Source organism: Chanodichthys erythropterus, chromosome 3, assembly GCF_024489055.1.
Source record: "Chanodichthys erythropterus isolate Z2021 chromosome 3, ASM2448905v1, whole genome shotgun sequence".
Lineage (NCBI taxonomy): Eukaryota > Metazoa > Chordata > Actinopteri > Cypriniformes > Xenocyprididae > Chanodichthys > Chanodichthys erythropterus.
The window spans coordinates 15754569-15826657 of NC_090223.1; the positions used below are offsets into that span (position 1 = coordinate 15754569).

Consider the following 72089-nt stretch of genomic DNA (forward strand, 5'->3'; position numbering starts at 1 on the left):
TCAGTCCTTGTTCCTTGAAGGCGTTTTCACCTGACCTGGCAGTGTATCCATGTGGCTGAGACTCGGGTAATTCAGTGTTTTGTGTGTCCTTGTCAAGAAGATTGAGTGTCAGTGATCATGTGAGTCCATCTCACTGTTAGTGTCAATGGCTGTGTTGTCTTGTTGCTGTTGTGAGATTTTTCTCTCCAGTCTTGAGATGTTTTCTGTTTCTCCTGTATGTTTTTCCATCTGGAGTTTGTACAATGAGGGATCTTGGTTGCTCACCTCGTCATGTCACTGAGGTTGGTATCTTGGACTTCAACCGACGTCCCATTAGTAACTGTACCGGTGAGTACCTGATCTAAAGGTGTGTTTCTGTATTTCAATAAAGCAATATTGGGTCACTTTTGCCACTATAAGCTTTCTTTAACAGGTTCAGCTTGTCCATTCAGCGTGTGTGTCCTGGGCTGGATGTCACATGTTCGCTTTTGCAAAGTTACTGAATTCTATGTTGGCACAATGTGGACCATTGTCCGAGACTACAGTATCTGGTATACCATGCCTCGTGGACATTGTGTGGGTTTCACAATGGACATTGGGAGACAAACTCTTCAATTTGGGTTGCCATGTTCAGCCAATACAGAACATCCCTGACTCTTTCTTTGCATTTTACAACTCCAAGGTCTGATGCACGATTTTTCATCAGCATTTCTTGACCCTAACCCTAAGGCTGTATCTTTGAAGTCTGAGAAGCATGCGCTGTAATCTGGAGTTTGGTGCAGTGATTTCTTGAAAATAATTTCCAGTGTTTTTTGTTTTTTTTTATCACTTTCAACTTTCACTTCCTTGCCGTAGACATATTGATGAAATTTTTCACATCCATAAATTATGGCAAGTAGCTCTTTTTCAATTTGCACATATCTTTTTTGAGCATCTGCTACACAGTAGAACATATGGTCCCTCTCTAAATAGTGTTAAAGTAACACTGAAGCAGAGTTAAAGATAATGAGATAATTAAGCAATTAATAAGGCTGTGACTGAAGTCAGTTGTAGTTCTTGTGTTTCTCTTTTCTTCAGTGATTCTGCTTGTTAACAGCAGGTGTTCATCACTAATGCACAATCATCACTTAATTAATTGCTTAATTATCTCATTAACTTTAACTCTGCTTCAGTGTTATTTTAACACTGTTTAGAGAGGGACCAAATGTACTCTGAGCAGAGCTGATTTAACTCTGGAGATTTTGCTGTGTAAGAACGCTGGGTTAAAAACAACTATGTTTGGGTTTTTTATGTACAACCTTGGTAAAAATATGAAAAATACCTGAATTACCACATTGTGGCTCTAGTAATCACATTACGCAAGAGAATCCAATAAACACTTCTTTATAAATCTACAAAGTATCATACAGAAGATCGCAGGAGCAAATTAATACACAACCACATACAGTGAATCAAAGACTGATGGCTTAAATACACAGAGAGGGTGATCAACTGAACAGAAACAGGTGTGTGGAGCTAAATAACAACCAAGCAAACTAACTAGGGAAAACAGGCATTAAAAACAGGGACAGAACACAGTAAACTAAACCAAACTGAACATAGACAAGTAACACAATGACCCAACAGGATGAACCCATCAACTGGGTAAAAAAACGTGGCTTTTGTGGAGTTGAAAACATTGATCTCTGTTCTTCCTCCAGACTCCAGCATATATCATCAACAAAACTAATGAGGACAGTGGAAAGCGTCACATGGTTAACCTCCAGTCCGCTCCGCTCTTCCATACGGTGGGTCTGACGGGTCTGTCTGCTAGTTTACCACCCCATCGTCACCTGCATTCAGTGTTAAACATGACCCGAAACACATCGGGTCAGTCTGTTGACCGTTCTGACCTGTTAAAGGTGCCCTCGAATGAAAAATTTAATTTATCTTGGCATAGTCAAATAACAAGAGTTCAGTACATGGAAATGACATATAGTGAGTCTCAAACTCCATTGTTTCCTCCTTCTTATATAAATCTCATTTGTTTAAAAGACCTCAACATAACACAGACTGTTAGGTAACAGTCGGGGTGTACGCCCCCAATGTTTGCATATGCCAGCCCATGTTCCCAACATTATGAAAGGCATTCGACAAGGGCAGGCAGTAACGTCTGGATCTGCACAGGTGAATCTACAGACTAGGTAAGCAAGCAAGAACAATAGCGAAAAATGGCAGATGGAGCAATAATAACTGACATGATCCATGATATCATGATATTTTTAGTGATATTTGTAAATTGTCTTTCTAAATGTTTCGTTAGCATGTTGCTAATGTACTGTTAAATGTGGTTAAAGTTACCATCGTTTCTTACTGTATTCACGGAGACAAGAGCTGTTGCTATTTTCAATTTTAAACACTTGCAGTCTGTATAATTCATAAACACAACTTCATTCTTTATAAATCTCTCCAACAGTGTAGCATTAGCCATTAGCCATGGAGCACAGCCTCAAATTCATTGAGAATCAAATGTAAACAATATAACAGTATACAATACTCACATAAACCGACGCATGCATGCCACATGCATGATGAACACTTTGTAAAGATCCATTTGAGGGTTATATTAGTTGTGTAAACTTTGTTTATGCACTGGCCAGCTCTGTGGGCATGGAGCACAAGAATTAAAGGGCCAGTAGCCCTGAATCGGCTCATTTATAATGATGCCCCAAAATAGGCAGTTAAAAAAATGAATTAAAAAAAATCTATGGGGTATTTTGAGCTGAAACTTCACAGACACATTCAGGGGACACCTTAGACTTATATTACATCTTTTTTAAAAAAGTTCTAGGGCACCTTTAACAGGTCGACCTCACCGAAACACACCCTTAAACGGACTCAAATACATTCAGACACAAGACAGGCCATTACCCAAAATTTTACATTCAAACCCTCAAAACAATGAGATATTGTTTTGGAAAGAGTCTGGAAACCACTGGAAAGAGTCTGCGTTCAGAGCTGGCATGCTGGCGTGGATGGCTAAATGCTACAGTGAGGACCCGCCGCAGAGACAACGGAATTAGGACTGAAAAGGAAGAGTACTTGTTTGAAGAAGTCTGGAGGGGACAGGAACCAAAAGTAGTGAGAAAACCCAAAAGACACACCTAAACAGCAGAGACGAGACGTCAGAGCAAAATAACAGACAGGAAGAGGAAACAAACCACAGAATGACACTGGAATGACTCTGGTGGGCATGGTATTGGTGCGGAGTCTTTATGTAAATGGAAGGGGCAAAAGAGGAGAGACCGACGCCCACACTTCCTGCCACCCATCACTCAAAGAGACTGCTTGCTTAACGTCCCTCTGCTTCTTCCGGACAATTCCCCACCCCCGTCACCCTGCTCTCCGTCAAACATTCTGTTCTTTCCTCTATCTGTTCCTCACATCCAGCCTTTTCTCAGAGAGAGGAGAGGAGCCGCACCAGCTCAACATGACTGACAGCTCAACTATCACTGACTGCAAGAGGATCTTCATGTGTGAAATATACAGGCAAACCTTATTTTTCTTTATTATAACGTTTGGACACTTTCTGTTTCTGTTCTTTATTATAGTACTTTTTTCCATACTATGTTAGTCATTGAGGATCAGAAAATGTTCGATTACCAACATTCTTCAAAATATCTTTCTTAGATAACAGCCACATTACACTTTTGTGTTCAACAGAAGAAAGAAACTCTCATGTTTGGATCAACATGAGAGTAAATGATGAATTTTCATTTTTGGGTGAACTGTCCCTTTAAGAGCATTTCTGAGAAGTTTTACAAATACAAATACTGGAAACATTATGAGACACTATTGACTGGTAAGATCCTCAGAGAGTCACAAGGAAAACAGCAGAAGAAAGGAAAGAGTGTGTCAGTAAATGTGGTTGTTAATGTGTGTAGATGTGTGTTAGTTACAGGATCAGAGAATGACACCGTTCCTCTGTCATAGTCCAGATACACTCTCACATGCTCAAGATCCTGTTCAACATGAAAACCAGACCATTCAAACAGTTCCTCTGGTCCATACCGCACACTCCAGACACCAGTGTTAAATAAATCACGTCCCTTCCTCTGGTTTGATGCTGTAGTTACTCCAAGACTCCAGGCTAAACTCTCTGTAACCTCCACATCCCAGCAGTGTGTTCCTGAGTTAAAACCCTCTGAACCCAGAACACAGAGATGAGAGTCAAATCTCTCTGGATTATCAGGAAGAGGTTGATTGATCCCACTGTTTCTCACACTGGTCAGATCATCAGACAGGACGAGAGATGGATAAGCCGTGTTTGGATCCAGAATCACAGGAGCTGATGAGACACAATCAACAGCTGCTTTTATTCTGATGTTCATATAATGATCAAGAGTGAACCGTACAAAGATTATTATGAATTATGACACTCGTCCTGTTGATCAAACACATCAGACATCTTCCTCTGATCACTGTCAGTGTTTTTAGTCACACACTCATTTTTATTATCAGTGTTTAATGGCATCAGATACAAACATTAAATGATTAAAACTTTTGTGTCTCATCAAGAGAAACTGATATCTTGGAAAACTTAAAATCACAATCAATCAATCAGAGCTGTTGAGATGAAAAACTGTATCTGTAAAAATTCTGTTCATCTTCATCTGATCATCTTCATTAAACTGAATCTTAATGTGTGTGAATTTGTTTTAAATACTCTGTTACTGTCTAATGTGTTTGACTCAGTAATGAATAATAAATTATTTTAATATTATAAGATGTAATAAATCTGTGTGTTGTGAGTAACTGAAGCAGGTTCTTCTGGTAAACATCATTATCTGAACAAACCCTCTGTCACGAATGTGACTCCCACGGCCCTTCCTCCGGACGGCAGGAGGGAGCCATCACCGGAATACTGATCAGTTATCATTCGGACTACATTACCCATAGGCCCTCATTCCTGGGACTGATTGCACACACACCTGCACTGCATCACACTTACACACACACACACATCGCGAAGTCTTGATTTGCCTTGGTGATCATTCTGAGCATTTTCCTGTGGACTGTTACCTGTTATCGATTGGACTGTTTATTCTCTGTGACCCTTTGCCTCCTGCCCTGATCCTTGCCTGTTTACTGGACTTTGATTGTATTGCCGCCTGCCCTGATCCTTGCCTGTGACCTGATTCTGTTTGTCTGCCACCTGCCACGACCATTGCCTGTCCCTGTTTATGTCTCTGCCTTTGCCCTGTTTGCATTGTAAGTCCTTTTAATAAAAGCTGCAAATGGATCCAGATTCTGTCGACCCATCATTACACCCTCATCATTGTGTTTCTGAAACACAGAAACATCAAGATTCATGAAGTAGCGCTTCTTCTAGAAACCCTTAAAAATGATTCAGGATTCATGAAAATCTTCAAAGAAACATTTTTAATGTTCCTGCAGTTTTTGAAAATTTGAAATAAGTTCTCAAATATACCGATAATAACATCTTATTTATTGTCTCATTATATCCCTTACAGATCCCTTCTCCATATATTTATAATCAATATATTAAATGATTTAAATATATTGAATAATATATTTTGTTAATATATTAATAATAATACATAAGGAATTACCTCTTTTCATATATTGAGAAATATGTGAGAATATTTACTATGTTTTCACCTGATTTACTTTAACTCAATTAAGTTTCTGCTTCAAAGTATTTGAGTTCAGTTCATGAGGAAAGTGTGTTGGTGTTATTTCAGGGTTCATTTTGAAAAAAAGTTCAAAATACTCAAAACTTTAATGCAAATAGTTTCCTCAATTATTTTAGAGTTAAACCAAGGCAATATTTTACAGTGTGAGGAAAATTATTGCCCTAAATTTCTCAAGCAAGTTTTAATACAAAAGTCAATATAAAGACAAACAAAAGTGTGTTCTGAGTTAATTATTCCATATATATTTCAATATATTCAAACTATTTAATATTTTGATCATAAATATGTGGAAATATATTTTCTTTCTGTAAGGGATATTGTGTTTGGTTTTGAAGTCTTCTGATTGTCAATGTAAATCTGAACAATGTATTTTAGAATAAAAATATGATTCTTTATGAGATTTTGAATTCTTCAGAAGTTTTGTCTTAAGAATATTCTTAACTTTTTACAAAATAAGTTACAAATAAGAAGAAAATAATTGTATCCTTAATGTTGTGAATCTGTCTGCAGCTCTCTGAGGAGATTATAAAAATAATAATTTTCTTCATGAACTCGAGAGAGTCCTCTAGTAACAGAATCATAATAGAAACTCTCTGAGGATCTTGAAATACATATTGAAGTTCTTCAGTTCACAATATTATATTTGAGCTTCAGTGTTTCAGTCTGAAGAATCACAAATGAAACCTCAAGTATCTTTTCACTTTTACACTGTTGAGTTTGTTCTGGACTTGAGTAGAAAACAGAAACATTCTCAAAAAGAACTGATAATATTCATTACCAGAACTATATATGATCTTCACTTATTACAAACTGAAATAATTTAGAGCTTTTGTCTCATGAAAAACACCTGTATGATTTCCAGTGTGTATGTGTAAGAGCACAGATCTTCTCCAGACTCACTGTTTCGGACGATGTCCTGCATCTTCTTCCAGACTCTGAACTGCAGGTTGCCCAAGTAATGTGACACATGAATCAAAGCTCCAGAAGGCATCTGTGGATCCGGCTGTGAGATCTGGACTCTGGAAGAACATTCAGGAGTCAGAACTGCAGTGGCTTTGGATCAGAATCAGAGAGACCAGAGACACCAGCAGATCACTCACCTTTCCATTGAGACTGGAAACTTCTGCAGAACAAACACACCATTAATCATCAAGAACTCAATCAATCATCAATCAATCAATGATGTAAAATCAGACCTTCAGAAAGCAGACGTCATTGTCTTTCATCATCTCCTCCATGTCTTTGATTGTGTGTGAAAGAGCTGAGATGTGTCTATTCATCTTCTCAAGCTTCTCCTTCATCATCTGCTTCTTCTGCTTCTCTTCCTCCCTCAGTGCAATGATTGTAGCTTCTTCTTCATCTCTGAGAAACTGATGAAGCTTCTCAAACTGCTGTTTAATCTGACGCTCTGTGTGCTCAGCTTGAAACTGAAATCACAGTGTGTGTGTGTGTGTGTGTGTGTGTGTGTGTGTGTGTGTGTGTTTCAGTCAATAAAGGAACATGTAATTATGTCAGATAAATCAATTCAGCTGTTCTAATCAAACTTGTAAATATTTCAAAAATATCAGTCCTCACCTTGATGTGTTGAACTGTTTTCTCAAACTTTCCTTTAATGGTTTCTTTGTGTTTCAGTTTCTCCAGTAAGGACTTCAGTGCTGTATTGAGCTCCTCCTGGAATTTAAAGAGAAAATCTATAAGATACCAGAGATTTCTGTAATATGATCTTGTAGGTAATAGATAAGCTTAATCAAGTGTTTTTTCTCATCTGTAAATCTGTCTTACCTTATACGATGGAACAACTTCACTGATGGGTCTGAATGTGTGATTGACGTGTTTCTGTGAATCTCTGCACACTAAACACACAGGCTGTTTGTCCTCCAGACAGAAGAGTTTGAGTTTCTCACTGTGTAAACTGCAGATCTCCTCAGATCCTGATGAACGACTCTCATTTCTCTCCTTCAGAAGCGACTCACACAAGTTTTTTAACACAAGATTACATGGAGGAGGCTCATCCCTTAAGGATCTTTTCCTGCAGACAGGACACTCCTGAGTTTTCTTGGTTCTCCAGAACTGTTGAAGACACTCTTTACAGAAACTGTGACTACATAATAAAATAACAGGATCCTTGAAAATATCATGACACACAGGACAAGAAAAATCATCTTCAGATAGTGAAGCCATTTTCACTGTTTGAGCTCCAGAAATCTAAACTTTACTTTCACTTTCTGAAACGAAGGTTTAAAAAATAAATAACCAAGAGAATCACAAATATCTGCTGTCTGTTCAGGATCAAACGTTTTAAATCCTTCTTAAAAGTTTTTCCTCTTCATTCTTCATTGTTCACTAATTCTATATTGCTTTTGTCGAGACAAAGTCAGAATGACCGAAAGGAGAAATAACAAGTCAGTCTCTTTCTCGTGAGTGTTGAAAGAGGGAGGAGTTTGATTGTGATTGTGTTCAATCTCTCCCTCTCTCTGACTACAGTTCTTTCTACTTCAAGTCCTCCACTATTATTCTTGTTCCACAGAAAGACACAGTCACTTGTCTTAATGACTGCAGATCAGCGGCTCTCACAGCCGATCTCATCAAGTGTTTTGAGAGCTTTATTAAGAAACATCTCTTGACCCACTACAGTTTATGTACAGGACTAACAGATCCATAGAGGATGATATTTTGTTTACCATTCGCAAAATTCTAACTCACTTAGAAAATAAGGATAGTTATGCCTGATTACTATTTATAGTTTTCAGTTCAGCATTTAACACTATCATGCCCTCAAACATCATAACCAAGCTGTATATCCTGGGGCTGCATAACCTCCTGTGCTGAATAACTGGATACTGAGTTTCTTCACTGGCAGATCCCAACATGTCCACCTCTCAAAACACTCCTCCTGCACCTCGTAATGAAAAAAGGCGATCCTCAAGGCTCTGTACTCAGGTCCTGTACTGTTCACTGAGGTGACAGATGACACCACGATGAGAAGCTATAAAAGGTGTCAGAACTGGTCACATGGTGTTGTTTCCAAAGTAATTTAATTCAGAAACCATTTGCACGACAGGAACAGTTCTTTATTCAATAACAAGTCAGTCTTTACAGTCATAAAATACTCATATAGTAAACATTATTATGACAGTGATGTTGTGTCATGTCTCAGCCCTGGGCTGTGTTCAGACCTGTCTAAACATTGCAAAACTTTTTTTAAACAGAAACGGTGGTGAGTTGAACACCCTGTTCTGGGGCACATTCAAGCTCAAACTGGTGTGCAACGTTTTCCTACGTATTCCGTGTTGAACGACATGTTTCCTGGAAACGTTGTGCAACAGGTTTGAGATATGTTTTCTCTTGTTTGGTGGGTGTGTCAGAAATGTCAGCATAATCAGCATCAACATGCATATAAACCACACGGTATTAAAGAAACAGGTAGTAAATGTAATTAACATCAAAATAAATTCACAAGAGCAAGTATATTGTTTGCACATGTTTATTTACATTAATGGGAAAATAACTTAATAAGAGCACAAGTATAGATCTGGAACTTCTTCTCTAAATATAATTTAGTAATTGCAATGTCTTCTGGTCCATATCCTTTCCTTGGGAAGGTGTGCTAGACACTGATAGTAACATAAAAATACTATACTTATACATTTTGCTATTGTATTGTGGATACTTTCATAAACTTTCATAAACATAAAGACAAATGTTGGATCACAATAATTAGGAACCACAGTTTCCACAAATCCCTTTACTCGATTGAAATGTTTTATTCTGGACGGCAAGGGAAGTGACTGTAATATCGAGCATATTTTGCAGTATTAAACACATATTTTTACTGACTTCATCAGGCTCAGAAAATTCTTCAAAAAGAACACAAAGAATGGCCTTCTCAGCTGCCATAGTTGCATCTCTTGCATCATCAGAACAGGGTGTTCAATGCACCACCGTTTCCGTTTAAAAACATTTTGCAACGTTTTGTCGGGGCTGAACGCAGCCCTGATAACGCAATGGCAGCTGAGAAGGCCATTCTTTGTGATCTTTTTGAAGAACTGATATGCTATATTTTAACTATAAAAGTCTTACGACAAACATGTATTCTAATATCTTCAATTGTAGTGTATACCGAGCTACAACTAACACATTTGTAAACGAGTTTACTTGGACCCATTGTGCGAGCTGTCTCTTTAATATTTATACATATTGCTGCTGATTGGGTTGACATTTTTGACACACCCACCAAACAAGAGAAAACATATCTCAAACCCTGTTGCACACCGTTTTCAGGAAACATGTCGTTCAACCCAGAAATCGTAGCAAAATTTTGCACACCGGTTTGAGCTTGAAAGTCCCCCTGATCACACATTCGTTTGGCAGGAGGTGAAACTTTAATGGTGGAACAGTGGCCCTCATTTATCAAACGAATGTAGAAACCAGCGTACCTCTGAATGGAAAAATCAGCTTACGACAATGCTCACGTGTGATTCATTAAACTTTCGTATGCAGCCAATTCCATCGCACAAGTGAACGGTTGTTGATCAATGTGGTGGCTGAAAACTGTCGTCATTTAAATATCACGCCCCAAATTTTAGAAGCCTCGCCCTATACTTTATGACACAGAGAAATGTAACCTGGCCATGAAGAGCAAGTAATCGCATGAAAAATAAATGTAACTTAATCTAGAAACACCCCTCAACCTCGTAACTGCAAACAATAAAATTAATTTAAAAAGAAAATACCGGTAAATAAAACAAAAATCTTACAAAGTTTATTAACATATATAAACTTGATTATTTTAGTACCACTCTTCACTCCACATAGAATCCTTAAAATTAATTTTATTCAGAACAGAACAAGAACGAAAAATAAGTAGCTATAAAATTGTATATTAAATTATAAATTGAAACACCAATTAGACTATAGTGGCATCCATTATAAAGCAGAAATGGATTTATTTAGAGCAAAACATCTCGGGTTACGTCTGTAACCCTGGTTCCCTGAATAAGGGAACGAGACGCTGCGTAAGTCGCTTTGGGAATGCCTCTGCATGTTTCGTCTTGAAGCACTTGTGAAATCGAACCAATAGTGTGACGGGACGTCAGAGCGGGTGACGTCACGGACCAGGAAACTATAAAGCACCCCTGAGAACAAAGAACGCCAGCTTCTGAAATAAGGATGAAGCAGACGCTCACAGGCGTGCAGGGAGTATGGCTACGCTACGCAGTAGTAAGTCGCTTTGGGAACGCTATCCCAACTAGGCCATAAGACCAAATGCCTGTCTGTTATCTTTTCAGGACGACAGTACTGAGGACCCTGGAGTGGAGCCCAACTCAAGGTTATAGAACCTAATAAAGGTATGCTGAGACGACCACCCAGCAGCATCACATATATCATTGAAGGGAACCCCCGTCATTAAAGCCTTTGAGGCAGCCATACCCCTGGTGGAATGTGCCCGGACAGCCAAAGGAGAAGGCTGTCTGGAGGACTTATAAGCGAGCGAGATGGCCTCGACCACCAACTTACTCATTCTCTGCTTGGACGCCGGACCTCCCTTATTAGGAGATCCGTAACACACAAACAACTGTTCAGTTTTTCGCCACAGGGCAGCTCTGTGGACGTAAGCGTCTAAAGCCCTCACAGGGCAGAGCAGAAAGTTATGACACTTTTGCAAAATCCGCATTTGCAAAAGGTGGAGGACAAAAGGCCTCCGAGTACCACAGAGAAAACTTATGACTAAAGGGTTTCTACCCACAGAAACACCCTCTATTTTTGCGTGATAAGCAGAAATCGCTGCAATATATACCTTCAATGTAGAAGGAGTTAAACCATCTGAGAATTTTTCTTGGAGAAACTGCAGTACGTGACTGATGGAGGAATGGAACGGATCCACCTGAGACCGGCTACACCAAGTAGCGAACAGCTTCCACTTATACGCATAAAGTTTTCTCGTGGTCGGAGCTCTGGAATGGAGAATGGTCTCTACAACCTCGGTTGAGAGACCGGATTCTATGAGCTCGGCCCCCTCAGGGGCCAGGCCCACAGTTTCCATATCTCCAGGCGCGGGTGAATTACTGTACCGCCCGCCTAAGACAGAGGTCCTGTCTGATCGGAATCTCCATGGGGGAGCCTTCTAAGAGGGATACTAGATCCGTGAACCATATCCGGGTCGGCCAGAATGGGGCTACCAATATTAGATGGACCCCGTCCCGTCGAACCCTCTCCAGAACTCCGGGGAGCAGAGCAATCGGGGGAAATGCGTACAGACGCAGCCTCGGCCATGTCTGTACCATAGCATCCAACCCCAGAGGGGCTGGATGAGTCAGAGAATACCACAACGGGCAGTGAGACGTCTCTTTCGAGGCAAATAAGTCGACTTCTGCGTGACCGAAATTCTTCCATATCAGCTCCACCACATCGGGGTGGAGCCTCCATTCCCTGGGCCTCGGCCCCTGCCTCGACAGGATGTCTGCCCCCACATTTTGATGTCCCGGGATATAAGCTGCTCTCAGGGAGAGGAATAAAGCCTTGAGAATAAAGCCAACAGGAGTGGAGCTAAACTTCCGCTAGTGCATATTTCTCTTTACACTTCGGGACATTTTTATGAATGAACCCTGTCAGCTGTGAACTGACGTGCATGCTTCACTCCCAGCAAACAACACAGAGCTCGTGTGTATCCCCACCCGTGAAGTAATGAGGGTAGGGAGAAACACATGGTCTGATGCTGTTTGCTCGCCATTATAGTGTCTTTTATATACATATATGTGGTGTAATACTGATACTCTTGTTCTTAATCCAAAGAGATCGTTTCTGTATATGTAATTGACAGACAACACCAAATAAGACACACGATAACACAGAGCGCTGCTGAAGACTTCAGAAGCTGGCGTTCTTTGTTCTCAGGGGTGCTTTATAGTTTCCTGGTCCGTGACGTCACCCGCTCTGACGTCCCGTCACACTATCGGTTCGATTTCACAAGTGCTTCAAGACGAAACACGCAGAGGCGTTCCCAAAGCGACTTACGCAGCGTCGATGTTCCCATGAAAGGGAACTGAATTGGGCTCACATAGCCTACCTCTCATTCTGGAGGAATCCAAACGTTTCCATATTCGCGATGTAACATTTATTGGTTGCTGAACTACAGTTCATTATGTAAACTAAGGCTTTCTATTTTACTCTTGTTTCAATATCAATGTAAAACATCATCCTTCACATCCAAAAAAATGTGTTTGGTTGGGCGTTGTGCGTGCCGACTGGTACAGATGTAGGGGAGAGCAGTGGCAAATGTAACATCTCAAATTAGAAACGAGAACCAGAACCATGAAACTCATTTTGCATGTTCTCTGTGGAGATCCCTCTCTGCATGCCAAAGGAGAAGCTTCTAAATCACTTGGTAAAGTTTTTCTACAAAAAATAAAAAATAAAAAAAAATAAAAAAATAATAATAATAATAATAATTTTTGAGGTAGGCATATACAAGTCAATATCAATGTCATTTTATTTAAAGCACTATTTAAATCAACAACTGTTGACCAATGTGCTGTACATAAACATTAACAACACAACAGAATATAAAAATGTAATATGACACTATGCAATTTATTAAAAGCTATTTCAAACAAATAAGACTCAAGTTTTGATTTAAAAGTACCTATAGTTCTGGCAGTCCTAATAGCCGGCAGGCTGTTCCACAATTTTGACGCGGATGCTACAAAAGCCCGGTCACCTCCGAGTTGTAATTTTATTCTTGGAACCTTTGAACCTTTACTTCAAATTCACTTCAATGCACCTACTCTAATACACTTCCCATTAATGCTACTTTAATGGCCCTTATGTGCACTTTGAAATATGAACAAAATATTATGAATTATTAAATTAATTATTAAACTGATCCTGAGCAAAAAAAAAACAAAAACAAAACAACAAAACAAATGCAGAAAAGTTAAAATGTCAAATGAATACATAAACGCTTACTGCATGAAAATGTCTCGGTTACGTATGTAACCTTAGTTCCCTGAATAGGGAACGAGACAGTGCATAATCACTATAAGAACACCTCTGCATGATGTCGTTGTGAAGCATGGAAGCACGGTGAAGACGGAATGTCATAGGCGGGTGACTTCACTAACCAGAAGCCTACCCGAAAACACACTCATTCAGCTTTTGAATACTGAAGCAAGGCGCTTACGGGCATGCTGGGAGTATGGCAAGGTGACGCAGCATCTCGTTCCCTATTCAGGGAACTAAGGTTACCACCTCGACCACCCACTTGCTCATCCTCTGCTTGGATGCAGGGTACACTTTTCTAGGTGACCCGAAACACACAAAGAGTTGATCAGACTTTCTCCGCATGGTAGCTCTGTGGACGTAAGCATCCAGTGCTCTAACTGGGCACAGCAGATTAATCTTTTCCTGGTCCGACGTCATATATGGAGGAGGACAGAAGGCCTGCAGAACAATAGGTCTCACAGTATTAGTGAGGACCTTAGGAATGTATCCCGGATTCAGGGAACTAAGGTTACATATGTAACCGAGACGTTCCCTTTCAAGGAAATTTGCACTGCATAATCGCTATGAGAATGATAATGCCAACATCGCCATATGAGCAAGTGACCGTTCGTGTGAAGCCGGGGCACACAACTCACAGTAACACATGCGCCCTTGGAGTGGAGGTGAGGTCTAACTCATAAAACCTTATGAATGTGTGCGGTGAGGACCAGCCTGCCACATCACAAACATCTTGTAGGGATACACCCAAAATAAAAGCCCTGGAGGCAGCCATACTCCTCGTAGAGTGTGCTCTAACAGCCAATGGTGAAGGCTGACCAGCCGACTCATAAGCCAGTGAGATGGCCTCGACCACCCTCTTGCTCATCCTCTGCTTGGATGCAGGGTACCCTTTTCTAGGTGACCCGAAACACGCAAAGAGTTGATCAGACTTTCTCCACATGGCAGCTCTGTGGATGTAAGCATCCAATGCTCTAACTGGGTACAGCATATTGAGCTTTTCCTGGTCCAACGTCATAAATGGAGTAGGACAGAAGGCCTGCATAACAATAGGTCTCACAGTATTAGTGCGGACCTTAGGAATGTATCCCGGTCTGGGATGCAAGAAAGCCTTAACCACACCAGGCGCAAATTCAAGGCATGATGGAGATACCGACAGGGCTTGAATGTCTCCAATTCTCTTGTGAGATGTAATAGCAAGTAGAAACACAGTCTTGAGTATGAGAAACTTTTCTGGAACCTCTTTGCTCGAAGGGGGCCATAGAGAGGCCTTGTAATACAACGGCCAGATCCAAAGCCGGTATTATTGTGCAAACTGCAGGTCTAAGTCTCAAAGTGCCACAGAGGAAACGAGTTATAAGCGGGTGTCTCCCCAAACATACACCTTCAGTGTGGAGGGGGATAACCCTGTAGAAAATCTTTCCTGCAGGAATTCCAGCACTGTGCCAACGGGTCAGTTAACTGGTGATTTTTGCACCATGAAGTAAATAATCTGCGCTTCAGGGAATAAAGTTTTCTCATGGAGGGAGCTCTGGATTGGAGTATGGTCTCAACAACCTCAGTTGAGAGACCAGAGCTTATGAACTGGGCCCCCTCAGAGGCTAAGCCCATAGCTTCCATAACTCCAGGTGGGGTGAAGAATTGGCCCTCTCGCCTGAGAGAGAAGGTCCTTCCTGATCGGAATCTCCATCGCAGAGCCATCTAACAAGGACATCAGGTCCGAGAACCATACTCGGGCCGGCCAGAACGTGGCTACTAATAACAGCCAGGCCCCGTCCCGGTGAACTCTCTCCAGAACTCCTGGGAGCAGTGCAATCGGGGAAAATGCGTACAGCAGCAGCCTCAGTCATGGCTGTACCATAGCATCCAGCCCAAGAGGTGCTGGGTTTGTCATCGAGAACCACAGTGGACAGTGAGTCGTCTCTCGAGATGCAAACAGATCCACTTCGGCTTCACCGTAGTTCTCCCACAGGAGCTTCACCACCTCGGGGTTAAGTCTCCACTCCCCGGGCCTCGGCCTCGGCCCCTGCCTTGACAAGATGTCTGCTTCCACATTGAGGTACCCAGGGATGTAAACTGCCTTGATGGAGAGCAGTTTCCCTTGGATCCACAGGAGGATCTGATGAGCCAGTTTGTATAACGGGCTCGATCTCAGACCCCCCTGGTGATTTATATATGAGACCACCGATGTGTTGTCTGATCGAACTAGCACATGATGGTCCCTGAGGTCTGGAAGGAATTGTTTCAGTGCCAGAAACACCACCAACATCTCCAGGCAATTTATGTGCCAAGAGAGATGATGTCCTGCCATAGACCTCGAGCTGAACGACCACTCATGATCGCCCACCAGCCCGTGAGGGATGCATCTGTCATTAGCGTGACAACCAACACAGGTCCCTGTGACAGAAACCAAGGTTGCTTCCATATACGTGACCCTGATCATACGAAAAAGATTCCCCCTCGGTGAGAACCCCTTGGTTTTGAGCCACTACTGCAGTTGTCTCATGATCAGCAGGCCAAACGGTATCACGTTGAACGCTGCTGCCATAAGACCTAACAGTCTCTGGAACTGTTTCACAGTGAGTGACTGGCCTAGCTTTATGTCTGAGACAGTCGAGAGAATCGAAGTTATGCGAGCAGGAGATAGACGAGCACACATGACATTTGAATCCCACACCACGCCTAGATAAGTGGTCCTCTGAGCTGGAGAAAGCACACTTTTCTTTGCGTTTAATCTCAACCCCAACCTTTTCATATGAGCAAGAACAACATCTCAATGTTGAACCGCCATCTGCTCTGATTGTGCCAGAATCAACCAATCATCTGTGTAGTTTATTATGCGGATGCCCCGCATACGCTAGGGCGTCAGAGCCACGTCTGCATGTTTGGTGAAGGTGCGGGGTGACAATGCCAGGCCGAAGGGAAGAACCTGATATTGGAATGCTTCACCCCCGAAACTAAACCTTAGGAACTTCCTGTGTTGCGGGGGGATTGATACATGGAAGTATGCGTCTTTTAGATCTATCATGACAAACCAATCCTCGGATCTGATTTGTGACATGATATGTTTTATTGTCAGCATCTTGAACTTGAGCTTTGCTACTGTTCGATAACTGACGCAGATCTAAAATCGGACGCAATCCCCCGTCTTTCGTGGCACAATGAAATAGCGGCTGTAAAACCCTGACTCCCTGCTGGGAGGAGGAATCCTTTCTACAGCCTCCTTTCGCAGAAGAGTCTCTACCTCTTGTGCCATCACCAGAGCCTGCTCGAGACCCACCACTGTGGGTAGGACCCCGTTGAATCGGAATGGGCGTGATGTGAAATGAATCACATACCCCTTTTTCTGTTGTATGCAGGACCCACTGAGATATTTCTCTTTCTCTTTCAGACTGATGGGGCTTCATATGGAAAAGCCACAGGGAGCATGGAAAACATCTCGGGTTACATGTGTAACCCTGGTTCCCTGAGTAGGGAACAAAATGCTGCGTTATGACGCAATGGGAACCTTCTGCGTGATTACGTAGTTGAAGCACTCTTGTATCTAACCAATCATGTAGCGAGACGTCAGAGGTGGGTGAAGTCACGGACCAGGGGCCTCATGTACAAAGACTTGCGTTGAATTCATTCTAAAACATTGCGTACAGACAAAGCTGAAAATGTGCGTACGCACAAAAAAACCCAGATGTATGAATCTCTGCATACGAAAAATCCCACGCATATTCTCTTTGTACATCCCAATTAACGTAAAATTGAGCGCACATGCACGAGCACAACACCCCACCCAGTCTCCTCCCTTAATTAAATCTATTTAAATATGTTAATGAGTCCACTTGGGCAAAAGAAAGTAGTAAGAAAATGGCTAAAGCAAGCGGCAAGAAACGAAACTTTACAGAAAGTGAATTGGAGGTGCTACTATCAGAGGTAGAAACGAGAAAAAATATTTTATTTGGAACTTTGTCCTCCGGAATTAATAACAAAAGGAAAAAATATGAGTGGGAGAGTTTGGCTGATGCCGTCAATGCGGTGGGATCTGAAAGTCGCACTGTAAATGATCTTAAAAAGAAATGGTCTGATATAAAGGTGGACGTTAAACGGAGAACTGCTGCGCACCGACAAAGTGTGGGCAGAACAGGCGGTGGTAAAGGGGTCGATGAACTTACACCCTTTGAGCAGAGAGTTGCCTCTATTATAGGTGACACTTTACTCTCTGGAGTAGTATCTGCTGCTGTGGGAGACTCGGATTTACTGCAGGACTGCCACGAAGGTAACCAATTTCCATTTGTTTTTACTTTGGTACAAATACCTTAACAATTTAATTTTCAAATGCATGCAATGTAGCGGACTGTAACGAGGTTAGTAGATGTGGGAAGAAGGAGGCGGGAACCGGCGAACATTCAACAAAACTTTAATATAAAATAAACAAACAAAACGAAAGTAATGCCGGCAGACCCTCGCGGACGTCTGCCGGCCACACAAACATGATAAAACATAACATAAAGTCCAGGCCTGGTCCTCTCTCGTCCTTCATTGTAGTCGCTCCTCCTTTTATGCCTCCGGAGCTCCTCCGTGAGAGCCGTTCCCTCACGGCTCTCGCCCGCCCTGCTCGTCACATACCCCCAACGCCCCTCGCAGGCCGGGGGGTACCTCCGAGACTGCGCTCTACTCCCCCCCGGGGCCTGTCTCGGCGGCCGCAGCACCTGGGGGTAAGGACAGACGAGATGAGAGAAAGGAGACGGAAGCAAGGGGAGCGACAGGACGAGAGAGGGGAGAGAGGAAAAAGAGAAAAAAAAAAATCTTGGTCCGGTTCCCCGACACACTGCCGCTCGGTCCTCAGCCTGCCAAGAGGCTCTTCTTCGCGGTGCCATGCGGTGGCACTGGACGCTCGGTGGACGGCCCGATCCTCCGACTGAGGGCAGCCGGCAGCGAGTCCCCCGTTCCCTGCTCCTCCCCTTTATGGCGGACGGCAGCAGGCTCTGGCCCACGGCGAACGGCGGCGACTCCTCCGCTCCCTCTTGGACGGCAGCCACCCCACCTCGTCCCAGGGGCACGGCCTCGAGCTCTCCATCCCACCTTTCACTAGGCTCCAGTACCACCGCCTCGGGCAGCCTCTCGCGGTCTTCACTCCCGCGCTGCCCGAACTCCGCAGCACCGCGATCCCCCTCAGCAGCGAGGGCTCTCCGACAGCATGTCCCTCCTTCCTCCCGGGTTTCGGCACCAATGTAACGAGGTTAGTAGATATGGGAAGAAGGAGGCGGGAACCGGCGAACGTTCAACAAAACTTTAATGTAAAATAAACAAAGAACAAAACGAAAGTAATGCCGGCAGACCCTCGCGGACGTCTGCCGGCCACACAAACATAATAAAACATAAAATAAAGTCCAGGCCTGGTCCTCTCTCGTCCTCCACGGTAGTCGCTCCTCCTTTTATGCTCCCGGAGCTCCTCCGTGAGGGACTCAAGGCCGGTGCGCCTCCCAGGTGAAGCTCATTAACACTCGCGCCACCGGCCTCGCGCCGTTCCCTCACGGCTCTCGCCCGCCCTGGTCGCCACACGGACCAAAAGTACACCAGAGATTTTACGTATCCATTGCATTTATGGCAAATGCGTGTACCCATTAATAAGGAACAGACTCAAATCACCGTTAACATGTGCCTGTGTTTATTTAGACTCATATGGTGCAACAGCCGGAACATCCACTGGCACGCACTCGGAATCCGCCCCTCCTGAGCAGCCAGCGCCCACTGTGGCCAGCGTCTCCAGTGTTTCTGGAGTTTCCGGTGCTCCCCCCAGTGCTGAGGCCCGTCCGTCTGGCCGCGTCTTGACACATGCAGTTCTGGAGTCACAACAGCAAATCGTTATGGCCATTGGAGAAATTAACAGTCACCTGAAAAATATCACTGACGCACTCACAGACATAAGCCACTCATTAAAGGAATTGGTCAAAAAATGAACTTCGTCTCCAGTTACCATTTATATTGTCGCAATCACATGTTGACGGGCCTGAATGGCTTGTTGGTTGGGCTGCACATACATTGGTCCTGGGTCAGGGTCATCTGGCGGTGCTGCCACATCATTAAGTGGTATGCCATGCCTGTGCGCAACATTGTGCAGCACACCACAGGCCAGCACAATGCGGCATACCTTGTCAGGGCGGTATAACAGCATCCCCCCAGTCCTGTCAAGGCAGCGCCACCGACATTTCAGCTGCCCAATCGCCCGCTCTACAACTGAACGAGTGCGAGAATGGGCATCATTGTATCTGCGCTCTCGGTCAGTTTGTGGGTTGGTGAGGGGGGTTAACAGCCACGTCTTTAGTGGATAACCGCGGTCTCCTGAAGGGTTGTTGAATAATTAAATGCAAATAAATAAAAATAAAAAAGTACTATTAGATAGAACCATAACTTTAAATGCATCACTCACCAAGAAGCCACCCATCGCGCACCCTGCCAGCTTGGAGCCTCATCCCAACCATGCTGTTGGTTAGGATGTATGAATCATGGGTTGACCCAGGCCACCATGCCACAATATTTGTTAGGCGCATTTGTGCATCACATATTATCTGCACATTTATTGAATGGAAATGTTTCCGATTCACATATGCAAATTCATCTTCAGATGGCGCCTTTATAGCAATGTGTGTGCAGTCGATCGCTCCGATTACATTAGGGAAACCGGCTATCGCTGCAAATTGCGTTTTAATGTTTGGCTGGTCAACTGCATCATATGGGAACCTTATATACCTGGTAGACATGCCGATGATCCCGTCCCATACAGCTGGCATTGCGCGGCTCAAAGACGACTGGTTTATTCCTGAGCGGTCTGCCAGTTCCCTTTGGAAAGAACCAGTTGCAAGGAAACCAAGTGTTGTCAGCACCTGTAAGGGAACGGGTATTGCGTGGCTCCTCGCTGTCTCTCTCTCTAGATTCGGACCCAACTCAGCACAGAGTTCCAAGAGGATAGCCCTTGGAAATCTGAAACGGCTGATAAGCCAGTCATCATCCTGGGCCAGAAAATCATTGTGGTCCCTAAAAACTCGTTCTCTTCGGATTCTGCCATTAGCAATATCCTCTAATAAGGCCAAAGCTGCCATTGCCATAGACTAAGGGTTGTATCAATTTGCACATGCTTTTATATGTTCTTACTTAATTGCATAATTGATAGAATATTCCCATAAGGCTTGTGTGACAATATATGTCAATTATTTTATAAATTGCAAATTAATAGCAATGCTTCCCACAGGTGGTGGGTGCGATAGACTTGTAGAACAATTCATTGTGTAATGTTTGCAACTTCCCTTCATTGCCTGTAAGAGTCGCCAACGGACAAAAACAATGAGAAATGTACGTACGCCAGACATGAAATTGGCGTGGAGAAACGCACATTCTCGCGTTAATTTCAGTGTTGGTACATCCGACCGTGAGCGTGAAAGCTGGCGTACGCAAAGTTTTTGTGCGTACGCAAAGTTGATACATGAGGCCCCAGGAAACTATAAAGCATACCGGGATTCAGAGAATGCTAGCTTCCGAAATAAGTCTGAAGTAAGCGCTCGCAAGTATGCTGGTGGTACGGCAAGGCGACGCAGCGTCTCGTTCCCTACTCAGGGAACCAGGGTTACACATGTAACTCGAGACGTTCCCTTTCATGGGAACTGTCGACGCTGTGTCATAACGCATTGGGAATGCAATCCCAACTACGCCGTAACGTCAAGTACTCGCTTTATGTTAGCTCGACAGGACAGACGACCCTGGGGTGGAGCCAACATCAAGGTTGTAAAACCTAATAAATGTGTGCTGGCATGACCATCCAGCTGCATCACATATATCATTGATGGAAATTCCTGACATCAAAGCCTTTGATGCCACCATACCCCTGGTAGAAAGGGCATGGATAGCTAATGGAGATGGCTGACCGGCCGCTTCATATGCAAGTGAGATGGCCTCAACCACCCACTTGCTCATCCTCTGCTTAGATGCTGTGCCCCCTTTTCTAGGAGACCCATAACAGACAAATAGTTGGTCTGGCCTACGCCACAGGGCAGCTCTGTGGACATAAGCGTCCAAAGCCCTCACTGGGCAGAGCAGATTGAGTTTTTCCTGATCCGAAGATTCAAATGGAGGAGGATAAAAGGCCTGTAGTACCTTAGGCACATAGCCTGGTCTAGTGTGTAGGAATGCCTTTACCATTCCTGTTGCAAATTCGAGATAAGGAGCAACTGAAAGTGCTTGCAAATCTCCTATCCTCTTCAGAGAAGTGATAGCTAATAGAAAGATAGTTTTTAGAGTGAGGAACTTTTCTGGAAACTCCTCTAGTGGTTCGAAGGGAGCCTCGGCTAACCCTTCCAATACCACGACCAGGTCCCAGGCCAGAGTTCTTGTACGCACGGGAGGCCTCAACCTCAGTGTACCATGGAGGAAGCATGTAACGAGGGGGTCTCGACCTACCAAGGAATCCCCCAGAGGAACATGATAGGCTTCGAAGCTGAAGGAGATAAACCATCCAAGAATTTTTCTTGGAGAAATTGTAGCACAAAGCTAATAGGAGAATGGACAAGGTCCGTATTATGTTGTCTACACCAAGTAGCAAATAAATTCCATTCATATGAGTACAGCTTCCTCGTGGAGGGAGCTCTGGAGTTAAGGATGGTCTCCACAACCTCAGTTGGGAGACCAGCATCTATTAACCTGGCCCCCTCAGTGGCAGGCCCATAGCTTCCATAGTTCTGGGCGAGGATGTATTATCATGCTGCCCGCTTGAGACAGGAAGTACTGCCTGAGAGGAAGCTCCATTGGGGAGCCATCTAAGAGGGACACTAGGTCCGAAAACCATATCCTGGTTGGCCAGTACGAGGCTACCAGTATTAGGTTGGCCCCTTCCTGGCGTACCTTCTCCAGAACTCCCGGGAGCAGAGCGAATGGGGGAAATGCGTACACATGTAGCCTCGGCCACGTCTGCACCATGGCATCCAGACCCAGAGGTGCTGGATGTGTTAGGGAGTACCACAGTGGACACTGGGTTGACTCTCCCAAAGCAAACAGGTCGACGTCTGCTTGACCGAAATTTTTCCATATGAGCTCCACCACCTCGGGGTGGAGTCTCCACTCCCCAGGCCACAGCCCCTGCCTCGACAGAGCGTCTGCTCCCACATTTTGATACCCTGGGATGTAAGCTGCTCTCAGAGAGGGAAGCTTCCCCTGGGACCACAGGAGGATCAGACGGGCCAAGTAATAAATTTGGCGAGACCGCAGACCCCCCTGATGGTTTATATATGAGACCACCGACATGTTGTCCATACAGACCAGCACATGGTGGTCCCTCAGGTCTGGGAGGAAGTATTTTAGTGCAAGAAATACAGCCATCATTTCCAGCCGATTTATGTGCCAGGAGCGCTGATGGTCCTCCCATATACCCTGAGTTGAGCGACCACTCATGATCGCCCCCCAGCCTGTGAGGGAAGCATCTGTCATAAGCATTACGTGATGACGAGAAGTCCCCAGCACGGGTCCCTGGGATAGGAACCAGGGATTTTTCCACATGATCAGAGCACGAAGGCATTGCCACGTGCAATGGATTTCCCCTCGGAGAAAACCCCCTGGTCCTGAGCCACCACTGTAAGGGTCTCATGTGCAGAAGGCCAAAAGGTATCACATTGGACGCAGCTGCCATCAGACCCAACAGTTTCTGGAACTGTTTTACAGTGAGTGACCTGCCTAACTTCACCCCTTTCACGGCTATGAGAATGGAACTCACACGAGCAGGAGACAGATGTGCCTGCATCGTGGTGTAGTCCCAAACTACACCTAGATAATTGGTAGTCTGAGCCAGAACTAGCACACTCTTTTTTGGCATTGAGCCTCAGCCCAAGCCTTTTCATGTGGGACAGAACAGTATCTTGATGCTGGACTGCCAGTTGCTCTGATTGAGCTAGGATCAACCAATCGTCAATATAATTCAGTATGTGGATGCCCTGGAGTCTCAATGGAGCCAGAGCTGCATCCAAGCACTTCGTGAATGTGCGGGCTGATAATGATAGGCCGAAAGGAAGAACCCTGTATTGGTAAGCTTCGCTCCCAAAAGCAAACCTGAGGAACTTCCTGTGATGAGGATGGATGGACACATGAAAGTAAGCCTCTTTCAGGTCTATCGCCACAAACCAGTCCTCAGACTTGATCTGTGGGATAATCTGTTTGAGTGTAAGCATCTTGAATTTGAGCTTTTGTATGGAGCGATTTAGCACACGTAAATCTATGATAGGACGTAGTCCTCCATCCTTTTTTGGAACAATGAAGTAATGGCTGTAAAAGCCTGACAGCTTGCTGGGAGGAGGAACCCTTTCTTTAGCTCCTTTTTGCAAGACCGTCATAACCTCTTGTTCCATAACCAGAGACTGCTCGGTGGTCACCACTGTGAGAAGGACCCCGTTGAATCTGGGCGGGCGAAACCTGAACTGAATTCTGTAACCCTTTTCTATGATGAGCAGCACCCATTTCGATATATTCGGTAGAAGTTTCTATTCTGCCATAAAATTCACTAAGGGAACCAGTCTCTCGAGACTGGCCTCTGGTGTTTTTTGAGCACTTGTTACGACGTTCTGAAGCGGCGCACCGGCAGAAGACAGACGAATCAAGTGATGACCGGCCCTCCTCGGAGGGTCGGTGGAGACCGCTGCGCCCTGACGCACACAGGGTGGCAGGGTTAGCATAACGGCCCCCTGAGGGCGCTGAAGGGGGATGGGTGTCAGATATTCTAACACAGGACCCCCTCCGGAGGGGGCTGCCCTCATGGGTCCTGGCCCACAGATGACAGGACCTCTTGGTGATAATAACAGTCCGCAGATCTGTCTTACTTCACAAAGACTTCAGCTGTGTCGCCTGTCCCGGTCCCCAAGCTTTCTGTGGGGGAGCAAGCGTGGCGACGCTTTTTTTTTTTTTTTTTGATGAACGGTCAGACCAGTGCCCTGAAACGGCAAGCCGGCAGGGAACAACTGAACTGACCACTCTATGACCCTCCTCTTCTTGGAGGATCACTGGAAACCGCTGCACCCTGAAGCACACAAGGTGGCAGGGTTAGCAGACCAGCCTTTTTTCCTTTAAATTCCTCAGAATTAAATGTATTCAGTATTTCATTTAATCCTCAAATTAAATGCAGCTGCTTTGTTTTTGAACTGACGTGCATGCTCCACTCCCTAAATTCAGAAAGATATTTGATTCAACCTCTCAATTAAATCGATAAAATAATCAGACAAGTATATCACGGTCTGAATATTTCAAATAAACAATAGTCATGGTTTTCAAACACAACTGAATGGTTTTTTTATGTTGGAATAATAAACGTGTGCTTTTGGAACACGATATGTGTGTGAGGTGGCAAGTCCTCAGATCGATATCACAATATCCACCTCCTCAGAGCTGGGCATGTGAAATATCGGTGCCTCAACCCGGGGAAAGAAACCGCAGAGTGTGCACTGAACCTGGCAGGTAAGGGCAGAGAAAGGGTGGCACCCGTCTCTAACCCCTCTGTCAGATCCATTTGTGAACCCCACGAATGGAGCCTCCGCCCTGCCTCAGCAGAAGTGGGACCCGATCCGCGGTGAACACTGGAATACAGCGTCCTGAGAGTGAGTTTTTTACAGTGCACACAGACAGCTCCCTCGAGAGCTGCCTGGGCATGCTCAACTCCCATTCAACTGCTGTTTCTCGCAGTTTGTCTTTTTTATATATAAATATATGGATTGGTGTGAGATACTCTTGTCCTCAGACAAAGAGATCGAGACCTTATATGTAATAAGGCAAACAACACCAAATAAGACACACGATAACATAGAGCACTTGCTGAAGACAACAGAAGCTAGCGTTCTCTGAATCCCGGTATGCTTTATAGTTTCCTGGTCCGTGACGTCACCCGCCTCTGACGTCTCGCTACACAATTGGTTAGATACAAGAGTGCTTCAATGACGTAATTACGCAGAAGGTTCCCGATGCGTCATGACGCAGCGTCGACAGTTCCCACGAAAGGGAACTCGTATTTCTTTGTTTAACCTCAAATCAAGATATCCACATGCAACTAAGAATTCAGATGTGGAAGTTTAATTAAACTATGTGCAATAAAATATATATAATATATTCATCCTCTCTATATTGCTTGCAATGTCTTCTTCCTCATGTGATCACAGGAGTTAAGTGATGTTTTTACACAACAATTAACACAACAAAATAAGTGATGAATATATTTTGGATGCAGTAGTACAACAAAGTAAAAGGTTATGTTCCAGATATCTTCCAGTATTCAGTTTTTTGCAGATAGTTGATATCATTCACATTTGCATTCTATCTATGCAAACTTCAAAGAGAATATGTCAATAGCCACGTTTCCACTGTCTGGCCTAAAGCAGGTGTGCTAGTGCGTGCCAGTCACGGTTCCACTGTCACTTGCGACGATCAATCCCCGGAATTGACAGTGGAAACGCGACTTGCCCTGGCGCACACTAATCTTGCAAGTAAAGAAGTTCATAAAGTTATTACTGCTATGCTGTTTGGAAACAGCTTTATTTCTCATTAATGTAGCCACTGTATCAAATAAATACTTAGGGTTGTGTTTATTTTCTTCTAAAAGACTTGAAAAATGAGCAGATCTATCAGTTTTTAAGGCCTTTCTGTCCTCAATCATTCTCTCTCTCTCCACGAAATGCAACAAACTTTGTTTTGTTTTCTTCCAGCTGCGCTCCATTATTCTGGCTGCTCTCTTAAGGGCCCGGGTGTGCTCTTTTTTAAGTGCAAAGGAGCAACTGAGTCCAATGTGCTGTAAAAGACAGAGTCAATAGTTTCTGTTGCAACTTTGAGGTCTTCTAAGCTATCTGGTATGCTAAGGTGATGAAACTGATCAGAAACATTATTTATAAGCAATCCTTAGTGGTATAAGTGATAGTTCTACCATATTTGTGGCAGGGAGGCAGTTTAGCAGCCTTGACTAAATCACTCAAAGCGACTGCATGCTTAACAAGACAATTCCCCGCCCCGTCGCTGTATCCAGCTGGGTTGTGTATACAATTCTTCTGACGGAACACTGGTTGTTGTTTTTTTTGTTATTTTGCCTTTTTTATTTTGGAGGGATATTCTGGGTGGAGATGTAAATCTCTGTCGGGGGTACGCTTTCAGACTTTCAGTTTGAATGATCATCACTGAGTTTAGCGTTTAATGCTGCCCCAAGCCCGGTACATCCTTGAAGACTAGATAGGAATTAGTTAGTGATTTCTTTCTGGTAGGAGCTGGAGTGTCTCAGTTCATGGAGGTGAACCTATTCAGTAAAATTTGTGAATAATTGTTTTTTAGTGCACTCTTTTCTTTCCCGCGAACCTGCAACCTGTTTTCGACTTGTAGTAAGTCTTTGGCATTTTTGTTAATGAGTATGTTACGTTACGGAATGACGTAAATGAAGCAGTGGCTTATGGGAGGTGTAGTTCTAGTAATCACAAGTGTCTCACGTGCGTGAACTGTTTGTTTGTGTTGTCGCATAGGTGTGTGTGAGAACGAAGATGTCTTCGGTGCTCGAAGATTTCTTTGCGTGTCCCTCAGAATCTTTACTTGAGAGGTGTACAAAGGAGCAATTATTACAAATTGCCGAATGCTTTAGTATCGATCTTACTACTCAAGATAAGAAACTGGAGGAAACGCTTGTGACGACGTTGAAACGTTCACTCGTTGATAGAGGAGTTTTAGAGGTAAGAACCAAGTCTATTGCTCCCAGTGATTCTTCTGTGTTTTCTCCTTGTGATGTTGAGGTTGAAAGTGAATTGAAATTTCGAAATATGTCACTGCAAGAGAAACAGCTGTATTTAGATGCGGTGAAAATCCGTGCTGAGCGTGAGGATCGCACTATGAGAGAGAGGGAGGTAGAAAGAGAGTTTGCAGCAAGGAAATTAGAGCAACAGTTATCAGTGCGTAAACTCGAACTTGAGTTGGAGAGAGAACGGGAAGATAGAGCATTTCAGATAAAGAAGTTGGAGTTGGAGCAAAAAAAGCGGAAACCCCGCAAATTGATATGCCTTTTGTTGAATCGCATCCGTCGGCTGATTATGAACCTGTGTTTGACGTTCACAAGAATGTGAGATTAGTTCCTCCATTTTCTGAAAAGGAAATAGAGAAATATTTCTATCACTTTGAATGGGTTGCTTTGTCTTTGAAATGGCTGAGGAAGTTATGGACTTTAATGTTACAGCGTGTTTTCACAGGTAAAGCTCGTGAAGTTTATTCAGCTCTCAGTCTCAACAGAGTGGTGAGTATGATATAGTGAAATCTGCTGTGTTACATGCATATGAACTCGTTCCTGAGGCATATCGCCAAAAATTTAGAAATTTTAACAAAAATGATGAATGCACTTTTGTTGAATTTGCAAGGGAAAAAGAGAGTTTATTTGACCGATGGTGTACTTCAATGAAAGTCAAGCTACATATCTTACTGAGCATAAGGTGAGTAAACTTTCAGAAGCTGCTATCATGGCTGATGAGTTTGTGTTAACCCATCGTGGGTCGTTCAGTTCAGTCAGTCTTAAGAATGACATGAGTAAATCTAAGTTTTGTTCTCAAGCCAAGACAAAGTCTGTTGTGATGGGGCCAAATATTAAAGCGACAGTAGTTGAGAAGTCCAAGCCTGCATTTTCAAAAGACATGGTTTTCTTTTATTGTAAAAAACCTGGCCATAAGATCTCTGATTGTCTTGTTCTTAAGAACAAAGAAAGACTCTCAAAACCTGCTGCTTTAGTTGCTACATCACCATTCATAAAAACTTTAGAGCAAAGAGAGAGCCCTTTGTCTCATTGTAGTAAACCTGCTGAGCAGAGTGTTACTGGTTTTGTTGATTATACACCTTTCATCACTGAAGGAACTGTTTCTTTATCTGGTTCAAAGGAAGCTGTGTCAGTGCACATTCTCAGAGATACGGGAGCTGCACAGTCGTTTCTTCTGGAAGGAATTTTGCCTTTGACTTCTGAAACATCTACTGGAACTCATGTATTGGTACGGGGTTTTGAGATGGGGTTTGTTGAAGTGCCTTTGCATCGAATCCATCTTTCCTCTGCCATAGTATCTGGTGATGTTGTAGTCGGTGTCCATGCTGTACTTCCAGTTCCTGGGATTACATTTATTCTGGGAAATGATCTAGCTGGAGGGAATGTTTGGGGTGAGAGTAATGTGGCAGCTCCACCCATAGTAATATCTGTACCCAGAAAAACTGATGTTAACATCCATAAAGAATTTTCTGATTTGTTCCCAGCTTGTGCAGTCACTCGATCGATGGCTAACCATCCATCTGAAAACCAGGATGATGAGGTTCTACTCAAGGACACCTTCTTTGCTTCTGTAAATACAGGTGACTCTAAATTTGATGTCTCTAAATGTTCTGAACAGAATGACTTGAACGTTTGATCTTTACCATCTTCTGATCAGGAAGAGTCTACAGAACTGCAAAGTGAATCTGATACATCTGAGGTTGTATCCACTTCTGAAAACATCAGTACTGATCTTTCCCATGTTGATGCTTGTTCTTTGACTTCTCTTTTACAGATCTCTCGAGAGGAGCTAATTAGAGCACAACAGATTGATGATACGCTTAAGTTTTTACTCTTTGCAGCAAGGTCCAATAAGAGGTCTGATGATTTTCCTTCATTGTATTTCTTTGAAGATGGCCTTCTTTGTAGGAAGGGGATCATGCACAAAGATATGGTGGAACCAAAAATTCAGATTGTAGTTTCTCTGCCATTTAGAAAACCTGTACTGAAATTGGCTCATGAAGGACTCGCTGGTCATACTGGAGTCCGCAAAACTTACAGTCGTATTATGCAAGTTTTATTGGCCTAAAGTAAAACGAGATGTGGCCATATATATACAATCTTGTCACATGTGTCAGATTACCGGTAAACCCAATCAGAAAGTGCCAGTTGCTCCGCTACAGCCTATTCCTGTGGTTTCCAACCCTTTCGAACATCTAGTCATTGACTGTGTTGGTCCTCTGCCACGGTCTAGGGCTGGTCACCATTATCTTTTTACCATTATGTGCCAGACTACCCGTTATCCTGCGGCTTACCCATTGAGATCTATCATCACTAAATCTATTTTGAAAGCCCTCACTAATTTCATGTCTATCTTTGGTATTCCCAAGATTATTCAATCAGATCAGGGTTCAAATTTCATGTCGAAGCAGTTTTCAAAAGCCTTGCATCAACTTGGAGTTACCCACAATGCTTCCAGTGCCTACCATCCACAAAGTCAGGGGATTCTTGAAAGGTTTCATCAAACCTTAAAGTCTCTCTTAAGGTCATATTGTGTGGAACTCGATGCAGACTGGTCTGCCGTGGATGTTATTGGCTATACGTGAAGTAATTCAAGAAAGTCTGGGGTTTAGTCCAATTGAATTGCAGTAGGTCCTCGTACTGGATGACCAAACACCAGTCTTAGCTGATGAATGGCGTACTACTAAGCCTCCAGAAAGTATTGCAGACTATGTTAGTGGATTTCGTTGTAGACTTTATGAGGCACGAGCGATAGCTCAAAAGAAATTAGATAAGTCTCAAACAAAAATGCAACGACTTTTTGATAGGAAGGCTATATTTAGGAGTTTTTAGGTAGGTGACCAGGTATTGGCTCTATTATCTCTTCCTACTAATCCATTTCAAGCCAAGTTTACTGGACCTTACAGAATAGCTAAGCACCTTTTGGATAATAACTATCTGTTGAATACTCCTGATCGTAAGCGAAAAGTGCAGGTTGCTCCGGTTGCTCCGGTAAGTTCTGCTTCTGTTGGCATTGTAACATCATGTGATCCATCTAATCTAGGTCAGTCTGTGGTTCCTTCTCTCTCTTGTAGTTGGAGTGGTGAGTCTTCCAAGGATATTGATGTGGACAGGAATCTTCTTTCTCAAGAAAAAGTACACTGACGACTTAACAACTCTCAAATTCTTGCCAATTTGTCTTGTCATCTGTCTTATTTGGCTGAGAAAGAGAGAAATTACATCATTGATTTGGTAATGTCCTTTCCTTCACTCTTCCTTGATGTTCCTGGTTGTACTTCTGTCATTGAACATGACATTGATGTTGGAACTTCTTCTCCTGTTAAGCAAAATGCTTATAGGGTTAATCCAGTAAAACGAGAATTGTTACAACGAGAAGTGAACTATTTACTTACTCATAAATTGGCCGAACCTAGTTTTAGTTCGTGGAGCTCTCCTTGTGTGCTAGTGAACAAACCAGATGGCTCATATCGGTTTTGCACCGATTATCGGAACTTAATTCGCTAACCAAACCTGACTGTTTCCCATTACCTCGTGTTGACGACTGTGTGGATCACGTTGGCTCTGCCCAATATGTAAGTAAGTTTGATCTTCTGAAGGGGTATTGGCAGGTGCCTCTAACTGCCCGAGCAAAGGAGTTATCTGCATTTGTTACCCCTTGACGATGTCGTCTTGCATAGTTCCTCCTGGTCTGAACATCTAAACCAAATAAAAGACTTATTTTTACATCTAACTGAGGCTAATTTGACCATCAATCTAGCCAAGTCTGAGTATCGAAAAGCGACGGTTACTCATTTGGGTAAAATAGTTGGAAACAGTTGTGTATCTCCAATCGGTGCTAAAGTCGAAGCCATATGTAGTTTTCCTATCCCTACCAATCGTCGCGAGTTGCGTAGATTTCTCGGAATGATAGGTTACTATCGGAGTTTCTGCCAGAATTTTGCCAGCGTGGTTTCGCCTTTGACTGATTTATTGAGTCCGAAAGTTGTCTTTCAGTGGTCTGAGACATGCCAACAAGCTTTTGAAAATTGTAAGGAGAAGTCCAGAGAAGTCTTTCCGGCTTGCAATTGATGCTAGCACTTGTTCTCTTGCAAGAGGATTTAAACGGAGTTGAACATCCTGTTAGTTATTTTTTGAAGAAATTCAACCGTCATCGACAGGTCTACTCAACTATTGAAAAGGAAGCCAATGCCCTTGTGTTGGCTATACAACATTTCGAAATATATTTGGGTTCAATTGCTGCCCCAATTATTATTTATACAGATCATAACCCTCTGTTTTTTTTTTTTTTAAATCGCATGAGGAGTCGAAACCAACGACTTATGTGGTGGAGTTTAATTTCACAGCCTTTCCACCTGGAAATTCAGCACGTGCGAGGGAAGGATAACGTAATCGCAGACGCTCTTTCTAGAACGTAATTCCATGATGTCTTTGCATGTTTTTCTCTTCTTTCTTCTTTTTGCATCTCTAGGGCCCAGAGGTGCTGGAAGATGAGGTGGAGTGAGAGGTGCTTCATAAATCGATGGACCATAATTTTGATTTTTGTATTCTTCCATATTTTGCTTTTGTGTTTTCTCTCTTTCTCTTTGATTCTGTGCAGAATCTTTTTGAGGAGGGAGGTGTTACGACCCTGTCTTTTCCTTCATCACCTGGTGGTGGCAGTGTGGCGTTTGGATGTGACATAAATGTCCAATTGGATAATTTATGGGTGGAAAGTATAAATAGCCGGCTGATCAACTCAACAGTACTTCCTTTGGTAGAACGTGTTTCTCCAGAGAAGTCATTTGCTCCAACCTGCTTTCCTTTTTGTTCTCCCCAACCTTTCTTACCCACTGGATTCTTATTTTCTTTTGGTTTATTTACTCCCCTAGACATTTTGTGCTATTTTGTTTCGAACAGATAATTTTTTAATAAACAACATGGCAATTTAAAGAACTCATTTGTGTGTGATCCTCTTTATGTTACGGTCAGGAACGAGCTGGCCGTGACACTTCCATGTTATGTTAGTCAACGGGGATCAGAAACTGTTTGATTACCAGCATTCTTTGGAATATCTTCTTTTGTCTTCAATGAATGAAAGAAACTCAAACAGGTTTGGATCAACATGAGGAAGAATAAATGATGACAGAATTTTCATTTTTGGGTAAACTATCCCTTTTTGAGCATTTCTGAGAAGTTTTACACACAAATACTGGAAACATGATGACTGTAAATGATGAAAGCAGCTCGATCCAGAACTACAGGAGTAACAATTACTAACTATTGACCGGTAAGATCCTCAGAGAGGTAAAACAACAGAAGAAAGGAAAGAGTGTGTCAGTGAAGGTGTTTGTGAATGCGTGTAGATGTTTGTTAGTTACAGGATCAGAAAATGACACCGTTCCTCTGTCATAGTCCAGATATACTCTCACACGATCAAGCTTCTGTTTAACACAAAAACCAGACCCAGACATCCTGTACTGCACACTCCAGACATCAGTTTTAAAGAAATCACGTCCCTTCCTCTGGTTTGCATCCCAGCAGTGTGTTCCTGAGTTAAAACCCTCTGAACCCAGAACACATTCATAACAGTCAAATCTCTCTGGATTATCAGGAAGAAGATCTTTGTTCTCTCTCCATCTCACACTGGTCAGATCATCAGACAGGACGAACCATGGATAAGCCGTGATTGGATCCAGAATCACAGGAGCTGATGAGACACAATCAACAGCTGCTTTTATTCTGATGTTCAATTAATTATCAAGAGTGAACCGTACACAGATTATTATGAATTATGACACTTGTCCTGTTGATCAAATACATCAGATGTTTTCCTCTGTGGCCTGTTGCATGAAGCTAGTTGAATAAACTCTGAGTTTCAGAGTAGGTTCAGGGTTGACAAATCCAGATAAATCCAAACTGGTTAAATCAGGATCAAATGTTGTACAACGCTCGGTATAAGCTTTCTCTGTCAACTCAGGTTTAATCCAGAGTTTGTGATTAACTCTGAAGTGCGTGCACCTGAAAGTGTGACACGTGTGGCAAACAGCCAATCACACGGAACATGCAGAGCGTATTTTTGATTCACTTCTCACGAGAGAGCCGTGCAGTTCACTTCTCTTCTGAAGATTAGATCGTTATGAAACATATCATGAAATTAAATGCATTTACTAGGCAGGAATAAACACTGCTGCAGTGAAAGTTTGAGAAGGTTCATTGCTATGGTAACTTACACTACAGGCTAACCTGCTCCGGAGCAGATTTTATTCTGGGTTAGAGATCACAAACCTAAACTGGACCAATCAGCTGTGAGTAAAGTGACATGTATCTGATGCAATAAAGCCAATCACCCGTATCTCTCGCTCCAAATTAAAGTTTATAGTGGAAACATTTAGAGACAAAATTGCTCATCTTTTGCTGCTATTATATTTATATTATGTGAATTTATTATGTATAATTAATATAATAGTATATTCATATAACTATTATATTACTTGACAATTAATATTTAACTTTGCTTTTAAATTGATATAAATATAATACATGCATCGATTATATAAAGCTTTTAAACAAATTAAGCTTATGTGTATTCATTTGAGCTCTTTGTGAATCAAATATAAATTATTTATAATATAAATTAAATATAAGTTATTAGGCATATTTCTTTGATTCACATGCATTGATATAATCAGATATTTTCTTTCAGCAATCCACCTTCATAAACCTGAAAAACCAGAATTTACTCAAACTAATCTTGAACTTACCTGGGTAGAAACTGAAACCGGCTTTGTGCAACAGGCCACTGATCACAGTCAGTGTTTTTAGTCACACACTCATTTTTATTATCAGTGTTTAATGGCTCAGATACAAACATTAAATGCGTGATTCAAACAGTGTCTCATCAAGACAAACTGATATTAGATGAAAAACTGTATATGTAAAAATTCTATTTAAATTTGATTCAGGATTACTGAAAATCTCAAGAAAAGAAATGTTTTGAATGTTCCTGCAAATCTTGAAAAATGTATATGTTCTCAAATATGCCAATAACAAAATCTTAAGAAATATTTTCTCTTTATTTCCCTTACGTAAAAAAAAAAACATTTTCATATATTTATGATCAATATATAAAATGGTTTAAATTATCTCAATATGTTACGATATATTAAATAATACATGAGGAATTGCCTCTTTTCATATATTGAAAATACAAACATATTTACTCTTTTGTGTGTGTGTGTGTGTGTGTGTGTGTGTGTGTGTGTGTGTGTGTGTGTGTGTGTGTGTGTGTGTGTGTGTGTAAGAGCACAGATCTTCTCCAGACTCACTGTTTTGGACGATGTCCTGCATCTTCTTCCAGACTCTGAACTGCAGGTTGCCCAAGTAACGTAACACATGAATCAAAGCTCCAGAAGCCATCTGTGGACTGGCTGTGAGATCTGGACTCTGGAAGAACATTCAGGAGTCAGAACTGCAGTGGCCAGAGACACCAGCAGATCACTCACCTTTCCATTGAGACTGGAAACTAATGCAGAACAAACACACCATTTATCATCAAAAACTCAACCAATCAATCAATCAATCAATCAATCAATCAATCAATCAATCAATCAATCAATCATCAATCAATCATCTGAAATCAGACCTTCAGAAAGCAGACGTCATTGTCTTTCATCATCTCCTCCATGTCTCTGATTGTGTTTGAAAGAGCTGATATGTGTCTGTTCATCTCCTCCAGCTTCTCCTTCATCATCTGCTTCTTCTGCTCCTTTTCCTCCCTCAGTGCAGTGATTGTAGCTTCTTCTTCATCTCTGAGAAACTGATGAAGCTTCTCAAACTGCTGCTTAATATGACGCTCTGTGTGCTCAGCTTGAGACTGAAATCAAACCACATTCACGTCAATCATCTCAAAGACACAACTGATTCTGGAGCAGCATGAAGAGTGAGAGGGTAAATGTGGGTTAGTTAACTACAACTTTAACTTTCTGAAGTACTAGTAATGCAGTAGAAGATGTTCTGTGTCTGTAGTGTGAAAATACACATTATCAATCAAATCCTCAGGTAGAATAATAGGCCCTGTCCCAAATGGCACACTTCTATGCACTTTCGTTCCTGTGGACTTACAATGGCTGCCGCGTGTGCATGTCTGTTAAGTCCACAAGACCGTAGGGTGTCCCATTTGTCAATTTTAGGTTTCAGAAGGGAGCTCGCGATCACCCCCTTTGCGGCCGATATGCGCCCTCGATGCGCACTTTTGCTAAGTCTGCACTGGTGTGAGCTCTGCGGCAGACTTCTTCCCGACAGTCAAAGCAACGTTACGTCATGAAAATGCTGACTCATAGGAAGGCTGTGAGTGTTTAAGGTGCCATTTGGGACAGGGCCATAATGTCAGCAGCTTTGTGCACTCATGAATATTAATCATATTATTAATCATAATATTAATCGTCTGCATTCACCCAAAGTGATTAGCTAAAATGAAAATGCGGAAGGTGGGTGCTAGCCAATGTGCTGGTGCATTAGACCTGTCCACTTCTGAAAAACCAGTTGACAGTGGAGTCTGTGCTTGATTGTGTGTTTCAGTCAATAAAGGAACATGTAATTATGTCAGATAAATCACTTCAGCTGTTGTAATCAAACTTTAAATAGGTCAAATCTATCAATCCTCACCTTGATGTGTTGAACTGTTTTCTCAAAATCTCATTCTTTCATTTTTTCATTGTGTTTCAGTTTCTCTTGTAAGGACAATTTAAAGAGAAAATCTGTAAGACACCAGAGATTTCTGTAATATGATCTTGTGTGTAAAATATAAGCTTAAATAAATGTTTAAGTCCCCGTAAACCGGAAGCTGCAAATGTCTTTTCTTCAGTGTTGTGACATATTTCCAAGTGAAACGGAATATTGAATAGAGGGCAGAGTTTTACTTGAGTGCTCCTCCTCTCCATCTCTCACTCATAGCAGCACTACTAGCACTCATGCTAGTAGTACTATGTGGAGGGGAGTGGTTTAAGCGTTTTCAACCCAAGCCGTCAAACTGACGTCATCAGAGAAGGAACGCCATTCCAGTCCGGAAGTAACTTTTCAGATTTTGATTAAAGATTACCATGAAAAACAATGTTTTTTTCTGTGTATTAACTTTTAACATGGATTAACTGGTCACCACAAGACTGGTAATATGCACTGACAAAGTAAATTGGATCAATTTTGATTTCATGACTTTAATACTCATGTGTAAATCAGTCATACCTGATATGAAGGAACAACTTCACTGATGGGTCTGAACGTGTGATTGACGTGTTTCTGTGAATCTCTGCACACTAAACACACAGGCTGTTTGTCCTCCAGACAGAAGAGTTTGAGTTTCTCACTGTGTAAACTGCAGATCTCCTCAGATCCCGATGAACGCCTCTCATTTCTCTCCTTCAGGAACGACTCACACAAGTTTTTTAACGCAAGATTATTTGGAGGATCATCTCTTGAGGATCTTCTCCTGCAGACAGGACACTCCTGAGTTTTCTTGGTTCTCCAGAACTGTTGAAGACACTCTTTACAGAAACTGTGACCACATGACAGAAGAACAGGTACATTGAATATTTCATGACACACAGGACAAGAAAAATCATCTTCAGACAGTAAATCCATTTTCACTGTTTGTCCTCCAGAAATCTGAACTTTACTTTCACTTTCTGAATCAAGGTTTAAAAAATGATTGACCACAAGAATCTCAAAGATCTGCTGTCTGATCAGAAACAAACTTCTTAAAAGTGTTTCTCTTTGTTGTTTATTGATCGCTGATTCTTTATTGCTTTTGTTAAAATAGAAGGGAGTCAGTATGACAGGAGAAATAAGTCAGTCTCTTCCTGGTGAGTGTTGTAAGAGGGTGAGGTTTCTTTTAAAGGTCATACAGGAACATCAGGATTTCTTCAGGTTAATTTTTAACAAAATGTGTTCAAAATTAACTTACATTGAAACGTGATTTATTTATTTTGTTTGAGTATTTTTGTTTGTATTTTGTTGAGTGTGTTTGAAGCTCACAGAGTTTCTCCAGGCTCTGTCATGAACAAATCTTTGTCAGAATGTTGAAGTCACAGTAATAAACACTCGTCTGCTTATCATGCTGATTGTCAATGTTTGAGATGTGATCAGAGGTGAGTAAACAAAAACTGTACTCAAGTAAAAGTACAAGTAGTAATTACTCAAGCAGAAGCATTAACAACTTACAATTTTGGGTAAAACACAAAAATAAATGCAATAGTTTCCACATATTTGTCTAGTAATGTGAACAAACTTTTTTTTTTTCTAGTTCAGTGAACTTCAGTGTAAAGTTTTGTTTGAGTTCAGTGAACTTCAGTCTCAAAGTTCACTGAATTAAGTACTTAACTTGTAAAGTTGAATTACCAATACTATAGTAACTATAGTTCCCTTTCGATACTCTCACTCATACTGTGTATGGGGAAAAGCTCCTTTTTCCTCCTTGCTGAAGCCTTTTAAAATAGCGCAGTGAAAACTGCACGTCTATTGGCTCAAAGGAATGAAACTCTTTGAGCCAATGACGGCACGGCGTAGTCGTGCGAGCCAATGGTGAAATAGCGCGCCAACAAGCCCGCCAAAACGGGCGTGGCTTATGGCTATATAAGCCGGCGTTTCGCCGTTGGATTCAGTTCTCTCTCCTTCAGCGACGATCTACGCTTCGCTGGATCCTGCTGATCGCCTTCGCCGCTGGAACGAGCTCTCTATGCCGTGGAAGAGGCCCCGCAGAGGACAGCTGAATCCGCCACCTGCTCCCGCCGGAGCCGCCGAAGACTGCCGCCCAGAGCGCTGCTCTCGCCGCCCGCTGCGAGCTTCCGGTTTCGCTTTCAGCAAGTCTCCTGCTGCCATCCGGCGAGCGTTTTCCAACGCACCAACGCGGTTCACCGCCACTGCTTCAGAGCTTCCGTTCGCGGCCTATACCGCTCTAAAAGAGCCCCCCCAAGCGCCGTTTTTACGACGGCGGCGTCCCAGTATGCCACGCCACGCCTGTGGCACCTGCAGAGCCCCTCTGCAGGACGACAACGGCCATGGTGAGTGCGTCGGATGTCTGGGCAAGCCCCACGCTGACGCCGCGCTCACCGAGACTTCATGCCCGCACTGCGAGTGCATGAGTCTCGCTTCTCTCCGCACTCGGATCGCTTTCTTCACTGAAAGCGCTTCCGCCTCCCGTGCCTTCCCGTCTTCTTCCTCCCACGAGCCGGCAAGGAAAAGACAGCGAGGCAGAGGAGTTCAGCGCTCGGAGATGGGAGAGCTTACGCCGGCCCAGCGCCCGCCGACCTCTCCCTCTTCTGTGAGAGAGCCGTCCCCCGTCCTCTTCGCACGCCCGGAGCAGCGTCCCTCAGCGGAAGCGAGTGACCTCATCTCCTTCGGCGGCTCGGAGGATGAGCAGCCCGACGACTCCATGTCGCTCGCGGCATCTGAAGTGGAGGAGTACGTCGGCGACGAAGCCCATTGACTCCAGGCCTGGATCGGACGCCGAGCTCATCCGTATCCTTTCCAAGGCCGTCGAGGAGCTCGACTTGGAATGGGCCACACCTGAAGAGCCAACTCGCAGCAGGCTGGACGAGTGGTTTCTGCCGGGGCCCCGCCAGACCCCTCGCCAGCGATCTGCGCCCTTCTTCCCCGAGGTCCACCCAGAGCTCACGAAGTCCTGGCGCGCCCCTTACTCCGCCCGCCTTCGCACTTCTTCACCCGCGACTCTCACATCGGTTGACGGCTCCCGTGAGAAGGGCTACGAGCAGATGCCGCCGCTCGACGAAGCCGTGGCCACTCACCTCTGCCCGCCCGCTGCCGTGGGCTGGAAGAGCAAGAGGGCCCTTCCCTCTAAGCCCTGCCGTACGACCTCCGCCATTGCCGGCCGAGCGTACTACTCCGCAGGGCAAGTGGCTTCAGCGCTCCACTCAATGGCCGTCCTCCAGGTCTTCCAGGCCAAACTCCTCCGCTCCCTGGACGAGTCTGGAATCGACGCTCCGGCCTTCCGTGACCTCCGCAGCGCCACCGACCTGGCCCTGCGCGCCACGAAGACCACGGCCCAGGCCATAGGCAGGTCCATGGCCAACCTGGTTGTGTTGGAGCGCCATCTCTGGCTTAACCTCACAGAGATCAAAGACGCAGACAAGATGGCCTTCTTAGATGCCCCGTCTCGCCCTCAGGTCTCTTCGGGTCAGCCGTGGAGGGGTTCACCGAGCGCTTCTCGGCCGCGCATAAATCGTCCCAGGCAATGCGACATTTCTTGCCGAAGCGCTCCAGCTCTTCTTCTGCTGCAAGTCGGTCCAAACCTGCGCCGACCCAGCCTCAGAGCAAGCCTGCCCCTTCCACATCACAGCCAGCGCCACCCAAGGAGCAGCGCCTACGGGCCCGCCCAGCGAAACGCTCCACGCTCCCAAGACGCCAGGGTCCCCGCCCTAAGATAGTGCTGGACCCAACGCCTCCGGCGTCTTCCTGATCACGCAGGAAGAAAGAGGATGGGGTTAGGTCTCGCCACAGCTCAAAAGCTCTCTCGCTTACATTCCCTACCACCTCGCTTAGCTCCGGGTGCTGGAATTCATCGGGTTATATCCCCTGGGCCCACAATGACTGCGCCCACACAAACCACCGTTGTAATGGCGAACCCAATATTTTTACATTACCAAAAAGAGAGCAAATTTCCTCATCCTATAACGACAGTGCAAAGACCCCTGCACAGCGGTCTGTCACCGGACGCTATTCAACCCCTGGCCACACGGGTCGAGGCCTGGCAAGCCATCCCCGGAGTGTTACAGTGGGTCATCGGGACTATATCCAACGGCTACTCCCTACAGTTCGCCCGCAGGCCGCCGCGCTTCAGCGGTGTGGTCACCACTTCGGTCAAAACGGACGACGCTCATGTCCTCCGCGCAGAAGTGACGTCTCTGCTACAGAAGGGAGCCATAGAAATCGTTCCCCCAGCAGAGAGAGAGTCTGGCTTCTACAGCCGCTACTTTGTTGTCCCCAAGAAAGATGGCGGTCTCAGACCCATCTTAGACTTAAGAGTTCTGAACCTCTCCCTCATGAGACAGAAGTTCAGAATGTTGACAATGAAGCAGATCCTCGCGCAAATACGCCCCGGGGACTGGTTCTTCTCACTGGACCTGAAGGATGCGTACTTCCACATCCAAATAGCCCCTCGCCACAGGCCTTTCTTGAGATTCGCCTTCGAGGGTGTGGCTTATCAATACAAGGTCCTGCCCTTCGGGCTGTCTCTAGCTCCCCGCACGTTTACCAAGTGCATGGACTCGGCGCTTCTCCCTCTAAGGAGGATGGGGATCCGAGTTTTGAATTACCTCGATGACTGGCTCGTACTGGCCCACTCTCGTACCGAGCTAGAATACCACAGATCCGTGCTCCTCAGCCACCTTCAGTGCCTGGGACTCAGGGTCAATTTTGCCAAGAGCTCACTGCTCCCCAGCCAGCGTATCACGTTCCTGGGCGCAGTCTTCGACTCAGTCCGCATGAGGGCTGTAGTCTCTCCAGAGCACGCTCTGACGATTCAGAAGCTCTCGGCATCAGTCAGGAACAATGCCCGTTACCCTCTGAAGACTTTCCAGAGGATGTTAGGGCTGATGGCTTCCGCCTCCCCAGTACTGCAGCTCGGCCTCCTACGAATGCGGCCTCTGCAACACTGGCTGAAACTCAGGGTTCCAATACATGCTTGGCGGCACGGCCGCTTCCTTATCAGGGCCAATCAGGCCTGCGTTACAGCCCTGAGACCTTGGACGAACCCCAGCTGGTTCAAGCATGGAGTCCCCCTTCAGGCGGTAACAAGAAGGAAGGTGCTTTCGACGGACGCCTCCAACACGGGTTGGGGCGCCGTTTTCGAGGGCAGACCAGCTTTCGGCTCGTGGACTCGCGAGCAGAGCCATCTGCACATCAACTGCCTCGAGATGCTGGCAGTAGAGCATGCCCTGAACTCTTTTCAGGCGTTCCTGAAAGGACACCACGTCCTAGTCCAGTCGGACAGCATGACGGTCGTGTCGTATATAAACCACCAAGGAGGCCTTTCGTCCTGCCACAGAGTCCTGCTGGTGGCCCCACTCTGGAGGACCCGAACCTGTTCAGGCTCTCCACGAGAGACCCATGGCCTATCCCCCTGAGAAGAGACCTCCTCTCTCAGGCGAACGGGACAATCTGGCACCCCCAGCCCCAGCTGTGGGCTCTGCACCTATGGTCCCTCGATGGGAGCCACTAAGCCTCCCCGGGAACATTTTACATACCATTTCTCAGGGTAGAGCTCCGTCCACCAGGCGTCTCTACGCCCAGAAATGGTCTGTCTTTGTTGACTGGTGCTCAACGCGCAGCGTCGACCCTGTGGAGAGTGACATATCCCAGATACTGTCTTTCCTCCAAGAGCGGCTGGATAGCGGTCTCACCCCTTCCACGCTCAAAGTCTACGTTGCAGCCATTGGAGCGTTTCACGCACCTATCGCTGGCCAGACGGTGGGCAGAAACGGCCTCGTTGTCCGTTTCCTAAGAGGCGCTAGGCGGCTTAATCCCCCTAGACCACTTACCGTTCCCTCTTGGGACCTTCCACTGTCCTTGCAGCCCTCAAGGGTCCGCCCTTTGAGCCACTGCAGTCAGCTGACCGTCGGCCCTTAACGCTTAAAACCGCTCTGCTACTTGCGCTAGCATCGGTTAAGCGCATCGGCGACCTGCAGGCCCTCTCTGTGAGCCCTGCATGCCTTGAGTTTGGGCCCAACAACTCCAAAGTCGTTCTAAAACCCAGACATGGTTATGTCCCCAAGGTGCTCTCAACCCCGTTCAGAGCCCAGGTTATTTCCCTCTCAGCGCTACCTCCTTCCACGGACGAGCGAGAGGTGCATTTACTCTGCCCCGTCAGGGCATTGAGAATCTATACTGAGCGGTCTCAGCCATTCAGGCAGTCAGACCAGCTCTTCATCTGCTTTGGCGGCCGCACCAAGGGGTCTCCGGTCTCAAAGCAACGCCTCTCGCGATAGTCGACGCAATTGCTCTATGCTACTCCTCTATGGGCCTGGACTGCGGCTCAGTATCGTCGCTTCAGTCGAGCTAAAACTGAATCCAACGGCGAAACGCCGGCTTATATAGCCATAAGCCACGCCCGTTTTGGCGGGCTTGTTGGCACGCTATTTCGCCATTGGCTCGCGCGACTATGCCGCGCCGTCATTGGCTCAAAGAGTTTCATTCCTTTGAGCCAATAGACGTGCAGTTTTCACTGCGCTATTTTAAAAGGCTTCAGCAAGGAGGAAAAAGGAGCTTTTCCCCATACGCAGTACTCGTTCCCGTATCTCAGGGAACCGAGGTTACGTATGTAACCGAGTACGTTTCCTAAATACCTCTGCTAAGTGGAACAAAGTTGTATGAACTTAAAGTATGGACTCAAATCATCTCAGGTTATGTATTTAACCATAGTTCCCTGAGAACCAGGGAACGAGACTCTGCGTTTGAACGCTTTGGGGAAACGTCACACGTGACCCGGTGTCTGAAAGCAAACTATCCAACAACTCCAATCCCTATTGGCCGGCGACAGCCTATGACGTAATATGGCGCAACCCGGAAGTATAAAAGGAGTGCCTGGAGAAATAAACAGTATCTATCATCTTGAGGGACTGTTCTGCAGGCAGGCAGACCGAAGCATGGCAAGGAAACTCAGAGTCTCGTTCCCTGGTTCTCAGGGAACTATGGTTACATAAGTAACCTGAGACGTTCCGTTTCGAAAGGGAACTCACTCTGTGTTTGAACGCTTTGGGGAACGATATACCCACGCCGCCATGCTTAAGGATAGTGCATGCCAAATAATATGGCTGACAAGATGTCGAGCAGTTTCGAAGGGAACTCTTAGCAACTCACTCTCGGGTCACACCAGGCTGTCAGTGACAGCATTCCCTACGGCCAACAGCCCAGGCTGAGCCTAAAAGAGGAAAAAGTGGCCCCTTAAAGGGAATGAGGCCAGGGAACCGAAAAAGGAGTCCCGGCCAGTCACTAGAGGGGAACGAAGTCACCCCCAATGCCACCAGGGAGGCCAACCTGGTCTGATGTAGGACAAACTTAGTCTTAGCTAACCCTGTCTGAATACAGAATCTCCAAAATGCATTCTCCAGAAGAGAGCAGGTAAGAGCAACTGCAAGAAGGGCAGTACGCAACTCAAATCCACGCGTAGAGACGGGCATCCTGGAAAGCAGAACTCAGCTGAGTGCTATGAACCCTCGTATTGAGGGGAGTATAATCCCCCCATCCTAGGATCTACTCAGCGCTTGATAATTTGCACTGAGGAGGCTGTGCGCTAGAAACCCTGATACAGGGGGGCACAAACCAGCCTAGGGCTGAACCTAAGGGGGAGGCCTCATAGAGGCCTATAACTCATGATTAGCTTAGGGAGCTAAGCACTATTACACAAAGAACCCTAGCAGGGAAGTACAAAGCTCGACCTAACAGGTAGCCCATACTGTGGGCATATAACCATGGAGGCCAGAAAGGGCCTACTCATCCTAGTAGTACTATGTGGAGAAAGACTCACATAAGCTAGAATACTTTGTCATGACAGTAGGGCATTCAATGGTGCCCTGCGAAAGCCACCTTGAACACCTATCTTGCTGGAAGCAATAAACATGACTTCAGTATACAGCAAAATGAGACTGAAGTGCCCACATAACAGTCCACCTAACACAATCCAACAAGCAGTGTACTTGGTAAAAGGAACCCTTTTTACTCTTTAAAGCAAGAGGAGTACAACATACGCCATCACCTACTAAGGAAGGCCCCAAAGACGGGCCTATGACCTCAGCAGACACGTGGCATCAGCTCGTGGCAGTGTTTCCAGCACCAGGAAGGGCAACTAACCGTACCATAAGGAGGTTAAATTATCACCTGGGGCCCTGGCAAACCAGAAAAGTACTCAGTAAAATACTTGTAACTCTCACCGCGAGTGGAGTACACTATTACATACACCAGCATGTTCTAAAGGCCTACCACCCATGATCAGCTTAGGGAGCTAAGCACTATTACACAAACAACCATAGCAGGGAAGTACAAAGCTCATCCTAACAGGTAGACCATACTGGGCACATAATCATATACGAAAAACATATGTATAATCATATGTATAATCATATACGAAGTCATATGTAACCTGCTGGGTGCAGGTTACATATGACTTCGTAACAGTAGTTAAACTGTAAAGTGCCCACATGACAATCTACCTAACACAATCCAACGAGCAGTGTACTTGGTAAAAGAACCTTCTTACTCTTTAAAGCAAGAGAAGTACAATATACGCCAACACGCACTAAGGAAGGCCTTTGACTGGCCTATGGCCTTAGCAGACACGTGGCATCAGCTCGTGGCAGTGTTTAACCATTAGGGTTCTAGGAGCAAAAAATAGAACCAGTCTAGATACTAGGTAGCTATTTAGCTTGACTAGAGTAGAACGCAGACTCAAGGAGGCTGATGTAGTTAAAACCAAACTTCAGTAAGGTTTTACCACAAAAACTCACCCATGAGAGGTCAACCACTCAGAAGAGTATTAGGTAAAAGCACCTTTTTACTCTCAGGTGAGAGGAGCTGCACGGGAGGCCCATAGGGCCTACCTTAGTAAACACGTGGCATCAGCTAGTGGCGACCATAATCATACCAACCATCAGGCCATGCATTCAAGATTTAGTCACTAAAAGGAAATGCATATTATGCCACATACTCCACGAGAGGCCTGCTTAAGGCCTGCTCAACAGAGGTGGGGCGTGGTTGATGACTCCCAGGTATCCTGCCAACAAGTCGGCTAAAAAAGGAGACCCTGTGGGGCCTACAATCTCAGCAACAAGTGGTGTTCAGCCTGTTTGCAGAATAAAACACAGACTGTGCTAACATGTAAACTAGAAAGGAGGCCTGTAGGGGCCTACCATTCCAATGACACGTGGATTCAGCTCGTGAAATAAACTATGTGAGCAAACTATGATCACCTAACAACAGCACTTGCAAAACTTTTCACAAGCTGTTAACTAGAAAGAGGCTAAGACATAAGAGCCTACATTCCAAGTTATATGCAATATAGCTGTTATCAAGATCACTAAAGGGAGCTAATAGAAACCAAACTGCAAAAGCGGTTCTAACACCATGAGTATGCAATCCAGCAGGTGACAGCAAATAAACCCTAACTGGGGAATATTAAAATAGTCACCAATCTCTCTAAATAGAGGCTAAAATCAAAAAAGGCCTGCTATTATGAGAACAGGCAGCATAAGTAAGCTCACATACAAATGTAAGGCAAAAGGCTAGAACTCAAAGCAAAACACAATGCTTTGAAATACATGCTATCCTAATAGGATAAACGTTCTCTCCAAACAGATTCGCAAATCTGTGCTGAGCCCTAGAGGACGGAGGCTAAAAAACTAGCACTGTCAACTCAAACTTGAATAAATATCAAGTGGCTCAGAGGAAAAACATTTATCATAGCATAAAAAGTTCTAGAAAGTGGGGCCTAGCATACACTGATAACTTATCTACGCAAAGATAAGGGCCTACCACCTGAGAAAAACAGCACCAGGGAGTCTAAAAACAGTCTACAACCTTAGCTGTTAACTCACCAATTGCACCTACATAAACAAGGGGACAATGGGCATAAGGCCTAACAACTCCCTCGGGAGGAGTCAGTTAGGAACCTGGGTGTGCTCTTTGATACCAATCTTTCATTTGAAGGCCATGTTACTAGCATCTGCAAAACCGCATTCATCCATCTTAAAAATATATCTAAACTACGACATATGCTCTCAAAGAAAAATGCTGAACAGTTAGTTCATGCGTTCAAGACCTCAAGGCTAGATTACTGTAACGCTCTACTGGGTGGTTGTTCCTCCCGCTTGATAAATAAACTACCGCTTGTACAAAATGCAGCAGCTAGAGTTCTTACTAGAACTAGGAAGTATGACCATATTACCCCAGTTCTGTCATCACTGCATTGGCTTCCTGTTAAACATCGTATAGATTTTAAAATCTTGCTCATTACTTACATAGCACGAAATGGTTTAGCTCCCCAGTACCTGAGCGAGCTCTTAAATCATTATAATCCTTCACGTTTATTGTGATCTCAGAATTCAGGCCAGCTGATAATACCTAGAATATCAAAATCAACCGCAGGTGGTAGATCCTTCTCCTATTTGGCACCCAAACTCTGGAACAATCTTCATAGCATTGTTCGGGATGCAGACACACTCTGTCAGTTTAAATCTAGACTAAAAACGCATCTCTTTAACCTGGCATACACATAACACATTATCCATTTATATTTTCAAATCCATTAAAGGATTATTAGGCTGCATAAATTAGGCCAGCCGGAACTGGGAACACTTCCTATAACACCAGATGTACTCGTTACATCAGAAGAAGAATGGCATCTACACTAATATTAGTCTTTCTGTTTATCCCGAGGTCAACCGGATTTGGGCCGTATCCAGGTGAGATTGAGGACTGGCACCTTGACACGACGACAACGCAGCCCTGAAGTATCAGCAGAGATCGAGTCAACTAGATCATCCATTGTGAAGGCCTCATCGACACAACAGCCAGTAGCACAGTTCCTCAACAAACCGTCCATACCGGCGTGATGAATATGATCCTCAACTGGATGGAACTGAAATAAATACTTTGATTGTTGCGATCCTATCAGACATATGATAGCAACCTGATTCGTAACAAAGCACTGTTCGCCAGAGGAGAACTGGCCCCCCGACTAAGCCTGGTTTCTCCCAAGGTTTTTTTCTCCATTTTAACACCTATTTGCCACCTGTTTGCCACCTGATGTCACCTGTTGGAGTTTGGGTTCCTTGCCGCTGTCGCCTTTGGCTTTCTTAGTTGGGGACACTTGACATTTGACTTGACATTTGATATTCAACAGTGCTTTGATCTGCCTGCATTGACACTATTCTTTAAGAGCTGCTGTGCAGCCAAAATTATGTACCAGTTATCACTGTAAAGCTGCTTTGACACAATCTGCATTGTAAAAAGTGTTATATAAATAAAGATGACTTGACTTGACTCCAGGCGCTCCTTTTATACTTCCGGGTTGCGCCATATTATGTCATAGGCTGTCGCCGGCCAATAGGGATTTGAGTTGTTGGATAGTTTGCTTTCAGACACCGGGTCATGTGTGACATTCCCCAAAGCGTTCAAACGCAGAGTGAGTTCCCTTTCGAAAGGGAACTTGAAAACTTTAAGGTAACAAGTTTACTTTTTTTCTACACTGTAAAAAAATCAGAAGTTTAGAAAACGTAAAACAACAAGCTTCAGGACATTTTTGAGTTTACTCAACTTATTAAGTTGAGCAAACTTAATTAAAATTCCATTTTTAAGTTACAAATATAACATATACATTTATTTTTACAAAACCTAAAAGTTTAAGGCAACCAGCTTTAGGAATTTTTTAGAGTTTACTCAGCTTGAGCTTTATTGCTTTACATACTTAAAGTTGGTGTTAATGTTCAAACAACCTAAATTAAGTTCAGCAAAGAAGTGTCTATCCAATATGAGTGAACAAATTTATTAAATGCTATTCAGTAAAAAAACTGGTCCTCCAAATCCACTAATTTCATTCACAACATCTTAAACAATATTGAACTGAAAAATTAAAAAGTACAAAATTCAAGCCCAAAATAACTGCAAAATGCAGTAAGTATAAAACAAGTGCAGTCAAAAATCAATGCCCTAATTGTAACGGCCTGAGTTTTGTTCTGTTCATTTTTAGAGTTTCTTTTTCTTTGGTCACATATTCCCCTTTGTTCTTAGTTTCCGGCCACTTGTTTGTATCCATGGTTCCTGTTTTGATTAGTGTTTGTGTTCAGCTGTGTTTAGTTCTCTCCCTGTTGGTCTATATGGTTACTGATTGAGTTATGTTCAGGTGTGTTTAGTTAATGTGTTCCTTTTCTTTGTTCAGTGTATTTAATACCTGTGTTTCAGTCTGTTCTTTGTCAGTCCTCTCATGTATACCTGGTTGTTCTGTTTTTCCCTAGTCAAGAGTGTTTTGTTTCAATGTGTTTTTATTTAAAGTCATTGTTAACAAACCTGCACTGCCGCAATTCGATCCTGCACCTCATCCTTTGCTGCAACCGACTGTTACAGAAGAACTGGCTTGCTTAGTTGGGGACACTTGACATTTGATATTCAACAGTGTTTTGATCTGCCTGCATTGACACCATTGTATACGAACTGAACTGAGCTGGATGATAACATCACTGTTCACTCCAGTGCTGATATATAGATAAATTAACTAAATTAATAACACTTGATTCTTACAATGGAATGAATCAGTACTGGACAATGACACCATTTAACTTTAAGAGCTGCTGTGCAGCCAACAGTTATTACAGTTATCAATGTAAAGCTGCTTTGGCACAATCTGCATTGTAAAAAGTGCTTTATAAATAAAGGTGACTTGACTTATGTTGGGATTGCAGTTAAGAGTTGCTACATCATCTTCAACAACAGTGAGGACACCAACTTTGAGTCCCTTAGTTCAGGATCAGTGCCTACAAAAACAGAAAATAGGAGAGTCAAAAGAAATACAGTTTACTGTTCTACACAGACAAAATATATAATACAAATTTCTATAACTACAAAGTTCTCTTTTCTAACTCGGTGATAAACCCCCCCCCCCCCCCCCCCAAAAAAAAAACAGTTAAAAGTGTTAAAATTATGAGTTTTGGTAAACACTGGTACAAAGATCAACTGTCCAACTAATGCAAACACTGATCACCATAACTGTGACCATTAAATCATCAACATCTAAACCTCTGTTAATTCCCAATAAGGCCTTCTGTAGATGAATGAAAGAAATAAAGTCAATCTGGTTAGTAATGAGAGAAGCTGGTAATGCTGTTTGTGGAGTTGGTTAATCCTCTTCTGCTCAGATCTTCAGAGATTAACCCCCAGTTTCAGAGACAGGGTTTAATAGTCTCAGACTAAAATTCATTAAGACCAATCCTGGCTTAATCTAAGCCCTGTCTGTGAAACTGTGCCTCAAACAATCATCACTCAATTAAACACTAAGTTATTTTTAATTAACTCTAACACTGCTTCAGTTTTATTTTAACCCTCTGCTGGTGATTCCCATTTAAACACAGAGCAGTGATGATTTAACACCAGGGAGTTTGCTGTGAGGGAAAGTTGAGGATGTTGTGCTGAAGTAAGAATCAATATGCATAAAATATTCTCTGCAATTTCACTTTATCCTGCACTGAAAAAATAAATAAATAAATAAATAAATCGAAGTAGAAACCACTTTCACTCAGAAATTGCTAGTAGAATTAACGAGTAATTGCAAAGAACACACCATTTTTTAAGTAGAAAAACTGAAATAGTATTTTATTGCAAAATGTTCTCGAATAATCTTTGTCTTATGTACAACTTTTTACAATGTGTAAGGAGCATCAACAATGTAAAATATTAATTAATGGATTAAAGTTCTTCTACTGATAATAAATTATTTTGCATAATGTCACGATCACGTCTGTTCCTGTCACATCCCGGACTACATTTCCCATGATCCTCCATTGCTCATCACCTGCACTCACTTCACAATCACTCCACACTAATCACCACACCCAGCTGCCACTCATTACCAGGACTATAAAGGACTGTCACACACACCACCTCACCGCGAAGTCTTGATTACCTTGTGTGTCATTTCCGAGCGTTTATATCCTGTTTTTCCTGTTGTTGCTGTTCCTGTCTGTTAACCGTTCTTGACCCGTTGCTGCCTGTCCTGACCCTTGCCTGTTATACTGTTCTGTGAATGATATCCGCCTGTCCTGACCATTGCCTGTTTCCTGATTACGATTCTGCCTGTCCCTTGCTGTTCTCGTCTGCTCCTGATTGACCCTGCCTGTACGACATTCTTAATAAAGCTTGCATTTGGATCTTACCATGACTCCCGCTACGTTACACATAAAAATGCCCAGCATCTGTTTTTATTTCCAGAAGATCAGTGATATTGTGAATTGTTCTTCATATTCATAATCATCTGAGAATGAGGAGCACATTTCTTCTGTTGAGTCTTCTGATTGGTGCTCAGAACTTTCATATTCTGCAAAAGCTGAACTCTAAAAATCATCAGGAAATCACAAGAACGGCCATCCTACATGCTAATGAAAGTGTCTGCGAGAGTGTTGACAAAGACTTCAAAGCAGTATGAATACAGGTGCTGGTCATATAATTAGAATATCGTGAAAAAGTTCATTTTTTATTGTAAATAATTTAAAAAAATGAAACTTTCATATATTCTAGATTCCCTACATGTAAAGTAAAACATTTCAAAAGTTTTTTTTTTTTTTTTTTTTTTTTTTTTTTAAATTGTTGATTAGAGCGTACAGCTAATGAAAGTCCAAAATCTAGTATCTCAAAATATTAGAATATTTACATTTGAGTTTCATTAAATGACCATCCCTACTGTAACGTAGCGGGAGTCATGGTAAGATCCAAATGCAAGCTTTATTAAGAATGTCGTACAGGCAGGGTCAATCAGGAGCAGACGAGAACAGCAAGGGACAGGCAGAATCGTAATCAGGAAACAGGCAATGGTCAGGACAGGCGGATATCATTCACAGAACAGTATAACAGGCAAGGGTCTGGACAGGCAGCAACGGGTCAAGAACGGGTAACAGACAGGAACAGCAACAACAGGTAAAACAGGATATAAACGCTCGGAAATGACACACAAGGTAATCAAGACTTCGCGGTGTGTGTGACAGTCCTTTATAGTCCTGGTAATGAGTGGCAGCTGGGTGTGGTGATTAGTGTGGAGTGATTGTGAAGTGAGTGCAGGTGATGAGCAATGGAGGATCATGGGAAATGTAGTCCGGGATGTGACAGGAACAGACGTGATCGTGACATAACGCCCCCCTCCCAGAAGGCACGTCCTCGCGGCGTAGATGACACCAATAGGGAGGGGGGGTGGGTGCATTGGAGCTCTAGTGGCGGACAGGAACGGAGTCTCCAATGCAGGTTCCCAGGCCGCCATGGCGGGTCAGGTGCCACGGGCAACCATGGTGAGTCCGGAGTGTCAGAAGGCCATGGGGGATCAGGTGGCTTGGGCAGCCACGGCGGATCAGGTGGCTTGGGCAGCCACGGCAGGTCAGGTGGCTTGGGCAGCCACGGCAGGTCAGGTGGCTTGGGCAGCCACGGCAGGTCAGGTGGCTTGGGCAGCCACGGCAGGTCAGGTGGTTTGGACGGCCACTGCGGGGCAGAGTCCATAGATGACCCCAGCGGGTCAGAGTCCATTAGTGGCCATAACAGTTCAAACACCCATGACGGCAGTGGCCGGGCAGGGTCCCCACCCACAAGCTCCCCACCCCTAGGTATACTGCCCCCCCCAAAAAAGTTCTTGGGGAAATCAAGGGAGGCATTGGCGGGTTCATGGGCAAGGAGCTCGGGTGGCGCCAGCAGGGCAGATGGCCTGAGTGGCAGCGGTAGAGCAAATGGTCCAGGCGGTGGTGGCAAGGCCGACCAAGGCTGCTCTGTGGCCGTATCAGGCAGAGCGGGCAGTTCGGTGACGGCCTCCATGGCCGTATCAGGGAGAGCAGACAGCTCCGGGACGGCAGCGGGCTCGGGCTGCTCCGGGACGGCAGCGGGCTCGGGCTGCTCCGGGTGCATCCTCCAGGCTCGCAAGAACGACAAAACATAAAACGTGAGTACAGCCCTCTTGGCCATCACCGGACTGATAGGGAGAGCATGCAGAACTGGAGTGGACTCACTGGCTGGAATGGGTTCTGGAGTGGACTCACTGGCTGGAGCGGACTCTGGAGTGGATTCACTGGCTGGAGCGGGCTCTGGAGCTGGCTCACTGGCTGGAGCGGACTCTGGGGCAGACTCACTAACTGGAGCGGTTTCCGGAACGGACTCACTGGCTGGAGCGGACTCAACGGCAGGAACGGCCCCTTTGTTCACGGACACTGCAGGGGCGGCCATCTTGTCCATCGCGTCCAGGGCACTTGAGTCCATATCAACTGACAAATTTGAGAGCGTTGAAACAGGCGCACTTGAGAGCGTTGAAACAGGCGCACTTGAGAGCGTTGAAACAGGCGCACTTGAGAGCGTTGAATCAGGCGCACTTGAGAGCGTTGAATCAGGCGCACTTGAGAGCGTTGAATCAGGCGCACTTGAGAGCGTTGAAACAGGCGCACTTGAGAGCGTTGAAACAGGCACACTTGAGAGCGTTGAAACAGGCGCACTTGAGAGCGAGGCGGCCGGCTGATGCTTGGGAATTCCAGCCGCTCGCGCCGACATCAGCGGTGAATCAGCCACACTGGAACGCAACCCTCTCCACTCCCAGACAGATCCAGAGATGTGACGTGATTCAGCGGCGACGTGACTTTGCTCTGGGCGATCAACGAGGGCGTGACGTTGCTCTGGGCGATCAGTAGCGACGTGGCATTGCTCTGGGTGATCAGCGAGGGCGTGACGTTGCTCTGGGCGATCTGCGAAGGCATGACGTTGCTCTGGGCGATCAGCGGCGACGTGACATTGCTCTGGGCGATCAACGAAGGCGTGACGTTGCTCTGGGCGATCAGCGGTGACATGAACTGTTGCTGTAGTGATGATAGCCGCCATCTTGTGCGTGTTACCTGGCGCGGCGGCCATTACGGGACTCACCATGGTGTCGCATTCCTCCGCGACACCCACAGTAAACTGAGAGCCAACAGTCAACAATGCATAGTCCATAAAGCTGCTAAGTGATGAACGCGGTCCCTCTCGTCTTAATTTATTCTGGAGAGGCTGGTTGACGCCATCACAAAAAAAGTCAATCAGTGCACAATCCGGAAGATCAGAGAGGTAAGCAATGTTTAGATACTCCTGCACATATTCCTCCAACGATCGCGTGCCTTGCGAACTCCACAATAGCAATAGATTAATGTCCGTACCGTAATGAGATCGTCCGGGAAAGCTGCTGGATCTTGGTGGTGGCGAAGTCTTCTGTAACGTAAGCGGGAGTCATGGTAAGATCCAAATGCAAGCTTTATTAAGAATGTCGTACAGGCAGGGTCAATCAGGAGCAGACGAGAACAGCAAGGGACAGGCAGAATCGTAATCAGGAAACAGGCAATGGTCAGGACAGGCGGATATCATTCACAGAACAGTATAACAGGCAAGGGTCAGGACAGGCAGCAACGGGTCAAGAACGGGTAACAGACAGGAACAGCAACAACAGGTAAAACAGGATATAAACGCTCGGAAATGACACACAAGGTAATCAAGACTTCAAGGTGAGGTGGTGTGTGTGACAGTCCTTTATAGTCCTGGTAATGAGTGGCAGCTGGGTGTGGTGATTAGTGTGGAGTGATTGTGAAGTGAGTGCAGGTGATGAGCAATGGAGGATCATGGGAAATGTAGTCCGGGATGTGACAGGAACAGACGTGATCGTGACACCTACAGTATAAATTCCGGGTATCTCTTGTTCTTTGAAACCACACTAATGGGGAAGACTGCTGACTTGGCAATGGTCCAGGAGACAATCACTGACACCCTCCACAAAGAGAGTAAGTCACAGAAGGTCATTACTGAATAGGGTGGCTGTTTACAGAGTGATGTATCAAAGCATATTAAATGCAAAGTTGACTGGAAGGAAGAAATTGGGTAGTCAAAGGTGCACAAGCAACAGGGATGACCGCAAGCTTGAGAATACTGTCAAGTAAAGCCGATTCAAACACTTGGAAGAGCTTCACAATGAGTAGAATGAAGCCGGAGTCAACGCATCAAGAGTCACCACACTCAGACATCTTCAGGAAAAGGACTACCAAGCCACTTCTGAAACAGAAACAATCAAAGTCAAAGTCAAGTTTATTTCTAGAGCACATTTAAAACAACAGAAGTTGACCAAAGTGCTGTACATCCCACATAATAAATCAACAACAACAAAAATAAAATGACATCAAAACGACAAAAAACACACAGCTCTCAAACTGAACTAAAAGCCAAGGAAAATAAATGTGTTTTAAGACTAGATTTAAAAACAGATAGAGTTGGAGCCAGCCTCACAGACAATGGTAAATTATTCCATAGTTTAGGGGCCGCAACTGAGAAAGCCCGATCTCCCCTATGTTTCAACCTTACTCTAGGAACAGCCAAGAGCATACAATCTGTCGACCTAAGAGACCTAGATGGAACATGTTGTTGTAAAAGGTCAGAAAGATAGGAACAATGTCAGAAGCATCTTACCTGGGCTAAGGAGAAAAAGAACTGGACAGTGAACAGTGGTCAAATGTCCTCTTTTCAGAAAAAAGTAAATTTTGCATTTCATGTTGAAATCATGGTCAGAGTCTGAAGGATGACTGGAGAGGCACAGAATCCAAGCTGCTTGAAGTCTAGTGTGAAGTTTCTGAAGTCAGTAATGATTTGGGGGGGCCGTGACTTCTGCTGGTGTTGGTCCATTGTGTTTTATCAAGTGCAAAGTCAATGCAGCCATTTTCCAGGAGATTTTGGAGCACTTTATGCTTGCATCTGCTGACAAGCTTTATGGAGATGCTGATTTCCTTTTCCAGCAGGAATTAAGCACCTGCCCACAGTGCAAAAACCACTTCCAAGTGGTTTGCTGACCATGATATTACTGTGCTTTATTGGCCAGCCAACATACCTGACCTGAATCTATGGGACTTTTTCAAGAGAAAGATGAGAAACAGTCGATCCAACAATATACAGATGATCTGAAGGCTCAATAGTGCCTCAGCAGTGCCACAGGCTGATCACTTCCATGCCACACTTCACTGATGCTGTAATTTGTGCTAGGAGCAAGTCATTTGCTGTAATATGTGCTGCCGACCAAATATTGAGTGCACAAATTAACATATTTATAGAACTTGAATTTTTCTGTTTTGCAAATTCATTTTTTGATTGATCTTAGGAAATATTCTAATATTTTGAGATACTGGATTTTGGACTTTCATTAGCTGTACACTCTAATCATCAAAATTTAAAAAAAAAATAAAATAAATAAAACTTTTAAATGTTTTACTTTACATGTAGGGAATCTAGAATATATTAAAGTTTCATTTTTAAAAATAATTTACAATAAAAAAATGAACTTTTGATGATATTCTAATTATATGACCAGCACCTGTATATTATACTTTTTACAGAAATACGCTGTTTTTTTTTTAGTAGAACGAAAAGTGTGACATTTTAACAATGAGGAATAATATTGGTGCCATATAGTTTGTTTTTAAAGTAAAATAGACATCATCTTCTATCATGATGTTCAAACTGTTTGATGTAAAGCAGAAGATGTCAGTTTTATTTTAAATAGCATCAATATTATAATTAAATTTAGTATACTCCTGGTCACCTTTACTGTAAGCAAGATTCCAAAGAAACCCAACATGTTCGGTTTGAAACCTTTTGATTATCATCAAAAAACTGGAATATAACTATAGATATATAAAGATGGTGCACTCATGAATGGGAGAAAGTGCAATATTATGGAATAAGTCCCGCCTTCTAATTAAAAGAGCCAATCACCAATTGGTAGAGTCATCACATCACTACAGCTGCCATTAGGTTTTCGGGTTGGGGGCTAACCAACTTTAAAGATAAAACTCCACAGTTAGTTACATTCCATACATAGTTACATTTTCGTAATTACATTGAGCATGTTGTAGTGAACAACAGACGTGATGGCACCAGAGCTTCACAACAGACATTCTTTTGTCCCACTTTGATTAATCAAAAGAATGTGAAAGGACCCTCAACGACAAGTAAACGACTATTGTAATCAGGACTGCCAAAGGTGGAAGACAGGAAAGATGACATCAACGGCCCATTGATGATAGGCTAATCTCATCATGAGTTGCCTTTGTTCACCTCAGGCTTCCATGCCTGAGTTCAAGGTGTGAATGACCATGGACTCCTAGGGCTGCCAAACTGGTTCTGGCTAGAGCACAGCAAGAACAAAGAAATGATCAGAAAGGAAGACATTTTCTAAACATATTGGCTTGAAATCACCAAAAATGGACAGGAATACTGTAAGGAACATGTCCTATGTGTCCTTGTACTCATCCAGGAAACTGTGCACACACAGTAGAAACCACAACTGGAATAAAAGCCAATGCAACTACACCCACTGCGACAGAAGTGTGGTACCTCAACCAATTCACATCAAGTTTGGACTCTACGAGTTCAGAACACTGCCACAAGGACTTTGAGAAAGGTTTAAAAAAGAAACACAGCATGTCCAAGGTCCTAAAGACATTGTCTTATTTACTTGTGTATTTTGGAACAATACAACAAGTTTCACAGGATGAAAGGTGGGCGTGTTAAGGGACGGACACCTGGAATGCTGTGACCCAATCACATCACCACAGCAGGAAAGGTGGGATTAGTAATCCCCTCCCCAATGAGAAGGAATAAAAGTTTTCCCAAGTGAACAGACCCTTGTTCTGAGTTTCTGCCCTGACGAGGGAAGAACAACAGCATGACCAAGGTGAGACTCTTGCGAGTAAACATTTCACCACACAGATCAAGCAGCCAAATTGCTTCTGCAGAGGACTTTGACTCCTGAGCTGCATAACCCAAGTACCTCCAACCTACAGAAGATCCTACTGACTGACCACCATCTACAGTTCTCTGGATTACACAAAGACCTCCAGCACTCAGTGCAGCTCTGCAGCTGTTGGAAAGTAATCCAGTCTCCCACTGCACACGGAAGGATACCAGTGGACAACGTTTCCCATTCCCGGACTGATCACCCGACCAAGTGAAACGTAAATATAAGCTAACCAAACCTTTTCCAAAAGCCTTGGCATTTGGTTGTTGCTAAATGAGATTGCTATTTGTGTTTATCTAGGGTCAGCGTACACAGATAGATACATTAGACACGTTATCTGTATTCAGAGTAAATGCTTATTTACTTATTTTCAAAACCAGCATCCAGAAAGACCACAATTGACTCCCTCATAGACTGCTAATTACCCATTCATTGCTTCGTCCAGTCTGTTGCTCATCTACTTGGCATTCAGTTTTGTTAACATCCATTTGTGTTGTAGTTTGTAGTTTCTGTTTGATTATTGATTCAATTTTCTTAGTAGTTTAGTCATTTTCCTTAGTAGTTTAGTCATTTTCCTTCGTAGTATTTAGTGAGTGTGATATTTTACTCTTGTATATCTTTTTGTTAATAAATTCATTTTATTGCAAACTGTGTCATTCTTGTGTTGATAATCAGAGGCTCACAAGCTCGCCCGAATCTTACTAAATCCTTCAGATTGGTCAGATGATAAACTTCCTCCAATTTATAAAATATTAATTCAGTTAACAATCTTTCATGATTGTTCTTTATTGTCAAGGTGAGAATCCTGACTGGTGCCCCGAAATATTGGAAGCAGGGCCGGATTAACATAAGGGCTAGGTGGGGCTGAAGCCCCAGGGCCCGCGGATAGAGGGGGCCCATGATTGGCTGGAGGAAATGAGATTGACAAGTGGTTGATTTGTGTCTAATAAAATAACAAGAAAAAATGATTGGAAAATGTGCCTGACTGGTAAATCACCGTCCAATCAAAATCACTTTACAATTCGCGCCATGACATCGGGAAACGCCTCTTTGCGTTATGCAAATGTAGACTAGAAAATGGGAAATTGGCCTTTATTGCTTGTTCAGCCTCGCTGGTGTTCAAAATGATAAAAAAAAGTGATAGTGGTGCGCAAAAAAGGAAAAATAAGCTTAAAAGGGATGCTAATCTTACAGCAAAAAATTCCAAAACTAGCTAACTACTTCGGTTCACATAAAACATCCGAGCCAGTGGAAGACCCCGGGTGCAGCGGCAGCTCACAATTATCTTCACCACCGACACCGTCGCCGATCTGCGTGCTTTACACGTTGAAGAAGGTGAGATAGCAGCTGCAGCAAGTTATTATTCTTATAACGAGTTAAGCCCTATTCAGATGGTAATTGTTTCTCATGAAAACGTAAGGTGTTTTCAACATTTACAGGGACGAGTCAATTGATTTTATTGCCGCTTGAATTCAGAATGTCAGTGTTTTTCTCTCATGATCATCATCACCCGTGTAATAATCCGAATTAACTTTCCTACTGTTTTTTGACGAACACCAATGTCATGTGACTTGTCTCCACTATCTGCCTTTGAAGCACATTCTATCAGTTGCAGTTCTGGTGCCTCCATCCGTACAACTCGACCTCGAAACATTCACATCACATGTTAACACAGCGGTAGAGTTACTCACGGGACACTGCACTTATTCGCAATCACAAAAGTTCTTTATTTGCATGTGCTTTAAAGCCCTGCCAGTTAAACATGTCATTCGTGTGCTGTTCTGAGATGTGCTTTTTCTGACCCCATACACCCGAAGCGTGCACACACACCTGTCAAACAGCACCTGACTACTGGACTTCATCTTTTGCGTCTGATTGCGCTATAATACTGTCAAATACACAAAAGGTTTACATAAACACAGTTGGTTATGTCTGAAGTGAGTTGAGAAAATCGGACGCGTGCAGGTCTTAAAGTGACAGCATCCTAATAGTTAGCATGCGGACCCTTGTCCTTAAAGGGATAGTTCACCCAAAAATTTAAATCCTGTCATCACATACTCACTTTCAAGTTGTTTTAAACCTGAATGAGTTTATTTCTTCTGTTGAACACAAAATAAACTATTTTGAAGAATGTGGGTAACCTAACAGTTGCTGGTCCCCATTAATTTCCATAGTAGGAAAAAAAATATAATGTGGAAATCACTGGGGACCATCAACTGTTTGGTTACCCACATTCTTCAAAATAGTTCATTTTGTGTTAATCAGATGAAATAATTATTGTGTCAGCAATATATGCAATACAATTTTAAAATATGTATCATGCACATTAAAAATATTAATCAGCTCTACTTTACTTCATGTAAATAAGAGGCTGCAGTAACTTATTTCCGCTAATTTCTATATTTTTAAAATAACATCTATCATTTTGAGATAAAATGCAAGATAGAAAACCAGATGGACAAATCTCCATCTGAATGCATGAGTTGCACTGAGGTGCAATGCAAATTGTTAGAACCATGATTTTAATGATATCATTAAGGATTTCTGCTCTGTTAAAGTTAGAAAAAAGACTATTTAACAGTAAGACCCTATTTATTAGTGACAGTTCACCCAAAAAAACACTTACTCACCCTCATGATGTTCCAAACATGTATGAGTTTCTTTTTTGTGTTAAACACAAAAGAAGATATTTTAAAGAAGGTTGGTAACCAGACAGTTGACAGCACCCACTGACTTTTTTCCTACTATGGAAGTCAATGGGTGCCGTCAACTGTCTGGTTACCAACATGTAACATGTAAGTAAAGACAGTTTTCATTTTTGGGTGAACTATCTCTTTAAAGTATTCTTGGTAAAGTAATCATTGAGGAAGTATGACTGAAGTATGACAAATGTTTTTGCTGCTTTTGCATATCTGGAGTTAATGCATTTGTTTTTAATGTGATAAATAGAATGGAATATTTAGTGTGCTTGTGCTTATATAAAATGATTTGATAAAATTAGATTTGTAAAAATATAAAAATAAATATAGCTGCAAGCAGCAATTCGGGGCCAAGCCCCAGAAGGGGCAGTAGCGCAATACGGAGCAGGAAGAGCAAAAACAGCAGAAATTGAATGTACATGCTAAACAGCTCGTTCAGAAGGACAGGTGGAAATGAAATGAAAAATAATAGAAGTTCAGAGAATGAACACGGAATGAACTAAAAACACTTGTATCTCATTCAAGAGGAATAAAGATTAGTACAATGCTTATTTGGATAAAAAAGGTATCAAAATGACTCATTACACACAATTGTATAAAGGCACCCCACACGGGATTCAAACCCACAACCTCCGGGTCCAATGTCCATTTCTCAACTCATTGCGCCACTGTGCAGGTGAATGTTGGCACACCTGCCGAAGTTCATTAGTTCATGTGAAAATGAACTCAAAATGAAGAATTTTTATAAAACTGCACTGAATGTTATATTTAATAACTACTTTAGATCATTCTGCAGCTCATCATGCTGTAGCGCAATACAGAGCAGGAAGAGGAAAAACAGCAGAAAATGAACAAACATGAAACAGCTGGTTCAGAATTACGGGCGAAAATGAACTCAGAACTTATGTACATAAGCTTAGATGAAAATGAACACAGCATGAAACAAAAAGCATTTATTTCTAATCCAAGAGGCAGTAAAGGAATCAAAACACACTATTTCATAAAACCACTCCACCTGGGATTCGAACCCACTATCTTGGGGTGCAGAGCTCATCAGGTAACTGGCTTTACACATTGAGCTACTTGAGGATGCACATTCAACAATCTGTGGAAGAGAACTTTTAGTGTAAGAAAGAATTTACAAAAAAGCATTACTTAGCATGCTAACCATATTAGCATGCTAAGCTAACTTAATGCTAATGAAGCTCATGGTTAACTTGATAGCTGAAGAGCCACATTAAAGAGAATGACAACTGGTTAGCATGCTAAGCAATTAGCATGCTAAGCTAACTAGCATAAGACAACAAACACAAGCAAGGTCACATTCAGAGATGAATATCTTGGGAATGGTAGCGAATATCAAAAACCCATTCAGTCATTTCTGTGCGGCTTGGTCCAAAGATCACCTGAGCTGATTTTGGACAAAATTGGACAAAAATTGTAGGAGGAGTAGTGAAAAAATGGAATACTGTACTTTTCAAAATGGCCACTACTGTACTGGGTGGAGTCTTAATGTAAGATATTGAATGTGATCAGTATGAAGAGAGGAATCAGTTGTATTGACATTCATTTTTCTGGAACAAAGGGTTCAAAAGTTATAACCTTTACAAAAGTGAATATTTGAACTGGTGGTGGCGCTATAGACTTAGTCCTAGATACTCCAAAGTTGGTCAAATTACTTTTAATTACTATCACTACAAGCATGCCAAATTTGATAATTTTCCTTCTTATGGTTCATTGATTACCATACAGGGGGAAGAAGAATAACTACGAATTTGGACATAAAGGAATTGCATGTGATAGCTTCAGATTAGACCAGTTTTAGGCAGAATGCCTAGAACAGACACAAGTTCTGCATCTTTTCCTGCCACAGTACCTCATGCGGTCTGGGCATGTGTCACACTGAGTTTCGAACCCACGATGCAGAGCATTCGGGATCCGTGGCGTAACACATTGAGCTAATCAGCCATGCAAGTTCATCAGTATGCTAAGCAGAAGTTTCAGTGTGAGAAAGAGTTCACAAAAAAAAAAGCTTCATAGCATGTTAACCATATTAGTATGCAAAGTTATTTAATGCCAACTAAGTTTTGGTTAACCTGTTGACTGAAGACCACATTAGAAAGAATAGCAATAGTTTAGCATGCTAAGCAATTACTGTGCTAAGCTAACTAGTATAAGACAACAAACACAAGCAAGGTCACATTCAGAGATGAATATCTTGGGAATGGTAGCGAATATCAAAAATCCGTTCAGTCATTTCTGTGCAGCTCGGTCCAAAGATCATCTGAGCTGATTTTGGACAAAATTGACCAAAATTTGTGGGAGGAGTAGCGAAAAAACTGTTTTTGATTTAATTCAATATGGCAGACAGGTACATTTAAGGAAAATGACAAATGACACATTGTCGGAATCGGCATAAGCCAGGGAATAAAATGACATAAAGCAGACAAATTTTGGATAATGTTTTCAAAAGTTATAAGCAATTTTGCAAAAATCATTATATCTGTGGAACACTAGGTGGCGCTGTGCTGAAACTTCTCATGTACCTTCAGGACACTCTGATGGTCATATGTACCAAATTTTGTGATGATATGTCAAATTGTTTAAAAGTTATTGCAATTTATGACAAAATTCAAAATGGCGGACACGTGGTTCATCCGATGTTGACGAATTCGATATCCTCGGATTCGGCATGGCACAGGGAATCCATAGACACCAAGATCTTGATTTTCTAATAAAGTGTTCAAAAGTTATTGGCCAAAATAGCCATTTTTCAGATCTCATGACCTGTAGGTGGCGCTGTTCCCAAATTTGGCATGGAACCTCAGATCATGGTCTTGATCAAGTGTACCAATTTTAGTTTTGATTGCTCAAAGTTTGGCCGAGATACAGCCTCTATAGCAATTTTGGGTCAACCTTGTTAACTTCGTGACATCATAACTTTTGAACAAAGATGAATAAAAAAATCTGTTCAGTCATTTCTGTGCGGCTCAGACCAAAGATCACTTGATCAAAGTTTGGACAAAATTGGACAAATTTTGAAGGAGGAGTAGCGAAAAAACGGAATACTGTACTTTTCAAAATGGCCACTACTGTACTGGGTGGAGACTTAATGTAAGATATTGAATGTGATCAGTATGAAGAGAGGAATCAGTTGTATTGACATTCATTTTTCTGGAACAAAGGGTTCAAAAGTTATAACCTTTACAAAAGTGAATATTTGAACTGGTGGTGGCGCTATAGACTTAGTCCTAGATACTCCAAAGTTGGTCAAATTACTTTTAATTACTATCACTACAAGCATGCCAAATTTGATAATTTTCCTTCTTATGGTTCATTGATTACCATACAGGGGGAAGAAGAATAACTACGAATTTGGACATAAAGGAATTGCATGTGATAGCTTCAGATTAGACCAGTTTTAGGCAGAATGCCTAGAACAGACACAAGTTCTGCATCTTTTCCTGCCACAGTACCTCATGCGGTCTGGGCATGTGTCACACTGAGTTTCGAACCCACGATGCAGAGCATTCGGGATCCGTGGCGTAACACATTGAGCTAATCAGCCATGCAAGTTCATCAGTATGCTAAGCAGAGGTTTCAGTGTGAGAAAGAGTTCACAAAAAAAAAAGCTTCATAGCATGTTAACCATATTAGTATGCAAAGTTATTTAATGCCAACTAAGTTTTGGTTAACCTGTTGACTGAAGACCACATTAGAAAGAATAGCAATAGTTTAGCATGCTAAGCAATTACTGTGCTAAGCTAACTAGCATAAGACAACAAACACAAGCAAGGTCACATTCAGAGATGAATATCTCTGAAATGGTAGTGAATATCAAAAATCTGTTCAGTCATTTCTGTGCGGCTCGGTCCAAAGATCATCTGAGCTGATTTTGGACAAAATTGACCAAAATTTGTAGGAGGAGTAGCGAAAAAACTGTTTTTCATTTACTTCAATATGGCAGACAGGTACATTTAAGGAAAATGGCAAATGATACATTGTCGGAATCGGCATAAGCCAGGGAATAAAATGACATGAAGCATACACATTTTGGAAAGTGTTTTCAAAAGTTATAAGCGTTTTTGAAATAATCATTACATCTGTGGAACAGTAGGTGGCGCTGTGCTGAAACTTCTCAGGTACCTTCACGACCTTCTAAAGGTCATTCATACCAATTTTTGTGAAGATATGTCAAATTGTTTAAAAGATATCGCAATTTATGACAAAATTCAAAATGGCGGACACTTGATACATCCAATATTGACAGAATCGGTATCGTCGGATTCGGCATGATCCAAGGAATCCATAGACACCAAGATCTTGATTTTCTGACAAACTGTTCAAAAGTTATTGGCCAAAATAGCCATTTTTCATATCTCATGACCTGTAGGTGGCGCTGTTCCCAAGTTTGGCATAGACCCTCAGACCATGGTTCTGATGAAGCGTACCAATTTTCGTTTCGATTGCTCAAAGTTTGGCCGAGATACAGCCTCTATACTAATTTCGGGTCGACCTCGTTAACTTCGTGACATCATAACCTTTGAACAAAGATGAATAAAAAAAATCTGTTCAGTCATTTCTGTGCGGCTCAGTCCAAAGATAATCTGATCAAAGATTGGACAAAATTGGACAAATTTTGAAGGAGGAGATGCGAAAAAAACAAATACTGTACTTTTCAAAATGGCCGCTACTGTAATGGGTGGAGACTTAATGTAAGAAGTTGAATAGCATCAGCATGAAGAGACGAATCAGATGAACTAAATTTAATTTTTCTATGACAAACAGTTCAAATGTTAAAACCGTTAGAATGTTGAAATTTTGAACTGGTGGTGGCGCTATAGAGTTGGTTCTAGAGACTCCAAATTTGGTCCAATCACTATTCATGAGCATCTCTACAACTGTGCCAAATTTCATCATTTTTTCATGTTCCGTTGATAGGGCTGCCATAGACTCCCATTCGGGAGGAAGAATAATAATAATAAAAGGGAAAACGTACAATTACAATAGGGGCTACAGCCCCTTCGGGGCTTGGCCCCTAATAACAATAAAAAAAAAAAAATTCTTGTGGTACAAGACACTGTGGCATGGCAATCAGATGAAAGGGGGCCCTTGGTGTTGCTATAGCCCCAGGGCCCAATGTGTTCTTAATCCGGGTCTGATTGGAAGGAATCATCTGACACAATATTAATATTAATACAAATATTAATATTTAAGACCAAAAATTACTACATTTGTGGTACCCTCATGTGAGGTTAATCCAAAATCACTACAATGTTTTTACACACTTGTGATCCACCAGTGGAGAATCACTGATCTATGAGTCTCTGTCTCTGTTTCATCTCTCTCTCTCTCTCTCTCTCTCTCTCTCTCTCTCTCTCTCTCTCTTTCTCTCTCAGACTGATGGGGCTTCATTCAGAAAAGTCAAAGGGTGATAGATAGTTTATGACTAGATAGTTTAGGAAAATGTAGTTCAGATATTAATCTTGCTTCCTTGAATGCAAAAGTAATTGATATTGACTGTATATGCAATTGTTCAAGAGTATGTCAGCAGCTGAACATCTGTTCAAAGTTACACTAAGAAAAACATCAAAAACTTTTAATGTTCCTCTGATCTAATCTGAACACAGTAGGAAAATATTTTAGCTTAATTTGTTGTTTTAACAAAAGAAAATATTCTTTACTGTTTTCCAAATGTTTGCTCTTAACACACACTAAATCCACAATCTCCAATACAGCTTCAGAGCGGTCTATGAGGATATACACGTTTCCCATCATGCATCATGTTCAGGAACTTACGTGCCCCAAAATGTGAGATGTCGAGGCAAACTATGCAGTGTAAGGTCATTTAATTATATATTACGTACAATTTGTGTAAAATGTAAAGTGTTGCACATTTTATTTGTGCAGAGATGAGTTTACTTTACTTACATTTTTACAACACCATGTTGTAAGTGTGACCCATTAAATAACGTCTCGGGTTACGTCTGTAACCCTGGTTCCCTGAATAGGGAACGAGACGCTGCGTTGAACGCTTTGAGATCACCTCTGTGTGATTACGTCTTGAAGCACTTGTGAAATTGAACCAATAGTGTGATGAAGCGTCAGAGCGGGTGACATCACGGACCAGGAAACTAAAAAGCACTCCTGAGAACAAAGAACGTCAGCTTCTGATATGGATGAAGCAGACGCTCGCAGGCATGCAGGGAGTATGGCTAAGCAACGCAGCATCTCGTTCCCTATTCAGGGAACCAGGGTTACAGACGTAACCCGAGACGTTCCTTTTCATGGGAACATCGATGCTGCATTGAACGCTTTGGGAACCCTATCCCAACTAAGCCATAAGACCAAGTGCCTGTCTGTTATCTTACGTCGAGAGCACCGAGGACCCTGGAGTGGAGCCCAAATCAAGGTTATAAAACCTAATAAAAATGTGCTGAGATGACCACCCAGCCGCATCACATATCTCGTTGATGGGAACTCCTGAGATCAAAGCCTTTGAGGCAGCCAAACCCCTAGTAGAGTGTGTCCGGACAGCCAAAGTTGAAGGCTGCCCGGATGACTCATAGGCAAGAGAGATGGCCTCGACCACCCACTTGCTCATTCTTCCTGATCCGGATTAGTAAAAGGAGGACAAAAGGCCTGCAGTACAATTGGTCCTGGGACACTGGTGGGGACCTTGGGTATATAACCAGGTCTAGGATGAAGGAAAGCTCTGAACATACCAGGCGCAAAATCCAAACATGAGGGAGTTTTGTATGCACAGAAGGCCTCAGCCTCTGGGTACCACAGAGAAAGCGTATAAATAGGGGGTCTCTTCCCACAGAAGAGTCCCCCACTGGAGCATAAGCGGAAATAGCCGCTATATAAACCTTCAAGGTAGAAGGAGATAAACCATCCAAGATTTATACTTGGAGAAATTGCAACACTAGACTGATAGAAGAGTGGAACTGGTCCAGCTGACGTTGTCTACAGCAAGTAGAAAACAACTTCCATTTATATGCGTATAGCTTTCTCGTGGAAGGAGCTCTGGAGTGGAGTATGGTCTCGACAACCTCAGTTGGGAAACCGGATTCTATGAGCCTAGCCCCCTCAGAGGCCAGGCCCAGAGTTTTCACAACTCCAGGCGGGGGTGAATTATCATGCTGCCTGCTTGAGACAGAAGGTCCTGTCTGATGGGGATCTCCATGGGGGAGACATCTAGAAGAGACACTAGGTCTGCAAATCAAACTCGGGACAGCCGAAATGGGGCTATCAGTATGAGATGGACCCTGTTTCGGTGAACCCTCTCCAGAACTCGTGGGAACAGAGTGATTGGGGAAAATGTGTACAGACGTAACCTCGGCCACGTCTGCACCATGGCATCCAACCCCAGAGGGGCTGGATGAGTCAGAGAGCACCACAGTGGGCAAAGGATTCAAATTCTGCATGACCGAAGTTTTCTCAAATGAGCTCCACCACCTCAGGCTGGAGACTCCATTCCTCGGGCATCGGCCCCTGCCTCAACAGGATGTCTTTTCACATTTTGATGCCCCGGGATAAGAGCTGCTCTCAGGGAGAGGAGCTTCCCCTGGGCCCACAGGAGGATCTGATGGGCTAATCTGCACAACTGGCGAGACCTCAGACCCCCCTAATTGGTTGATATAGGAGACCACGACGTCTGTGCAAACTAACACGTGGTGGCCCCTCAGGTCTGGGAGGAAGTATTTGAGTGCTCGAAATACCACCATCATTTCCAGCCGATTTATGTGCCAGGAAAGTAGATGGTCCTCCTAAAGACCCTGAGCCGAGCGACCACTCATGATTGCCCCCAGCCTGTGAGAGACGCATCCGTCGTTAGCATTACGCGATGACAAGGAGCCCCCAACACAGGACCCTGGGACAGGAACCAAGGCTTCTTCCACATGAATAAGGCACGAAGGCATTGCCGTGTGACTTTGATCATGCGGAAAGGATTTCCCCTTGGAGAAAACCCCTTGGTCCTGTAAGGCTTGATTTTCCTGCTAAACGAAAACTGAGATCAAGCATCCTGCAATAAAGCAATAAAAATCGCCTAGAGAAGAAGATCTCAGAGAAATAGCAAGGGGCCAACGCCTTGCCCTTACTCCAAAAGGACAACGCCTCCCCCCACCACACACACACACACACACACACACACACACAAACTCTCCTCCCCCCTGCCTCAAATCACTGAAAGTTTATATTCTATGTATAATGTAACTTGTATCGTTTTTCCCTTTCATGTTTGGTATCATTTTAAAAGTCTCAGTGCGATTGGTAAAACGGTCTCAATTTCACAGCAGTCACTAGAATTATGAAGAAGATGGAAAATTAAGGAAAATTCTGTCCTCTTTTTGGGTGGTGTCTCTTCTCCTCTCCCCCAAAACAGGTGTTGGTGTAATAAACATTTACGATCCTTTTGTTCTGGTTCTGGTATAAAAGGTAAAGAGCAAAGCAGTCATGGGGGATCTTCTGCAGGCCCCCACAGAGAGGTGGGTGAATGTCTGAGAACATTCACCCATCCCTGTGTATACATGCATTTCTTTGAGTAATCGATATTATGCATTTATCATTTCTGAATTGGCTTCTAATTGTCTAACTGTAATGTAATTGGCATCATATATTTTTACTTGACAAATAAAATGTTATATTTGGTTGATTCTGTATTATTCTTAAACCATTATTTCTAGTAGATTAAAGCAAAGGTATTACCTCAAATCTGTGTTCAGGATTGTTCATACGAAAGGTTTAATAGATGGAGCATAGGGCACGTCAATTAAGTCCATTTCGATTTCTGACAATCACTGCCTTAAATAAGTTGCAGTTTTCGTAAATATATCAAAACTATGCTTTTTGTTACGAGTAAGCAGAGCGTGACCGACTTAAAGGTAGATATTTACCCTGCATCCAATGTTTAAGGTCAGACTGACGAGTTTGTGTCCGGGAAGAGTGCTCAAATTGGCCGAAGTAACTCTTCTAAAGCGATACCGGGACTGCAGTGAACGAAATAATTGAAGATATAAGGTAATCAGAATAATCGAATATCTAAATTAATACATAACAAATGATTAATTTCTAATTGGAAACACAACCTAAGTGTAAGAATCATTTGAAATTGGAGTCAGATTAAGCGAGTGAAATTAAGTGAACTTAATAGAGACGCTGAAAAGGCATACACGCGTAAACCTTCCCCGTCCTGTGGGAAACCGTCATTGGGCCCATTAGGCGGGCCTTACAGTCCTTAGCCACCACTGTAAGGGTCTCATGTGCAGCAGGCCAAAAGGTATCACGTTGGACGCAGCTGCCATCAGACCCAGCAGTCTCTGAAACTGTTTTACAGTGCGTGACTGGCCTAATTTCACCCCATTCACGGCCGAGAGAATGGAATTCACCAGAGCAGGAGATAGACGTGCATGCATCATGATGGAATCCCAGACTACCCCTAGATAGTTGGTAGTTTAAGCTGGAAGAAGCACACTCTTCTTGGCATTAAGGCTCAGCCCTAACCTTCTCATGTGAGACAGAACAACATCTCGATGTTGGACTGCCATGTGCTCAAATTGAGCTAAATTCAACCAATCGTTGATGTAATTCAACACGCGAATGCCCTGGAGTCTCAGAGGAGCCAGAGCTGCATCCACGCATCCCGAATTCTGTAACCCTTTTCTATTGTGAGCAGTACCCATTGAGAAATACTTGGAAGAAGTTTCCATTCTACCAGAAATTCTTTTTTTGTTTTTTTTGAGCATTTGACTCGGCGCCCTGAAGCGGCGAACCGGCAGGGAACAACCGAATCAAATGTCAACCGGCCCTCCTCAGAGGGTCAGTGGAGACCGCTGCGCCCTGAAGCACACGAGGTGGCAGGGTTGGCAGAATGGCCCCCTGAGGGCACCGAGGAGGGGCGGATACCATATAGTGTGGTAAAGAACCCTCTTCAGAACGGGGCTACCCTCGAATGTCCCACTGCACTGGCGTCAGGACCTCTTCAAAGCCTTCTTGGTGATAATAACAGATCTGTCTTACCCCACAAAGACTTCAGCTGTGTCGCCTTTTTAGCTGTGTTGCCTTTCTGCATTTTGTTTTGGATGAATGGTCAGACCAGTGCCCTGAAACGGTGAACCAGCAGAGAACAACTGAACTGACCACTCCATGACCCTCCTCTTCTTGGAGGATCACTGTAAAACCGCTGCGCCCTGAAGCACACGAGGTGGCAGGGTTGGCAGACCGGCTTCTTTTCTTTTAAATTCCTCGGAATTTAATGTATTCAATATTTAATTTAATCCTCAAATTAAATGCAGCCAGAAACAAACAGTCAAAAATGACAGGCTGAATATATTAGAATACAAAAAGAATTATATAGCTCGTAATAGTTTTAGTATTATTTAGTATTATAGGGAAAGAGAGAAAGGGAAACTCCTGTCTGCTCAGTTCTCCCCCGGCCCTGCTATAGGAACTTTAAAGGGAAATGGGTGCATGGGAGCCTACTTTTAGAAGGCCCTCTTAGGCCCTCCTATTATGATCCTGGCTTCTGGCTACCAGGGAGCCATAGGGAGGATGGGATCTTTGGGGGCTTTTAGAGGGCCCTCTGATTATGAGGGCCCTACTAGGAGGCCCTAGGCTAGGGAGGAGGGTGTAGTGTACCTTTAGAGGGCCATCTGATTACAAGGGCCCCTACCATGGGGCCCCTGGCTTCTGGGGGGAGGGGAGGGGGGCGTGTTAACAGCCTTACAGAAGGCCCTCTGACTAGGGAGCGGTAGCATGGTGGGATGGAGGCGGTTAACCTGCCCGCTGAGTGGCCCCCAGACCAGTGTAGCAGTGTAAGAGTTTGACCAGTGTAATCACTCCCAGGGCTGTAGTGGAGGCTAAACGCAAGTAAACACGGTTTACCCACCTCTGAAATTTCAGAATTAGAGTTTACCCACTTCTCAATTGATCTAAATGCACATCATAGTATAGTTTATGCACAAAATGTGATCACAGAATTCTTATTTTACCACTACACCCCTGATCACTCCGTTCTATACGGGGATATGGTACACAGGTGGATTCTGGCATGGTTCAGCTGGACACGGTACACATGTAGTGTGATCACTAACCGTGCCCCAACATGGCTCTCACTGTACGTTCACACCAGGAGAGACCAAAGTGAACACGTCGCCAAGGTCGTTGAAGAAGCTTCGTTGTTGAATTTGCTTTATTCACTTTGTTCGCTCATTGGAATGTTTTGATTTAGCCTGTTACCGTGGGGCGTTGGTAAATCTATATATTAGAATTGGTTTTCACCAAACCGCGTCATAACTCATTACTTAAGGTTAACTGACTTTTAACTTCTCTTTTTCGCTCTGGCCCGCCCAATTCGCTTCGCTGCCAGTGAATTTGCTTTGTTCGGCCAATTCGCCGAGAAATAATGACTTTCGTCGCTCTGGTCTCTTCTGATGTGAATGTATGTGACATCAATAATGACACTACAAATAATAAATATTTGAATTAATTTGAGAAAGTTGGTGTTAATAACAGTTTTTTTCACATTGGACTCCTTGCAATGCGTAAATCATGGGGAGAGACCTATCTTTTCCCATGGTAATAACCAGGCTGCTGAATAGAAATGGGATGATCAGGGGCGGAGCCAGACATTGTAAACATTCGGGGCTTAGACCAAATCTATATTTGTCCAAAGACAATTTAATTTTCTATTAACAGCTTTACTGACATGAAAGGAGCTTTTGTTGACGTATTCTTGTTCAGAAAATGTACATTATTTGACACTGTAATTTGTAAAACTTTGTTGGATGTACCAGCTCTAGGGGGGTCCGGTGGCATGCCCCCCTGGAAGAAAATTTTGAAAATTTTAAGGTTAAATGCATCAATCTGGTGCTCTCTGGAAACTCAAAATTAAGAGCTTCAACCCATGTACAGTGTGCAAATTGAACAAAGAAACAGCATTGACTTGTACCTGGACATTAAAAAGAGTTCAAACATCTTTTTTACAATACTTTTGTACGATTTCTTTTTAAAAGATAAATCCTTGAGCTTTTATTTTGATCACCAGATCACCAGCCAATCGCGTGCGCAGATGTGCGCACTTCTCTTTAAAACACGCAGCACAGACAGAGTGTATATATAATTAATCGATGTCTTTTGCTGTTTTATATAGGCACAAAGCCATATCACGGTTTCGATTTTAGCTCGTTGTAAAACGTAGTATGTTTTAAATGTTCAGTTCATTATGAAACGGTGGCGGCAGTACAGGGTCATTAATGGGAAACACTGAATGAATGTATAGCTGATAAATGTGCTAAAGTTGTCATATCGGTTGTTATATAACAAAACCTTTTGCCCAGGGGCCCACACAACCCATAATCCATCCCTGAACAGGAGTGGAGCTAAAAACTCCCGCTAGTGCATACTTCTCTTTACATTTCGGG

The 72089-nt window shown here is 43.4% G+C and overlaps 3 protein-coding genes across 3 annotated transcripts; 1 reads left to right on the forward strand and 2 right to left on the reverse strand.

The window, feature by feature from the left end:
- Window positions 1-1230: 1230 nt before the first annotated feature.
- LOC137008846 (nuclear factor 7, ovary-like) lies at window positions 1231-8506 on the reverse strand. The gene is made up of 6 exons (XM_067370572.1): window positions 7458-8506; window positions 7251-7346; window positions 6872-7102; window positions 6776-6798; window positions 6576-6694; window positions 1231-4306 (listed from the first exon to the last, which is right to left on the reverse strand). The coding sequence occupies exons 1-6, from the start codon at window positions 7854-7856 to the stop codon at window positions 3801-3803; spliced, it is 1374 nt and encodes a 457-aa protein (XP_067226673.1). The 5' UTR covers window positions 7857-8506; the 3' UTR covers window positions 1231-3800.
- A 9025-nt stretch (window positions 8507-17531) lies between these two features.
- LOC137003707 (nuclear apoptosis-inducing factor 1-like) lies at window positions 17532-19624 on the forward strand. The gene is made up of 2 exons (XM_067363980.1): window positions 17532-17940; window positions 19341-19624. Exons 1-2 carry the CDS (start codon window positions 17532-17534, stop codon window positions 19622-19624), a joined length of 693 nt encoding a protein of 230 aa, XP_067220081.1.
- A 13081-nt stretch (window positions 19625-32705) lies between these two features.
- Window positions 32706-37068, reverse strand: LOC137003715 (E3 ubiquitin-protein ligase TRIM35-like). The gene is made up of 4 exons (XM_067363992.1): window positions 36673-37068; window positions 35075-35305; window positions 34758-34875; window positions 32706-33139 (listed from the first exon to the last, which is right to left on the reverse strand). Exons 1-4 carry the CDS (start codon window positions 37066-37068, stop codon window positions 32706-32708), a joined length of 1179 nt encoding a protein of 392 aa, XP_067220093.1.
- Window positions 37069-72089: the final 35021 nt, after the last annotated feature.

Coding starts and splice junctions, on each gene's coding strand:
- LOC137003715 (XM_067363992.1), bottom strand. CDS start 37,068: ATGGATTTACTGTCTGAAGATGATTTTTCTTGTCCTGTGTGTCATGAA. Junction 34,876..35,074: donor ATGACGTCTGCTTTCTGAAG/GTCTGATTTCAG, acceptor ATGTTCTTCCAG/AGTCCAGATCTCACAGCCAG. Junction 33,140..34,757: donor GCAGGACATCGTCCAAAACA/GTGAGTCTGGAG, acceptor GTGTCTCATCAG/CTCCTGTGATTCTGGATCCA.
- LOC137008846 (XM_067370572.1), bottom strand. CDS start 7,856: ATGGCTTCACTATCTGAAGATGATTTTTCTTGTCCTGTGTGTCATGAT. Junction 7,347..7,457: donor AAGTTGTTCCATCGTATAAG/GTAAGACAGATT, acceptor TTTAAATTCCAG/GAGGAGCTCAATACAGCACT. Junction 6,799..6,871: donor ATGACGTCTGCTTTCTGAAG/GTCTGATTTTAC, acceptor TTTGTTCTGCAG/AAGTTTCCAGTCTCAATGGA.
- LOC137003707 (XM_067363980.1), top strand. CDS start 17,532: ATGGCTAAAGCAAGCGGCAAGAAACGAAACTTTACAGAAAGTGAATTG. Junction 17,941..19,340: donor ACTGCAGGACTGCCACGAAG/GTAACCAATTTC, acceptor GTGTTTATTTAG/ACTCATATGGTGCAACAGCC.